The sequence below is a fragment of the Magnolia sinica genome, chromosome 8, assembly GCF_029962835.1.
Source record: "Magnolia sinica isolate HGM2019 chromosome 8, MsV1, whole genome shotgun sequence".
NCBI lineage: Eukaryota > Viridiplantae > Streptophyta > Magnoliopsida > Magnoliales > Magnoliaceae > Magnolia > Magnolia sinica.
In genome coordinates, this window is record NC_080580.1 from 81,461,466 (window position 1) to 81,533,554 (window position 72,089).

The window sequence follows — 72,089 nt, forward strand, 5'->3', positions numbered from 1 at the left end:
TGACCGTCCAAAAGTCTAGCCCTACTATAAATATCACCTGCTGCAAAAATCAGCCTGACCCACTTACCAACTGGGCCAGACGTATGGTTGTATATACTTATTCTCCAAGATGTGGCCCATCTCATGTGCAGACTGGACTGATTTTTTCATAAGTTATTCCTCATGGTGGGGCTGATATTTTGGACGGGTTTGATTTTTTTAAGCTAGCTGGAGAATAAAGGGTCTCATGTTTGTAAGACCTCTTTATAAAGTGTCTCGTGAACATTTCCTGTGGCCCTTTGCAACCGTTCAAATGAAGCTGGAGAAAGCAGCCGGAGCATTCCCTCCTCTTCTCCCAGCCGTCCAATCGGGGGCCAGCGATGGAGGTTCGATGTACGGGGCGGTTTTCAACCTCTCGACGAGCATGGTCGGCGCCGGGATTATGTCGATACCGGCCACGCTCAAGGTCCTGGGTGTGGGGCCCGCCCTTATCCTCATCGCCTTCATTGCTTACACGTGTGAAGTCTCATCGGGTTTCCTCTTGAGGCACACGCGATCCGGCGGGTCGTCGACTTATGCTGGCGTCATGGCGGAATCGTTCGGGCGATCTGGATCGTTGGCGCTGCAGACGTGTATCATGATCAGTAACATGGGATGCATGATCATTTATCTGATTATAATCGGTCCGTTCATCTACTCTTCTTTATGGTTTTTTTTTTTTTTTACTAACATGGCTTCTCATGCTGGTGATGAGTGGGCCACTGCCTACTGATTGGGTGGACGCGGATTTCCTGCAAAAGTTACCGTGCAAGGATGCTAGTTGGGTCCCACCGTCATGTTTTTGAGAAATCCACACCGTACATCCGTTTTTTGAGATCATTTTAGTATGTGTTACAAAAAATTAGATGGACCCAAAACTCAAGTGATTCACACGGGAAAGAAATTCCTACCGTTGAAACCTTCCTGGGCTCCAACTCGATCTTTATATGCCATCTAAACCGTTTATAAGGTCATTCACAATGGGATGAAGTGAGAAAACCAAAAATATAGCCTGGTACAAAACTTTTATGGCCATAAGAATGCTTCAACGGTGCTCACTGAATCACCACTGTTTAGTCTCTTGTAGCCCACTTGAGTTTTTGATTCACCTCATTTTCTTTTGTATGTGCTAAAATGAGCTCCCAAAACGGATGGACGGGGTGGATTTCTCACAAACATCTCAGTGGGCCCCACCCAGCATCCTTGCGCAGGAACTTCCTTTAGCAGGAAATCCGATTGCGTAGAAGACTTGGCGAGTCGGACTGACTCGATCCAGTCCTGAGTCGAGTCATGACTCATCCTATCAGACTGAGTTGAGCTTTTTTATAGGGGTGACTCGTGGCTAGGAACCGGATGAGAGTCATTCGAATCTGAGTTGATTCACACTAGTCGAATCCGACTCGGCAATCATCGCCGTTCTCATGTGGTGGGCCCATTCTTATCTCACATGAGATGGACCGGAGTAATCTACAACGCCTGTTTTACGCAGCTGCTAGGATCTCACACACATGTAAATCCACTCTGTCTATAAGATGAAAACCATTATTTTAACCGTACATACGAAAGATCAAACTGATAAAGCACTATGATGGGCTACACCAATGAGGAATGTATGAAAATGCTCTTAAAACCTCTAAATTCAAACAGTGTGGCCCACCTGCTATTTGGATCAGGCCAATTTTTATTTTTTTCATCTCGTCCTGGCGTGTTACACCTCATTAATGGGTTTGATGAAAGATAAACACCATGGTGGTCCAGCACACACACCTATGGTTGAGTTGTGGCTCTCGGCAATTTTCCCCGCTAGGATGGGATTTAATGGACGGAGTGGGTTTTATATGTACGACATGGTGGGCCCCACAGAACAGGTGCTGCGGGATTCCGGTCCACATGAGAAGGGAGTGGATTAGAATTTAAATGATACTCGGGTAACACCCACTAAGGTGTTACCCTTATCATGTGGGGCCCAACTTGATGAATTTGTTGTCTATCCATACCGTCCATCCGTTTTTAAAGATAATTTAGGATACAGAGTCAAAAATTAAGCAGATACATATCTCAGGTAGACCACACCATTGAAGATACTGGTGAATGACCATTAAAAACATTTTGTGGGCCACAAAAGATTTGGATCAATACAATATTATTATTTTCACTCCAACCAAGCCTTTTTGACCTTATAAACGTGTTGGATGGAAAAATAAACGTTACTTTGGGCCCTAGAAAGTTTTTGATGGTGAGGGTTCAATCAACACTATTTTCTGTGGTGTGGTCGACCTAAGAATTGGATCGAATTAATATTTAGGAATACGTACTAGAATGTGCTGTAAAAACGGATGGACGGCGTGGATATATAGGTCCCCACGGTAACAAGTACTCTTGCCCCGGTAATACCTAACCCACTTCCACATGAGAAATGAGTGGATCGCATCCGATTCGCCGCAGATTAGGAAACTTTTCTACGTGGCCACAAGAAATATGGATTTGTTACCCGTGACTAGGAGATTAAATTACGACAATACCCTTGCTTCTTGAGAAGTACTTTGATACTCTGGCAGAGTGTGATGGATGATATACAGGTGGTTAGAAATTGCATACATGGCATACAATTAATACAAACTAACTGTTCAAATTATGGGCAATAGTTTAAATGTTTCATGTATAAAATATTTCTGTTATCCTATCATCAAACTATTAGATTGTTGGATATTTATTGATCTTATTTCAAATAACAAGCGTCCATGAATCAGAGGCTAGGATTTTTCGATCAATCTAATTTTATTACAGTGTTAATGAAGAAAGTTGTTTCACAATTTAGTCGGTTTATTTTGATTTAATATATGCGAACTATACCATTTCAACATGCCTGCATATCAAGCCTAGTATGCAGCCAGAGTATGAATTAAGTCCCATTACTTCCTTTTGCTCCCACCTATTCCCACGCGCGTGCAAGGCAGTCACACCGATTGGCCACCAAATGTGCCACCGTGGCAAACAGGTACAATATCCAAGCCATCCAATTGGTGGGCCAGGTCGCATAAAAATCTTCTCCCAGTTTAAAAACTGGTCGATTGAACGAGCCATAAAATTTTATCGACCGTACATTTATTTCGTAAAATGTGGTCCACCTGACTAGTGGACCAACCTAACTCTTGGGCCAGGGAATCTACATAGCGTTACACCTCTGATGGATCGATACGATCACACATGTTACCATGATGGCTTATGGAAAAGTAGGTTCTATGAACAATTTGAACCATCCATTGTCTTTTGCCGATGGTTCTGAAAGTTACTTTGATCAGATGATCCTAACCATCCATTCCATGACACGGAAGATGGATGAGTAATATAAATGAAGCCCAACTTTCTAAACGGATGGGATTTTCGCAGCTAATGAAGTATGCTTTCAACCCAATGGACTGTCCACATGCTCTTAGGCAACTAGGACGACTATAACATCATATTTAACACATTTTTCTTTTGATTATTTGTTATTTCAGGGGACGTGCTTTGTGGGACCCAATCCGAGGGAACCGTCCATTTGGGGGTTTTGCAGGAATGGCTTGGGGTCCACTGGTGGACCACACGAGCTTGTGTACTCCTCCTCGTAGCGCTCTTTGTTATGCTTCCTCTCATCTTGCTAAAACGTGTAGGTAAGTGTATTTTAATGATCTACCAGGCGACAACAGTTGCAAGTGTGGCCCACTTGTCTCTACTCTCTGATGCTGACTGGACGGTGATAAGGCTGTCAAAAAAAAAAAAAAAAGAAAAAGGGAGAAAAAAGTTAGATACTCTAGCAGAGTGTGATGGATGATACGCATGCACTTAGAAATTACTTAGAAATTGCACACGTGGTACATAAGTATTCAAATTAGACCGTCTAAATTATGATATGCAGTGTAGATGTTTCATCAACCAAAATTTAAGGTAATTTGATTATCTGCTTATCGGATTAGTGGACATTTATTGAACGGTTAAAAATGAAAAAGAATCCGACGCCCCTATTCCACAAAGTGTCCACGAATCAGAGATTAGGATCGTGAATAGGAAATTGGGATTTGTGATTTTCGGACATGGGTTTCACAATTTAGCCGGTTTTGTTTGTTAATATTTGTCACGCATACAATATTTGAGCGCCTGAGTATCAAGTGTCATACGCACCCGGTGTATCATTTACTCCACCTGCGTATAACACTGCATGAGAGAAAATGCAAAGGGAACACAAATCCCAGGTGGACCACGTTACAAGAAACAGTGGAATTTAAATGCCCACTATTAATTAAAACTTCCTACAGCCATACGTAATGTTTATTTGCCATTGAGAAATTTGCGACTGTACGACCCATTTATGGCCCATTTAGGAAACTACGCCCACCTCATTTTCCTTTGCGAGAATACGCCCCAGCTGTACGGAAGGCTTGCCAAAGGTCGAAAATGCCCCTGCTTGTTCCTTCAAGCGGATATGTGGTGCTCGAAGACGAGCGCTGACACTCCTCGAACTCCGAGTTGTACGAACGGTTCAAAAGATATCAGAGTTACATGGGCCCCACAGTTACGTATTTATTATATCCACAACGTTCATCCATAGTTCGAGATCATTTCGGAGCATTATCCAAAAAAAAAAAAAAATCCTATCCAAAGATCAACCGGACCACACCACAAAGAGCAATGGGAAAATTGATTTTAACCATTAAATATTTTGTAGGGCCCACCATAACATTTATTTTCCATCCAATATATTCATAATGTCACGAAGACCTGGATGAAGAGGAAAAACAAATTTTGTAATGATCCAAAACCCTAAAAGGGTTTCAATGGTAGACGTTCAATCTTCCACTGCCTTTTACAGTGTGGTCCACTTGATAGCTAAATCTATCTTATTTTTCTTCCCAAGCGTTAGTACGAGTTCGCCAAATAGATGGATGGTTTGGATATAACACATACCTCATAAAAGGACCACAAAGGTGGTGGGGATTATAACAGGAAAAAAAAGAGCTGGTATCTATGGCTACAGATTATAACCGTAGAGATAACCACAGCCAATGCTTTTTCAATATGTCCTCTACTATACATCGAAGGTCTTTCGATATATACTTCGATATATCGAATGTCTTTCGATTAATCGGAAAAGGTCCAAAATTGTCCAGCAACTTTACATAAAAAATCCTGCAATTTTCGATTAATCGAAGTGTATTCGATATGTATTGAAGATATAACTACAGATTATAGCTGTAGCCATAACTGCAATTCGTAAAAGTCTATGCAATTTTTTTATTTTTTTATTTTTTATTTTTTATTTTTTATATGGAGAACTTTATTCTACCTACAATTTTCTCTAATACATATTTATATAAATATGTATATATAAGCATATTAAAAAAAATTCTCTCTTTTTTTATTTTATTTCTCTGTTCATTTAACAAGAATATCTTCTAAACCAAAATTAGTTACTTGATGTACCCTATATGATTTTGGGGTAGGAGAAGATACTTTCGCCAACTAACCTACTTATTTTCCAAGATTCCATCAGGTCGATGGTCGAAAATCCATTTCATTCACGTTGCGGTCAATTTCAATCAGATCGTGGTCATTTCCATGCATTTCACCGTCAATTCCCTCCACTTCACGGACAATTCCATGCATTTCACGGTCATCCCAAACTATTTCATGTTGATTCACGGTCGTTTGAGGCATTTCGTGGTCAATTCCCTTCACTTCACGATCATTTGCATGCATTTCGCTCTCAAGCTCCAAACCATGATCATTCCTATGCACTTCACGGTCATCCCAAACAATTCCGTGTTGATTCACGGTCGTTTCGAGGTATTCGCGGTCAATTTCCTTCACTTCACGGAATTGTTTGGGATGACCATGAAGTGCATGAGAATGATCATGAATTGATACGATTTGAGCGCGAAATGCATGCAAATGACCGTGAAGTGAAGGGAATTGACCGCGAAATGCCTCGAAACGACCATGAATCAACACGAAATTGTTTGGGACGACCATGAAATGCATGGGAATGATCATGGCTTGAAGCGATTTGAGCGTGAAATGCATGCAACTGACCGTGAAGTGAAGGGAATTGACCGCGAAATGCCTCGAAATGACCGTGAATCAACATGGAATTGTTTGGGACGACCGTGAAATGCATGGGAATGATCATGGTTTGAAGTGATTGACCGTAAAATGCATGCAAATGATCGTCAAGTGAAGGGAATTGACCGCGAAATGCCTCAAAACGACCGTGAATCAACACGGAATTGTTTGGGATGACTGTGAAATGCATAGGAATGATCATGGTTTGAAGCGATTTAACCACAAAATGCATGTAAATGACCGTGCAACTTAAAAGACTAGAAGAAGCACACTATGAACACAACTTGGATAACATGGAGTGTGTACCGACATGGGTGTGTAATGCATGAGAATGATCATGATTTGAAGCAATTTGACCGCGAAATGCATGCAAATGATCGTGGAGTGAAGGGAATTGACTGCGAAATGCCTCGAAACGACCATGAATTAACACGAAATTGTTTGGGATGACCGTGAAATGCATGAGAATGATCATGGTTTGAAGCAATTTGACCGCGAAATGCATGCAAATGACCGTGAAGTGAAGGGAATTGACCGTGAAATGCATGGAAATGATCATGGTTTGAAGCGATTTGACCGCGAAATGCATGCAACTGACCGTGGAGTGAAGCGAATTGACCGCGAAATGCCTCGAAATGACCGTGAATCAACACGGAATTGTTTGGAATGACCGTGAAATGCATGGGAATGATCATGGTTTGAAGCGAATTGACCGCGAAATGCATGCAAATGACCGTGAAGTGAAGCGAATTGACCGCGAAATGCCTCGAAACGACCGTGAATCAACACGGAATTGTTTGGGACGACCGTGAAGTGCATGAGAATGATCATGGTTTGAAGCGAATTGACCGCGAAATGCATGCAACTGACCGTGGAGTGAAGGGAATTGACCGCGAAATGCCTCGAAACGACCGTGAATCAACACAGAATTGTTTGGAATGACCGTGAAATGTATGGGAATGATCATGGTTTGAAGCGAATTGACCGCGAAATGCATGCAAATGACCATGAAGTGAAGCGAATTGACCGCGAAATGCCTCGAAACGACCGTGAATCAACACGGAATTGTTTGGGACGACCGTGAAGTGCATGGGAATGATCATGGTTTGAAGCGAATTGACCGCGAAATGCATGCAACTGACCGTGAAGTGAAGCGAATTGACCGCGAAATGCATCGAAACGACCGTGAATCAACACGGAATTGTTTGGAATGACCGTGAAATGCATGGGAATGATCATGGTTTGAAGCGAATTGACCGCGAAATGCATGCAACTGACCGTGGAGTGAAGGGAATTGACCGCGAAATGCCTCGAAACGACCGTGAATCAACACGGAATTGTTTGGGATGACCACGAAATGCATGAGAATGATCATGGTTTGAAGCGATTTGACCACGAAATGCATGCAAATGACCGTGAAGTGAAGGGAATTGACCGCGAAATGCCTCGAAACGACCGTGAATCAACACGAAATTGTTTGGGATGACTGTGAAATGCATGGGAATGATCATGGTTTGAAGCGATTTGACCGCGAAATGCATGCAAATGACCGTGGAGTGAAGGGAATTGACCGCGAAATGCCTCGAAACGACAGTGAATCAACACGGAATTGTTTGGAATGACCGTGAAATGCATGGGAATGATCATGGTTTGAAGCGATTTGACCGCAAAATGCATGCAAATGATCGTGAAGTGAGGGAAATTGACCGCGAAATGCCTCGAAATGACCGTGAATCAACATGGAATTGTTTGGGACGACCGTGAAGTGCATGGGAATGATCATGGTTTGAAGCGAATTGACCGTGAAATGCATGCAACTGACCGTGGAGTGAAGGGAATTGACCGCGAAATGCCTCGAAACGACCGTGAATCAACACGGAATTGTTTGGGATGACCGTGAAGTGCATGGGAATGATCATGGTTTGAAGCGATTTGACCGCGAAATGCATGCAAATGACCGTGGAGTGAAGGGAATTGACCGCGAAATGCCTCGAAACGACCGTGAATCAACACGGAATTGTTTGGGATGACCGCGAAATGCATGGGAATGATCATGGTTTGAAGCGATTTGACCGCGAAATGCATGCAAATGACCGTGGAGTGAAGGGAATTGACCGCGAAATGCCTCGAAACGACCATGAATCAACACGGAATTGTTTGGGATGACCGCGAAATGCATGGGAATGATCATGGTTTGAAGCGATTTGACCGCGAAATGCATGCAAATGACCGTGAAGTGAAGGGAATTGACCGCGAAATGCCTCGAAACGACCGTGAATCAACACGGAATTGTTTGGGATGACCACGAAATGCATGGGAATGATCATGGTTTGAAGCGAATTGACCGCGAAATGCATGCAAATGACCGTGAAGTGAAGGGTATTGACCGCGAAATGCCTCGAAACGACCGTGAATCAACACGGAATTGTTTGGGATGACTGTGAAATGCATGGGAATGATCATGGTTTGAAGCGATTTGACCGCAAAATGCATGCAAATGACCATGCAACTTAAGAGACTAGAAGAAGCACACTATGAACACAACTTGAAAAACATGGAGTGTGTACCGACATGGGTGTGTACTAACAAGCTAACCTAAAAAAGTAAAACAAAAAAAATATATAAAAAAATAAAAAAACACATTAGAAAAAAAACAGAAAAATTACACTTCGATATATCGAATAGAACACGATATATCGAAACTCTTCGATATAATCGAAACCTAATCGATTAATGGTAGAGTAAGTTGTCGATTATATCGAAATCTAGTCGATATAATATTAGTAAGTCATCCTTACAACCGACCGATATATCGACTATTATTCGATTGATCGAAAATAGTCACACACTGTCCAGCAACAAAATACTTTTTAAATTGTATTATCAATATAATCGAGTAGATGTCGATATATCGAGGTATCGATATATCGACTAGATTTAGATATATCTAAAATTGTCAGAAAATGTCCAGCGTTGAACTACTTTTTTAGTGTAATTATCGATTATATCTCCGATATTTCGATATATCGAAGTAAGTATATATCGAGTAAATATCGATATATCGAAAATGTACCTCAATGGTCCAGCAACCAGAATCTTATTGACTGGGGAAGGGTTTCAAGTGGAGGAGATGGGCCACCATTCGCTGATCGAGAAGCTCGATTTAAAAGAAGAAGGGGGAGGAGATGGTGATGGAATCGAGGGTATGTTGTTGTATGGGTCAATTGAGAATGATTGTCCATCATCATCTGGTAAAGAATCTCTATTGATCGAAGTGCTCAAAGAAGGATATGATAATGGACTGGAGGATGTGATATTGCATCTGGTAAACAATTCTGTGTTGATTCACGGTCGTTTCGAGGCATTTCGCGGTCAATCCCCCTCACTTCACGGTCATTTGCATGCATTTCGCGGTCAAATCGCTTCAAACCATGATCATTCCTATGCATTTCGCGGTCATCCCAAACAATTCCGTGTTGATTCACGGTCGTTTCGAGGCATTTCGCGGTCAATTCCCTTCACTTCACGGTCATTTGCATGCATTTCGCGGTCAAATCGCTTCAAACCATGATCATTCCTATGCATTTCGCGGTCAAATCGCTTCAAACCATGATCATTCCCATGCACTTCACGGTCGTCCCAAACAATTCCGTGTTGATTCACGGTCATTTCGAGGCATTTCGCGGTCAATTCCCTTCACTTCACGGTCATTTGCATGCATTTCGCGGTCAATTTGCTTCAAACCATGATCATTCCCATGCACTTCACGGTCGTCCCAAACAATTCCGTGTTGATTCACGGTCGTTTCGAGGCATTTCGCGGTCAATTCCCTTCACTCCACGGTCAGTTGCATGCATTTCGCGATCAAATCGCTTCAAACCATGATCATTCCCATGCATTTCGCGGTCATCCCAAACAATTCCGTGTTGATTCACGGTCGTTTCGAGGCATTTCGCGGTCAATTCCCTTCACTTCACGGTCATTTGCATGCATTTCGCGGTCAATTCACTTCAAACCATGATCATTCCCATGCATTTCATGGTCATTCCAAACAATTTCGTGTTGATTCACGGTCGTTTCGAGGCATTTCGCGGTCAATTCCCTTCACTCCACGGTCATTTGCATGCATTTCGCGGTCAAATCGCTTCAAACCATGATCATTCCCATGCATTTCGCGGTCATCCCAAACAATTTCGTGTTGATTCACGGTCGTTTCGAGGCATTTCGCGGTCAATTCGCTTCACTTCACGGTCATTTGCATGCATTTCGCGGTCAAATCGCTTCAAACCATGATCATTCCCATGCATTTCACGGTCATTCCAAACAATTCCGTGTTGATTCACGGTCGTTTCGAGGCATTTCGCGGTCAATTCCCTTCACTCCACTGTCATTTGCATGCATTTCGCGATCAAATCGCTTCAAACCATGATCATTCCCATGCATTTCGCGGTCATCCCAAACAATTCCGTGTTGATTCACGGTCGTTTCGAGGCATTTCGCGGTCAATTCCCTTCACTCCACGGTCAGTTGCATGCATTTCGTGGTCAATTCGCTTCAAACCATGATCATTCCCATGCATTTCACTGTCATCCCAAACAATTTCGTGTTGATTCACGGTCGTTTCGAGGCATTTCGCGGTCAATTCCATTCACTCCACGGTCAGTTGCATGCATTTCGCGGTCAATTCGCTTCAAACCATGATCATTCCCATGCATTTCACTGTCATCCCAAACAATTCCGTGTTGATTCACAGTCGTTTCGAGGCATTTCGCGGTCAATTCGCTTCACTCCACGGTCAGTTGCATGCATTTCGTGGTCAATTCGCTTCAAACCATGATCATTCCCATGCACTTCACGGTCATCCCAAACAATTCCGTGTTGATTCACGGTCGTTTCGAGGCATTTCGCGGTCAATTCCCTTCACTTCACGGTCATTTGCATGCATTTCGCGGTCAATTCGCTTCAAACCATGATCATTCCCATGCATTTCATGGTCATTCCAAACAATTCCGTGTTGATTCACGGTCGTTTCGAGGCATTTCGCGGTCAATTCCCTTCACTTCACAGTCATTTGCATGCATTTCGCAGTCAAATCGCTTCAAACCATGATCATTCCCGTGCATTTCGCGATCATTCCAAACAATTCCGTGTTGATCACGGTCGTTTCGAGGCATTTTGTGGTCAATTCCCTTCACTTCACGGTCATTTGCATACATTTCGCAGTCAATTCGTTTCAAACCATGATCATTCCCATGCATTTCATGGTCATCCCAAACAATTTCGTGTTGATTCACGGTCGTTTTGAGACATTTCGCGGTCAATTCCCTTCACTTGACTATCATTTGCATGCATTTTACGGACAATCACTTCATTCCATGATCATTCCCTTGCATTTCACGGTCGTCCCAAACTATTCCATGTTGTTTCACGGTCATTTCGAGGCATTTTGCGGTCAATTCCCTTCACTTCACGGCCGATTGCATGCATTTCGCGCTCAAATCGCTTCAAGCCATGATCATTCCCATGCATTTCATGGTCGTCCCAAACAATTTCGTGTTGATTAACGGTCGTTTGGGGGCAATTAGCGGTCAATTTCCTTCACTTCACGGTCATTTGCATGCAGTTCGCGCTCAAATCGCATCAATTCTTGATCATTCCCATGCACTTCATGGTCATCCCAAACAATTCCATGAAGTGAAGGGAATTGACCGCGAAATGCCTCGAAACGACCGTGAATCAACACGGAATTGTTTGGGATGACCGTGAAGTGCATGGGAATGATCATGGTTTGAAGCGATTTGAGCGCGAAATGCATGCAAATGATCGTGAAGTGAAGGGAATTGACCGCAAAATGCCTTGAAACGGCCGTGAATCAACCTGAAATAGTTTGGGATGACCGTGAAATGCATGGAATTATCCGTGAAGTGGAGGGAATTGACGGTGAAATGCATGAAAATGACCACGAACTGATTGAAATTGACCGCAAAGTGAATGAAATGGATTTTCGACCATCGACCTGATGGAATCTTGGAAAATAACTAGGTTAGTTGGCTAAAGTATCTTCTCCTACCCCAAAATCATATAGGGTACATCAAGTAACTAATTTTGGTTTATAAGATATTCTTGTTGAATGAATAGAGAAATAAATGAAAAAAAGAGAGAATTTTTTTTATATGCTTATATATACATATTGATATAAATATGTATTAGAGAAAATTGTAGGTAGAATAAAGTTCTCCATGAAAAAAGTAAAAAGTAAAAAATAAAAAAATTTACATAGACGGGTATGCATAGACTTTTACAGACTACAGTTATGGCTACAGCTATAATCTGTAGCTATATCTTCGATACATATCGAATACACTTCGATTAATCGAAAATTGCAGGATTTTTTATGCAAAGTTGCTGGACAGTTTTGGACCTTTTCCGATTAATCGAAAGACATTCGATATATCGAAGTACACATCGAAAGACCTTCGATGTATAGTAGAGGACATTAAAAAAGCATTGGCTGCGGTTATCTCTACGGTTATAATCCGTAGCCATAGATACCAGCTCTTTTTTTCCCCTGTTGTAATCCCCACCGCCGTTGTGGATCCTTTTATGAGGTATGTGGTATATCCAAACTGTCCATCTATTTGGTGAACTCGTACTAATGCTTGGGAAGAAAAATAATATAGATTTAGCTATCAAGTGGACTACACCTTAGTAAGGAGGCAGTGGTGATTGAACGCTCTACCATTGAAACCCTTTCGTGGGTCACAAGTTTTGGATCATTATAAAATTTGTTTTTCCTCTTCGTCCAAGTCTTTGTGACATTATGAATATATTGGATGGAAAATAAATGTTATGGTGGCCCCTACAAAATTTTTAACCGTTAAAATCAATTTTCCGTTTGTTTTTTGTGGTGTGGTCCAATTGATCTTTGGATAGGATTTGTTTTTTTATAATGCTCCGAAATGATCTCAAACTATGGATGAACGTTGTGGATATAATAAATACGTCACCGTGGGGCCATTTAACTCGATATCTTTTGAACCGTTCGTATAACTCGGAGTTCGAGGAGTGTCTGCACTTGTTAAGCAATCCTAACCATCCAGTTTATAGTTATAAATTGGATGGTTGGAGCTAAACTAGTTCGTGCTGTTATGGTGATTTTGAGAAGTTGTGCTCCATCCATTGGGTGGAGAATTGGGCGGTCCAAATTTCGGTACAACTATGGTAGTGTATGGACGCGGATTTCCTGTGAAAGCCTTTCGCATGAAGTTCCTGCACAAGGTTTCTGTGTGGGGCCTACTTAGATGTTTGTGAGAAATCAATCCCTCTATCCGTTTTTGAAGCTCATTTCATGATGTTAGACAAAAAATGAGGAGGATCCAAAACTCAAGTGAGCCACACGAGAGGAAATAGTGAAGATTTAGTGGCCACCGTTGAAACATTTATATGGACATAAAAGTTTTGTAACAGTATAATTTTATAGTGTTTTCACTTTATCTGAGTGAAAATGACCTTATAAACGGTTTAGATGGCATATAAACGTTGGGCATTCCTTTTCCCACTGTTTCATCTCCTATTGCCCACTTGAGTTTTGGATCCTCCTCATTTTTGGTATCATGTCTTAAAATGAGGTCGAAAAATAGATGGACGGATTTGATTTCTCACAAACATCACAATAGGCCTCACCCAGAATCCTTGCGCAGGAACTTCCTGCGAAAGGCTTTCGCAGGAAGTCCGCGTCCGTAGTGTATGGTGGAAGAGGCATTTCCATTTGTTAAACATGCGGTGAACGGTAGGTAAAAGTGGAGACTTTTCATTTCAACCGTCCAATCGTAGTTCACCAATCCTATAGCCAGCTAATTAAGTGATAGTATTTACTGCGGAATGATATATCATTCGTCACAGTCTGCCAGAGTACCAAAGTTTTTCCCTAGGGGAGTAATTAACATGGTTGATGGTCTGCTACCTGCATCTTTATTCACTGTACAACTGCTTTCTATTCTTGAATGTGGGGGCTATTGTTATTTAATCCATCCATTGATCAGTTTTATTTGAAACTTGATGAAGGTTATTATGAAAAGATAATATACCGAAAGATCCTAGAGAGAAATCTTGGGACTTCATCCAATTGAATGTGAGCCGTTATGTTTCTCTCATCTTAACCATCTGTTGGCTGAAATCTAAAAGTTAAGATCACTCTATCCTAGAGCATTTTGGGATATAATCATCTATGGTGGAAGAAAACATAACAATGGCCTGTGACCGCCGAACCAGCAACATGGGAGGTACCTTGACCATGAGGCTCACCTGATGTATGCCCAACAGACAATTAATCATAAATAATTAAAATGACCATACTACCCTTGCAGCTCCATTGCATGATATGATCTGTATTTCATTAGTGCAGACTCCTTGAGGTTCACGTCTGCAATATCTGTTCTTCTTGCTGTGGTTTTTCTCATTATAAGCTCGGCCATGGCGCTGTCGGCCCTGTTCCAAGGGACGGCGGAAAGCCCGCGATGGCTACCGGACTTATCCGGTGACATCTCCTTTCTCGATCTCTTTACTGCGGTCCCGGTCATCGTAACGGCATTCACCTTCCATTTCAACGGTAAGGATCATATGTACTTTCAACGTGATAATTCTTTTATCATTTATATGAACTTCAACAGCCATTTTGTTCTTCGTCCAAAAAAAGGCTTCTCCCGTTATTTTTTGTAATTTTTCATTTTATAAGGTTGTCCATCAGAAAAAGTTGACAAACCAATCAGCTTCGTATCTCTACTGAGCCCGGTCAATGATGACTTATATTTTTGTTTGGCCTCAATCCCTTTATCTCATAGCCTAGCCCCACATCTCATTGCTTCTTGAGGAAAATTAACTAATTGATCTAAAAGCTTAAATTGATAAAGCATAGCGAATCAATACCTTTATCTCATAGTTCAGCCCCACATCTCATAGGATAGGACATCGGGCTACTCTCAATAACCCACTTTACATGGGGTTCTACTTCAAACAGGCAGAGCCCACCTCACACGAACTACTCACCTTACACGGGCTGCCCACCCCAAGTGTGCCCATGCATTAATTTCTTTGGGGGTCACTGATCAGATGGATAAGATCGTATGATCCATATGTATTTTCAACCATTTTCCGTGAATGGAACGAATAATTAAATGAACGGTTCCAATTAATACATAACCATGCTATGTGTACCGTCGGTTCCTCTAGCTCTATTGTGCCATTAGTTTTACGCTAGAGAGGGAAAAACACCCTTCAGTAATTGTAACCATAGGTTAATGACCCATGAAATGAATAGGCTAATTCACTTTTGGCCAAAAAGTTCAAATCACGGATCTAGGCAGTGTATCATGTGGGTTCACCTTTTCTTCCTCAAACTATTTATCTTCAACCTTATCATAATTAGACTACTGATCTTCAATATCCTTCGAATCAGACAATTAAATTTTGACATCAATTCAATCAAACCATTTATCTTTAACATGGGCTCAATCAGATCATTGATCATTAATATTAGCATAATCAAACCATTTATTTTTAATTTTAGCTTAATTAAACTGTTCATCTTTCAAGTCTGTCTAATACAACCTTCATCTTAGATAAGAACCCAAATCAGCCGTTGATCTTTGAGCTTGATTGAACATTCATCTCCAATATCAGCCCAATCAAATCTTCAATATCCACCTAACTCGATAGTTGACCCATAATACCAACCTAATGAAATTAGGCCTTTTAGCTTTAACATCGATGTAGGACGAGGTTCCTAATCCATATGGATCGGAGGAAGCCCAAGGAGAAATCGACAAAAAATAACATAATTTGACTATGGTTGATGGGTTAAAATTCTTCCAAAAATTTCAAATTGCTTGCTCGTTGATTTTCTGTCAATTTAGACAGGTTAAAATATTGTTCTAGATTGCTTGCTGGCTGATTTCTTCTAATTAGGCAGGTTGACAAATCTTGTTGACAGGTTAAAAATTATAGAATTTCTGGTTTAAATCTCTGGGCACTTTTTGGTTATTTCGACATGTTGAGTCAATAAGTTAATGGGTGATGGAATTTTGCATATGATATTATTTTCTTATTTAATTAGTACTCTTTTATTATGATTTTAGAGTTTGTTTAGAGTTATTTAAATGTATTAAATTCATTTTTATGATAATCTATCAATTAAAAACTTCTTATAAATTTTATTTCTTCTCATAAATTCAAGATTTTCTCTTATAAATTCAAGGTATTGATCGATTGAGAAAGATGCTGATCGACCTCATCACATCCTCCCCTTCATCAAATATCAATCCAACTAGACCCTTCATCTTTATTATAATCTCATCGAACTATTTAGCTTCAAGATCAGATCATTCATCTTTGATATTATCCTAATTAAACTATTTATTTCATATTTCAGCAATTAGATTATTCATTTTCAACATCGATCTAATTCGAAAATTGATATTTAATTTTAGACTAATCAATCATTCATTTTTTATATCAGTTAAAGTAGACCATTGATTTTCAATATCGGTTGATTCAGAGTATTTGGTTTCGGGTTCTAATGAAGCCTTCGTTTTCAATATTGATCCAATCGAACCAATGAATGAAAAAGACTAGACCATTTTATGGGCCCACCTATGTTAACGGTTCAAAGGTTTAGCCAAATTATCATTACATTGTATCTTTTTCCATATGCTCACATGCCCATTGCATGCATGCAGTCCATCCCATCCAAGCCGAGCTACTTAATCCTTCCGACATGACAATGGCCGTCCGGATTTCCTTAGTCGTATGTTCGGCCATCTACATTGCCGTTGGATTCTTCGGATACCTCCTCTTCGGCGAATCAACCATGTCGGACATACTCTCGAATTTCGACCATAGGTCCAGTGATGGTCCACTGGGTCTGGTTCTCGACGACACGGTCCGGTTAAGTTATGCAGTCCATATAATGCTGGTCTATCCTCTCCTCAATTACTCTCTGAGGATTAATGTGGATGGGCTTATATTTCCCAAATCGCGTCCGTTGGCTTCGGACATCACTCGGTTCGTTGTGCTCACGGGTTTTCTACTTGGATTAGTCTACCTGGCGGCGATAGTGTTCCCGAACATATGGTCACTCTTCCAATTTCTTGGGTCCACATCGACGGTCTGTGTTGCATTCATTTTCCCAGCTGCCATTGTTTTAAGGTAAGTTTTTTTGTTGCATGTTATAATATTTCCAGCAAAATCTGAATATAAATAGTTCCAAGCACTTATCACTTATAGTGCCTTTAGTTGCATTGGGATTAGAGCGGTACATGAGTTGAATTTAGTCGAGCTTGGCACATCTCGACTTGGTTCGGCCAGTAACTAACCCCAACTCAAACTCAGCTTGGCTCAGTTCAGTCAGCAGCTCGGGCTAATTCGAATCGAGTTCGAGCCTATGAGACATTTTCTCAAACACATAAATTGCACATTCAATTTCTCATAGTATGCAAAACAAGACTCGGTTCAGTCAGCAGCTCGGGCTAATTCGAATCGAGTTCGAGCCTATGAGACATTTTCTCAAACACATAAATTGCACATTCAATTTCTCATAGTATGCAAAACAATAACAACAATTTATAGGTATTTCATTAAACACTCAGCGGGCAACATCAAAATCAATATATGAGGGTAGTTTTATCATGCAAAGTTTTTTTTTTTAGTAGTGATTTGTTTTGTATACATACCTTCCTTACCACCAGTTGATCCCGCGGAGAATGTTTGTACCCGAAACAACACTTCCTTGAGTCATTTCATCAAACACTTGGTGAGCAACGTCAATATCAAAACAACTGAGTCACCGAACTCATTCGATTTGAGTCGATTTGAGTTGCGGTTCGATCCGAGTTGATTCAAGCTCAAACTAGGCTCGAAATTTTTTTGAGCTCCAAAACTCTGCTCTACTTGGCTCAAACTCAGCTTCAAACCGAGTCAAATCAAGCTTTTTGGAGTCGAGTCTAGCGAGTCAACCGAGCTAATTCGGTTCGTGTACAGCTCTATTGGGATACACAGAAGTAGGGATCAATTCATCTGGAAAGTCTATTGGGTCCAAAACACGTCATGGGCTACTTTGCAAAAATTATAATGATTGTAGAGAATTTTGTAAGCAACCCATTGATGGTTACTCAAATGGATGGTTCAGATTGTTGATTGGATTTAATTTTCCATAAACAATTATGAATGTCCATTTTCTGGGCTGTTGATGGGGTGATTAGAACTGAGCGTTTGCTGGACCCAATGGACTGTCAAGATCGATCCCTGCACAGAATATGGGGTCATTTATCTGAAAAAGCCATGATCAAATGCAAATTGTCCACACTTATTATATGATGTCCTGAGATGCCCATGCATTCATGATCATGGTGGACCATTTAATATGAATGGTCCACGGTTGATTGCATTTTAACTTAAAATAGCTTTGATGGGATTATCAGAACCATCAGATTAAGGATATGGAATACCCATAATCGGATGGCTCTTATCATGAACGGTCTTGGTTGTTGTTGGTAGGCCCGTGTCAGGACCCGACTAAGGTTGTTGTTGGGTTTGGTTGGACACTGGTAGTCGGGTCCTGGACGTTCTAGTTTCGGGCACGAAATTGAATTTGGAATGGGCTTGGATCCAGACATACGTCCAGGTCCACGTTAGAGACATGCCTACTGTGTCATTTTAGTACCGGGCTGTTGTGGGGCCCACGAGATGTATTCACAAAATCCAAACCGTCCATCAGATGTGTCACCTCATGTTACTCCTTGGGTCAAAAATCATCCTGATCGAAAAACTCACATAGGCCACACCACAGGAAATTTTTGAGAGGGGATACTCATCGTGGATTTGGGTGGGTCCCTCCGTGCTGTGTATATGGAATCTACACCATTCCGACCCTTCATCTGGCATGGATGCTGGATCAGACAAAAAATCGTGCGGTTCTACAACTCAGGCACACGTCCCCTCCCAACTGTTTCACTGTTCTCTGGTCCACCTAATTCATGAATTCAGCTGATTTTGAGATATAAGAGTAACATGATAGGGGCATATTTGATGGATGGGTTGGATGTCGTTCAGACATCGCATGGGCTCCCAACTAGAGCTTGAGGACCCACATCGCATGAACCTCATTAGCAAAGGATCAACGGGTACCCGACCGGAGACCCGGTTCCTCTGCAAGTCCTTGAAAGATTAGCTCTATTCATCTGCTTATAAACTATCCATGACTGGGACCGACCATGTTGTTTATGCCATCCAACCCATGCATTAAGTGGACCACACTGTGATGATGAAATGCCCTAAAAATCAGACCCATCCAATCACTAATTGGGCCACACCATAGAAAACAATTAACATCCACCCAAAAAACCTCCAAATTCACATCATAGCCCTACATTGTTAGATTTGGGGCCTCATCTTTCATGGTAGGTGACCCATGTGGACAGTTTGGGCTGGATGCATACACACAATACAGTGGGCCCACACACAACCCATGTAGAATAAGGATGGATGCATCAGGTATCCATTGACAAATGACTAAATTACCTTCTGATACATGTTGTTTTTGTGTTTTTGGATGGCAGAGATGTAGATGGGACATCAACAAGGAAGGATAGAATTTTTGCAGCAATAATGATAATTCTGGCTGTAATAGCAAGTTCTCTTGCCATCACTACCAACATCATCAACTTAATTACACCCAAAACCTGATCCCCCTTTTTCCTATTCTGCCCTTTCTCTGTATCATTGAATTTTTAATTTTTGTGATAATTATATAATAATATAGATGAGGTGGAAAGGGTAGTTTAGTCATTTTGTACTTGTATGGCTAAGATGTGGAGCTTGGTGATCCAATCTAAGGATGGTAATGGGTCCGGTAGTGCCTGATCCGTTTAATAAACGAGCCAAGAATTTAAGCCCGAGTCCCACCTGTGATCCATTACCTTGTGGAACCTAACCCATTTAATTGTAATTGGGTCGTTGGGCTAACCCACCTGACCAGACCCAACAGCATCATCTTTGGATCTAGTCATCTGGCCCGGCCCATTGGTAAGCTATAAAGGCTAGACTGGTTGGGAGTAGAGCTGGACACAGGACGACTGGACTCGTCCGACTTGTTCAGACCCTACTCAACCCGAACCGAGTGGGGTGAGTCGATCCAAACCAAGTAGACTTCGTCCAATCCGAACTCAAATCGAGTTTGGGTCACCAAGTAACTCAACTCGACTATAACCTAAATTTGACATTTCAGATCTGAGATGCCATGTAACTGATGGAGAGGCTACAATTCCAACAGGTGCACCTAACTTCTGAGTTGTGATTTCAGCCCGCGGATGCCCACTGCACCTGACCCGACTTGGTGCTGATGCCACCCAACTTGGTATTTGTGACCGGGTTGGACTCGGTTCAGATTAGTCTGGCCAGACTCGGACTCAGATCGGGTCAGGCATGCTGGACTCAGTACCAAGTTGAGTAACGTTCGGGTCAGGCCTATTTCAAAACCGGGTTGAGTCAGGTCAACCCTAACTCGGTCCGACTCGATGACCAGCTCTAGTTGGGAGTGCTCAACCCAAGCATGACCCATTTCTAGCTTAAGCTCGACCCATACCCCTTTAGCTTGACCCGAACAATGGTTAGCACTTAGCATGAGCCTGACCCATTCCCCTACAGAGTTTTGCTAATAGAAGCTTGAACCTGCTTCTGAATTGGGTCGGGCGAGTTGACCAATGGGCAGGCTAACCCATGACCCATTACCACCCCTATGGTCCACATATCTAGTTCAACTCAACTTTTGGTAGGATTTCACTAGGGCACGTTTGTCTGCCCAAATCTCAATTTAATTCAATTTCAATTTGAGAAAACTGGTGATCATGTGGTAAACACTTTTGGAAAGTAAAGGAGAGAGTCGCATTTCCTCTCCATCTCCACCACACGTGGGCATAAGGACCGATCATCAGGGCCAGTGATCATATGGGCCATTAAGATTGTCTGATTGCTGTCATTTTTACACCATGGTCCATCCACATGGTGACCCACCAGATCAATGGTCCTGATCACTGTAACTCCCGCGATTGATTGGCCCCATGGCGTAATCAGTTGCGTTGATTTTTCATAAGTGATCAAAAAAATGCGATCTTGATCGGACGGTTGGATACGTGTGCAAGCTCCATGGGCCCCACATAACTCAAGTTTGTATGGTGGTCTCGATGGGCAGTTATCAATAATCACTTGAGGAAAAAGATGTGTTCTACAAGGGTGGTGGAGATGATGATGTGAAAATATCAGTGAGATCCTTAGTCATTGATCAGGTGGGTCAAACATAAGTGAAAGAAATCACCTGCTGGAAGAAGATGTTGACTGTCTATCTATATTCAATATACACATTGGCTCACATGATGTGGGCCAAGACCTGTTTGTGGTGGGTCTCACCTAATAAGTGGCCTGGATTTCATACAAATGTGCCACACTAGTATGTATTTCCTAATGAGAAAACCTACTTGCAACCATGGCGCTTCGGGAAAAATAACCCGCCTGTGGTTTAGCCTGTCTGGATTGACTTGCATGTATGTCAATAATGTCATGTAGCTATGAAGAAGAAAACTGACACCAAATGGGACTCTTTGATCTGTAACTGCCTTTTTAGATTACATTTGAACACAAGAGAATTGAATGTTACATTTAAAATAGAAACAGATTCCATATCTGTAATTGAACAGCATCTTGCTTTTTTTTATCATACGATCCGAGCCATTTAAAATCAGGTCGATGGCATATGGCCCGTTCAAGATGAAGCATGTAAACCATTCAATGGAAGAAAAGATTAGCTCACCATACTTTCTGAATGGGCAACACCGATTGTGGCCGAGATCATGATGCCTTTTCTGTTAATTAGTGAGCGTAAGTTTCAACCTGCTACAAATAAAGAATTAGTATCTGTTGATGGTTGTGATGATATCAATAGTGACGTTAATGATGATCAAGATGAGGTTAGAGTGAGTTCTGCAACGGCCACATGCAACTATAGCCGCACATGCCAACCTGGCATGTGTCGGACATCTGAACCATGCATCAGGTGGGTCCCAACGTGTTGATGAGCAGGCTCAAAAGATTCAGGCCGTCCACTATTAGGTTGGCCACACATGTATGGAAACAATGCACTGTCAGAAGCAAGCAAACAATACCAGATTCCCAAGTTTGGGTGAGTTGTCCAAGTCTCGTGCAAGTCATCCAGTCGACTTTGACTCGGTCATGACTCGACTTGGGACAGAATGAGTCGATACAAGTCGCCATTTGGTGAGAACATCTACAAGGTCAGACCTACCTGATGGACACCTCGGATATTTCACTTATCAGCCACCCGCCTGGACATGGCTTTGTCTTGTCGACTTGTGTGGGCCAGTCAGTGTTTTCGGTAGCGCTCGTAGCATAGCGTAGCTAAAACACTACCTAACATATGCAGGTAGCATAATTCCCTGGTAGCATAAGCTACGGGGCACGTGAGTCCTTACTCATGCCTCGGTGGTAGACTCACAAGAGTTTCAACACATGGTCATGGGTGCGAGTACCCGTTGTAGTGTGAGTGTGTGTGGGGTGTGAGTGCATGTGTAAAAAAAGAAGCTATGGGCCACGTAGCGTAAGCTACCTCAAATCTCCATTTTTAAAAGTTCTTCTAATACTAGTTCAACACCTATTTTAAAATGGTGGTGACCCATCCCCACCAGACATGACACTACATTAGATCAATCTGGACCATCCGAATTGTGGTCTATATCATGGATAGAGCACTTAGATCAATCCAAATCATACAGATTGTGGTCCATATTGTAAATTTGTGATGTTTCAATAATAATAATAATAAGATGTCACACTTAGAGATGTCTAAAGGCAAGGAGAGAAATTTTGCATGGAAATATGTGGTTGATGATCTAGATTCACAGTCAAGAACTCATAAGAATTATGCATTTTGTAATTTTTATCATATTTTTCTATTATTTTAATTAAAAAATATTAAGTATCATGTAGCTTACGCTACCCGCTATAGAGGGCCAAATGCATATACGCTAATGCTATTTGAAACACTAGTGTGGGCTTTAGCGTCTCTGTAAAGGCATGCGTTCGAGTATTTCCAGATTGGGCTTAAGATTCAATGTGCGTTTGCCGCAAAGTACCAAATTGTGGCAACTCATCCACTGTATATGCGGCATGCATACAAGTCAATCTAGAATGTCCATATTATGGGCTCAATGGAGGATGCTCCATAGCCTGGCTAATTGGATGATCTTAACCATCCGATTTTGCCTGTTGAATTTTGAACAGTGCCATTTTCCCTTTTACCATCCATTTGATGACCACCAATTAGAGGGTTAGGATTGTCCAGTTTGTGTCATTTGGACTCTGTTCCACCGCAGTGGAACCCCCTTCTGGACTGTCTGATCATGTGCCATGTATGCCACATGCATCATGAATGAGTTGTCACAATTTCCTCCGTCGGGCATCTATTCTAGAATTTGGAGGAAAACCCCATAGTTTTGGCAAAATAAGGAGAGATGCTCCAGCATTTTCAGAGCACAAAGTAACAGTGCTCCTAGTTGCATTAGGACTGTTAAACAGTCTAATCGATTGATCCAGACAGTCCATTAAGACCCAAACACATTTCATAGTGTAACCAGCAAATATCACACTGATGGCTGATCTTGATGATCTTAACCATATGAGCAATGGCCTCCAATATGGATGGTTAAGATCATTTGTGCAAAAATAGGTCCAACCAACAATTCGATCCATTTTGATATTTCCCATGATGGATTGCATGTGATTCTAAAGAATGAGTTCTTTTAAGCAATCCTAACCATTCCCTCCATAGGTTGGAAAAGGATGGCTACAAAAAAATGAGTTCTTTTTTGATATTTCCCATGATGGATTGCATGTGATTCTAAAGAATGAGTTCTTTTAAGCAATCCTAACCATTCCCTCCATAGGTTGGAAAAGGACAAATTAACGCAGGGGCATTTTCACACCGGGCTCGAGTGGCGTAGCCTATGGGATGCGGGGACACACTAGGGGTGGGTGGCCCCTGTGAGGCGGCCCCTTGTGAAGTGGGGCCCACGAGGAGGCTTTGGCCGATGTCCTAACCCATGGGATGTGGGGCCTGGGCTATGAGATAAAGGAATTGATTCGCCACTCTCTATCAGTTCAAGCTTTTAGAGCAAGTGGTTAATTGTCTTGCATCACAAATCTAGGATAGATTTGATCATCCAATCAGTCTTATTTTTGCATGGTAGCCCTTGAAATGTGTTATGTACTTTAATGGACAGTTAAGATCGATCTATTAGACTATCCAAGTTACCCAATGCAACTACGAGCACTATAACTAATAATGCTCTGAGAGCATATAAGGAGCAATTCTCATAAATAAATAAATAAAACGAACTACCTTTCAATATCCCATGCTCCTAATGTTATGAACAGCATTTTGGTTGTGGTTCCCTTTCGGGCTCATCATCTACAGTGAGCATCCCTTTCCTTGGAGGAGTCTGAGAGAAGCCAGGAGCACTACTTTTCTTGTTTTGCAATGCACCTGCAATAAAGAACTTATCAGGATCAATACAATCGCTTTAACCAACGACATAGAAGTTTATGCAAGTGCATAGATTGAGAAGTTTGCTAATTACACATGCATGCAGATCCCAACCTCTCCACACATTGGCACATGTTCCAAATCCAGGACATTCATCACGTGGGTCCCACAAGAATCAGGCAGATCTAGTCATTAGGAGGTGAACCACGATTTATGAAAATGGGTTGTCTGATACGCAGCAGCCCTCCTGATGAGTTCATGGACCAGGGCAAATGTAGACGGTAGGACCCACCTGGTACATGGCTTGTAGGGCTGCAGCTTGAGTTTGGGTCAACCTGAAACCCCCCGACAGACTGAGCCTTGAGTTTGGGTCAGGTTGGATTGGGTTCGGTCAGGTCAGTTTAGGGTTGAATATATTAGTATTATGGCTGGGTTCAGTTCAGGCACCTTGGGTTAGAATTCAGGTCAGTTCGGATTACGGGTTGGGTCCTCTTGAGGTTGGGTTGGGCTCATATTGACCCTTAACCCAAACCAACCAGCCTGAGTTGCACCCCTAATGGCTTGGATCTCAAGCAAATGTGCTGCATTGGCACATGTGTCAGGGTGTAGCTAGGTTGAGATCTGCCAGTGTGTATAATTAGCAAACCTCCTGGAATGGATAGCAAACAATGATATAAACTGAACAATCTGTACTGTTTAATAGGCAAAATGAGGCATGTCCAGTCTCCAGTGACTATATCCAACTCACAGGCTATATGCAGATCCTCATTCACCAAATAAAGAAATGGAGAACTTATAGGATGATGAGGAATCCAAAAAGATCTATGATACCCAGATATGGAATTCTGAATCCCACATGGATATGGAGATGGGAATACAATTCTTCATTTCTCTACATCCAGGATAGGGATAAAGATACAGATACCAAAAGACCTCATCTACGAGCAGTATGGCACATAGGCATTGGTGTGGTCTGCTAGGATTGGCCCCACCATGGTATGTTTCTCAAATCCAAGCTGACCATCATATGCATCCCATAAAGGTAGGTCTAGGGCCAAAAAAACAGCCCGATCTATAATTCAGGTGGGCCACACCGTAGGTAAACAGTGAACAGGGGAATGTCACCCTTCCAACTGTTTCCCTTGGTGTCTCCCACCTTAATCATAAACGGGGCTGATTTTTGAGCTCAAAGCCTAAAATGGGGTGACAAATCTAACGGTCAGAGTAGATGTCACATATACCATACAATGGGCCTATGAATAACCAAGGGTGGATGCCCCCCACCAACTCATTCCTACCGTGTGGCCCACCTGAATCATGGATTGGTTGATTTTTGGGCCCTAGAGCTAACATGGGGCAATGCATCTGATGGTTGGATCAGATGTGAGAAATAGGTCGCAATGGAGCCCACCCCAAGAAAACCCGTGTGGTACTGCTCGCGGGTGAGGATTTCATTGGACCCCGATATCCAATTCATAACATGATATTTATACAAAACAAGCATGCAATGTTTTAAATAACCACAATATGTCCCCACGATATATCTTGTATCCCACCTGTGGTAGTGCTGATATATCCCACATGTTCAATCCGGTGAGCATTTTCAAATTTCTATCCCTTTTTTGTTGTTATTGAAATTATGTTAAATCAATGTCAAATGGTTATAAATCCACTAGTTCTTCATGTCTTGCATGAAAAATCTTGGAGTTGGGGCTTTGATTTCGATATCCATTGCTTATTCACATCTCCATGATTTTTATTTTTTTATTTTTTTTATTTTTTTATTTTTTTTGTGGAATTTTCCTTCAACCAGCTGTCAATTGAGACTAATTTTGAACTATTTAAGAGTATTTGATGAAACAATAATCACATACACTCTAATTTTGAGATTTGATTATAGGTGGTCCGACTTGGGAAAATTCAATAACTTCCCAATTTCTCTAAAATTTCTTGCAATGTTGCACTTCAAACACGAAATCAAGCATGTATGAGGGCTGATCTACTGATTTGTCAAGTCCTTGTCAAATTTCGGAAAAAGAAAATCATTTTTTAATTAAAAATTATTAAAATATATATTTTGTTTCCAAAATTTCCCTTCAATCAGCTGTCAACTGAGACTATTTTTGAAGTATTTAGGAGTGTTCGATGAAATGATCATCACATGCACTCTAAATGTTATGCATTCAATTTGAATATAGTTACATTAGTTCAGTCCGATAACGCATAGCTTAGGACCCTATACAAAGGAAACATATTATGTTCACTTCTTTTTTAAGATGTTATGATGTAAATTTGTGTAAAGATCTTTTTAACAATCCCTGAAGTTTCATTGAAAAATTCAACTATTTTCCTAATGTTTCCCTATGTTTCCCAAAAAGTGTGATAAATTATCCTATACAAAGAATATATCTCGTGCGATAACTGATACGGATTTGTATCCCAAGGATGCGATACATAATGTGATATTGATATTTCGAACGCTGCAAGTATGCACATAGATCACAATAACAACGTAGGAAAACTGTCAGAATTTCAGAAATAACAAATCTAATACAGAGGGATTCATTTAACAATTCCTTGCAGGTAGATATTCAAATTGAAAAAAAGGAAAGAAATCCTACAAGCATCCTAGATTACTTATACCATGTCATATCCAAGTCTGATGTGATGGGTTAGCATGTGTTAGTATCTGGGTATCATAGATAAAGGCAGACACTGTTACATTTAAAAGCAAAAGAACTAGTTGTGAAAGAGTTTTGCATGGTTAAGTTGCAACCCTTGTGCGAATCTTCCTCAAACCAGTGTGATGCAGGACATGAAAATTAAATATGATATGTGAGATTTCAGGCTTAAGATCACGATAGTTCAGAAACAATTACACAAATTCCATATCCCACATGAAAGTCCAAACATTCAATTAAGGGGAATTTATGCGGGTCCAGGCCTACACATGATAGGGCTGGATCAATAAAAATTATGAACCAAACGATACTCAAAGATAAGAAATAATCATCCACACATGCATAGTAATCAGTCCCTAATCCAAGGGATTCACCAATTTCAAATCAAGGAACCCTAGGGTAAGAAAAGGGGCATAAAATTGGAGATTTGAGTAATTTTGGGTTAGGTTTAGGGATTTTAGGTGAAAGCGGAGTGAAAGAGAGGAGAGAGACAAACCAGAGAAGTACCGCACGCATGGACAACAACAATGGCCCAGACGCACATGAGTGTGATATCAGCCGCACATGTGTGGGACCCGCTATTCAAAAAAAAGGCCACCTTGGCCCTGGTCGGCCAGGGATAGACTCCAAAACTCCCAAATCTCAGCTCGATCTGATGTACGGTTTATGCGCGGTGCTCCGCCGAAGTTTCAGCCCTCCTGTAGGGCCAGATTCTGAAATTCTGCTATGGGGAGGAGAATTGCTGCAATAGATGATTGATTCGAAGTGTAAATGATAGGGTGAGATGAGAAGAAGGGATGATAGAAAACGGGTATTAGAGATGGCGATAGATGGGGGTGAATCGGGATAGATGTGGCTTCGCACCACGGTAGTTAACCCTTCGATGAAAGGAGGGCTTCGCACCCAATTAGGCTTCACAACTCAGAGAGTAGAAAAACACAGAATTTTTATTAATCTTCAATCAATTAAAAAAAAAAGCTACAAGGGGTGCCTATTTATAAGAAAACCCTATACCCCAAAACTCGCGCCATGTGAGTAACCTATTACTTGGCGATGAAGTAAACCAAAATAAAAATTAATCAAAGAAATCTAAAGCGTCCATAATGTTCTAAATAATATTAATAAGCAAAACCTAAAATATGAAATCAATCTGACTAGTGGGCCATGATCATGAAATCCCATGATGGGCTTTTCTTGACTAAGGAGCCCATTCTTTTGAATCAAAACTTTGTCTTCTAAGTAGGAGGCCCTCCCTGGATGTCGTCATCGATCCAGATCGACGATGGGGCCCTCCTTCTGGCGTACGTGCGTAGGGGGGTGGCGTGAGTGCGCGTGTGCGTGTGATGTCCCCATCATAGTGGCATCTGGGCACAATCTGCATTAACCTGTGGACCCAAAACCAAAGTAATAGCCGCTCCTACAAATGTAAAAGATCGTGAGGACATGGACTTCATCTCTTATCGAGCTAGCCTCCCTTTTAGCAACTTGGATTCTCATAAGTCTTGATCTTTTGCAGAAGAAAATAACATAATCTCCAACAGTGCAAAAAGGAGTCTTGCTTGGTAACAACCAAACAATCTCATTATCTGCCCAAATCAAACACCATATGATATTACCTTTTAGCTGAAACATTCACAACCCATACAAATCACTGGGGCCCCCTTGCATTAGCCAAAGGCATCCACAGACTTTCAAGTCCTCAGATCCCCACCCCATTGCTCCTCCAGAAAAAGAAGATTGAAAAGGTCTAAAACAAGGCTTGGGCCTTGTATCTCTTCCACAAAATTCAGGTAGTTACCCTGGGTTCACCAGATAGCCGTGGAAAAGGAAGAGCAAGAGAAGCAAGCATCTATAGAAGCTATCCCCTCGAATTCTAATAAAGAAGGTTAAAGTGATGCACGGGCACAGACCCTTGACTACCTGGGGCAACTTCATAAGCACAGTCCCACTTGACATTCATGATGGGAAATTTGGTGCAGTCCTGCTACTGTTGGCTGCTGAAATCCAATTTCCACACCAGTGTCCAATCACAGAAATGTGTCAGCCACTTGTGGAAGGGAATTCCTTCTTTTTACTGCATTGCTAGCTGGTTTGTCAGCTGTTAGAGTTAGCTTTGATTAGTTGAAGGTTGGTTGTGATTAATCACAACACTAACAACCAAGATTAGTTGGTAGTATAAAACTTATGTTTTCTATAATCGTGGAGACTTTGAATTGAATTTTGAGAAATTGAGAGGGGCTTGATTCTTGAGAGGGGAGCCTGTTTTAGCAACTTGCTCTTCCTGGGTGGATTCTATGAGTTTTTGGACACAACTTGAATTTCCCTGATTTTCCTTCTCTTCTTCTCTCTTGTGCTTGGAATTCCATTTGGGTGGGTTTTTCATTTATTCAAACAATCCGAATCTACGTCATAAAGGAAGACATAAAAGTACTACACGTGCTTGTTTGCAATCAGTTGCAGCTAAATGATATTAAAATAAAATAAAATAAAATAAAATTTTCTTTCAATTATTAGTCTACTTTTAATGTGAAATTATCGCCTACCGAAGATCAGAGAAGCTAGAATCAACATATGATTTATATCAGACAGATGAGGATGCTTGTGGTATTCATGGCTTACGGGTCGCAATATCAAGAAAAACTTCATCTATTCCAGTCCCCAATTTGGCAGATGTCACAACAATCCTTGCTCCAATTGATGCTGCATAACTGCAATTAATAATATGCATGGCTAGTTAAATCAGCAGTAACCATCAGAACCCGATTGTTCTAGACTGGGTTTTATCAACACCACATTGCCCATGACACTTCTGCTGTATAGAGCAGATTTCATCACAACCATCCAGAAACATGAATATAACAAAATGAAAACATGTATTGATAGGGGTGAAAGTGGGCCAGGCAGGACTTAGCATGAGAATGAGATTTTAGGCCTGCTAACTCATCAGGCCATGCCTGGGCTTGGATATGCCTAAAGGCCACACCACAGCTAACCAAGCCCGACTTACAAAACACTACAGGAGCGGCCACTTGGTAAGTAAGCTGGGCCATCCTTAGCTAGCAGACCAGATTTGACCTGAGCCCATGATTTTAGCTAACTTGTTGGGTTTGGACAACTCTCAGCTGGCCCATTTACACTCCCATGCAAGGATCTTGACAATGACATCGGATCTGATACTGAATGCTTCAGAAATGTTAACCAAACAAACTAGTGATCATTTGCATTCTCGAGACACCCATCTCATCTTTCAGTCAAAAGGTCTTCCACTTGTTATATTTTTCAGCTCACTTGCCACTCATACATACAAAAATGACCCAACATGAGACCTGCTCATGCCTTTCCACTTCGGGAATAATTCTCCCAAGTCTTCTCTTGTACTTGGCATGGACTGGGCGTGTTCCCGAGATCTCCTAAACTGGAAGATCCCTGTCATTTGATTTGAGGCCTACAGATAGGCACTTGATGGAAATGGGCAAAATATCAAAGAATTAGGATCTTATGATCTGGGAGATTTTTGGGGCCACACCCATCTATGGTAAGACCTATCAGATCAATGGTCTGGATCATTGAAACATGCAACCCTCCCTTGCTACATGCCTCTTAACTTAGATTGCACTTGGATGGAGTTCTTTAGGGCCTGTTTGGACGTAATGCCATCTCTCATCTGTTGCCTGCAGGAGGGTACCCGAAATCTTCGTTTCGCCAAAAATCAATCGGATTTGTTTTTTGACAAAATGAAGATTTACCACCTAAAATATTGGGTGGGTACCAAACTTTAGATTGTGAGTCTGATCAAAACATACCGCAAAATGAGAGTTTCAAATCGAAACAACAGTTTCCTCTCCAAACCTTGTTCTATTTGTATGAAATTTTCTTCGAGATTTCAGGTTAGAGGTGTTATATGATGCTCAGGCTGAGAGCTTGTACCACAGTCTTGGGTTTCATTTTGTATGCGGTGATCATGGCACACTGATCCTGTTGGCCCTGCTGCAGACCGCCCATGCACCGAAAACCCACCACATTGAAAGATTCCACTTGCTAGACATTGGACGCTTGACCTCTCTTGCCAGAATGTCGACCGTTTCCATGCTTCTTTGTTAACCATCAATTTGGTTCGATGGCTCCCAAATAAAGTGTTACGTTGTTCCCATTTGAGAGATTTTTGGTGCATGGGCCATTCACGGAGGGAAAAATATAAGATCAAAGTTTTGGATTATAGTTGCAAAAAGCATGAAGCAAAGCGGCAACATATATGGGTGTGGGAGAGGTGAGGTGTCCATTTCAAATGTTTCCAACTATAAATAGGTAGGAAGCAGGAGCATGATTCGAATTGGGATTGACATCTGGTTAGAAGGATCATGCAACCAAGGTTTGGATCACTGAACCATGGATCCACCTGTACAAATAAAAAAAACCTGACCATATTGTACAAAATCCCAGCCCAAGTATTTTATATTGCCTCTTTTCGTTATCCAATTGTAGCAAGTTCATGTAGCACATTGGGAAGTGTGACCCAAGATGCAAATGGGATAACACGAGAAGTTCAGAACCGAGGAGCAAGATGTGCAAGTTTCTTATAGGAGAAAAAGAAAACTCACCCTTCAGCCTCTTGAAGATCAAACTTCTTGGACCTCACCAGATCGCTTTTATTTGCAGCTATTGCCATAACTATGGTTTTGGGTGACATTTGCTGCAGCTCCTTCACCCAATTTCTGACTCGAACAAAGGTATCATTGTCGGTGATGTCATATACCAAAAGGGCTGCTGCAGCCACTCATTGAGATGCATTGTGATAAGTGAGATCTATGGTCGCAACGAATCTGTTTAAAAGCTCAAAGTAGGAGCGCTGCCAATGGGCCTATCAGTTCAAAATCCAAGCCTGTCTCATTAGGACACATTACCTACAAGCAGGGGTTGTAGGGGATTCTTGCAACCCCTGATGTGACCCAAAATGCACTGGATGCACCTGTAAGATGCGGAGACCACAGTGAAAAGGGCATAATCATCATTCTATGCAGGGGAATTATTTGGTTTCACTGCAGGCACGCGTTGCGCTTTTTCATTGGGTTACATAAAGGGTTGTAGGCATCCAATGCATCCCCAGGTTGCAGGCAATCCGCATCCAGGCGATTGGCAGCAGCCCTACTGAGTAGATGTCACGGGTTTGTCAATGACAACAAAGAACAATAAATATACAATTTTAAATAATACATACCATCGGCATCACGATAGTATATAGGGCCCAAAGCATGAAACCGTTCTTGTCCTGCCGTATCCTGCTACCGCATATCAAACCATCAAATAAGTATCAATCCACCTCATCAACTGAACTGTACAACCATTGTTTCAAGAGAGACAATAAACAAAAAGATAAAAAATAAAAGAAGAAGAAGAAGAAGAAGTTATGATAGAATTTTCCAGAGAAAAAACAAGGCTCAAAAAGGAGAAAGAAGTAAGCCAGAACTTTAGATATGCCAAGTTTCCCCTAATATGTCTAAAAACCAGATTGCACAAATAGATTTGAAGTAACCTCCCATGTCCTATAAGGGCGTGTTTAGATAAAAGGAATCCATGTGGAAATGGTAAATTGTTTTCCACATACAAGACAGTTGGGCAGATTCCACATAGTAATCATTATGTTATCAATGGTCAGAATCCTCTGGCACAAGAATCAAGGTGACAGCTATCTAATGAATTTGAGGATTCCACTTGCTATCCAAACAAGCTCCCATTTTTGGCATCCTTGTTTTTTAATTAACAAGAACTTTCAACAAGGAAGAAAAGAAGCGCTGAGGTGGCGCTAAATACAAACAAAGAAAAACAAAAGAAGAGCAACTACAAAGAACTTCCCATGCTCACAACCCAATCCGAAACAAGAGAAGAAACTATACTAACAACTCTCTCCTCTCGGTTACTTCCATTACGAAAGCATCTACCATTTCTCTCACCCCATATCAACCACAAGTCAGCTAATGAGAAGTCTCCAATTGAGTTTGGCTTCCTTCTGAAAAGCCACACCATGCCAAGCCAAAAGAAGGGCACTAATGTCCATGGGCATGGTCCATGCTAACTCAAATCTTCTAAGGATGGCTGACCACACGCCCGTTGTGGAAGGGCAATGAATGAATAGATGATCAATAGTTTCAGCCGAAGACATACATGTAAGACATATATTAGGTATGATCATGGAACACTTTTGAAGATTATCAATCGTCAAAATTCTTTTTCTTCCCACTAACCACCCAAGGGATTATCTTCAGGGGAGCGCCATAATGCCATAGGCGACTTGTGTGAGCAAACTTCACACCTCTCGAGTTTAAGCAAACTATCTGTTGTAATCATTATGTTAATCACGGAATCCAAATGGAATCTACATATCCAAGCAGGCCTTAAAAGGATATGTAAATATCAACTAAATGTTTTGGAATAGATTTAGCATCTTACAAGCACAAATTTTAGGCTCTCCAAACCACAAATGGAAGAAATAGAAAAATCAAAACAGGTATCTTACTAGGTAAGGTCCCATTTCACTGTAAAAGAATGATATGTGCTATGAATCAAAGGAAAGACAAGCTCCTTCTCATAAGACGTAGGAAAGATAATTCATGTGTAAATTACGCTAAATGAAAGGCCCATAAGAAGTCCCAACTCAAACATAGAAAGAGAAGAGGAGAAAACGCACCCAGATAGATAGATTAATAGGCACACCTTCAATAACAAGGCGCTTTGTTAGATAGGAAGCTTGCACCGTTGCTTCTTGTTTCTCAGAGAAGACATTATTTACATACCGCAATACTAGTGATGTTTTCCCTACTCTGCCTGCATAAACCAACACCCAACCTCATTACTACCAAACCTATGAAGAAAAGAGAAAAATAAGAGCAAGAAAAAGGGTAGCCGAAAATAAACCCGGCAATGAGGCCCCTAAATGGAATATTATTGTTGGGAACTCCCATAAAACATATAAGAACCAAAAAATCCAAAGAGAACTCGTGGTAGCAACCCTCGGACAATTTTTTTAAAGTACCCCAATTTAGAAAGCTTTCTTCAAATGAAGAAATTATAATACCAAAACCCACAATCATTCCCGTTTCTAAACAAGAACAACAGACATGAAAACTATATCGAACATGATCAAACTCATGTAGTACCCATACTGTGTCATACTAAATATGGGTGTATCATACATTTTAAATCGTGCAGTACAACACCCTGACGCAAGTAGATTTGATTTAATTAATATTGCAATTTGCTAAATGTAACTCTACCTGACCAAATCAGGGTATGCTTGATGCAGATTATGACCATTGGATATGAGCCTGACGTGCATTCTAATGGTTAGATCTTCCATAGGCCAGCTTGAGCAGGCTAGATGCACCTTAGGTATGGTTACATGCGGCAATGAGCCTGGTTTGGGCTAGGCAAGAGTACGCTTGACCTAGCTTGATCCAACATTATAAGCTCCAGGGCCTGAGCATGTAGATTTTGGTTGGGCCTGAGCCTGACCCAACTTGGCCTAAAAATTGACTAAGTCCCCATTTCCCATGGTGGATGTTCCTAATCCATCCCTTCATCAGGTGGGTTGCACACGCACAAAGAAATAGGCAGCTATAAAAATGAAACCAATGTCTACATGCAAAGATGCATGTGTTGCCTAATTGATGATTGAAACGACATATTTGTGGGATAGGACATGCATGCATGAAGTCAGGCCTGGCCTGTCACGCCCGAAATTCAGATACAGAGTGTGCACCCTCAGACCCGAGTTTTGGTCATGACACGTACACTGAGTGTACTTAATTCATTCTCCGTACAGTTAATTAGAGGCACAATTTAATGATTTCTAAGTTCACATCCAAATTTAGCATTCATTCATCCACATTTGTATTACCTTCCTATAATTTCCATCATCATATATTCAAAACCACGTCATCTGAACATGAATCATCTGAGTCCACTTATTTGAAACTTCATTCAACAAAAAATAAAATAAAATAATAATAATAAATCAAATATTGTTCAACATGATCATTTTATAAACAATAGTGAATCATATTTATGTACAAATAGATACAAAACGAAATCAAACTCCTAAATAAGTCATTAGTCCATCATAGCATATTTATCTTTTGCCTAATACAACACATAGTCTGATGGGGACATCTCGTGCACATGCATGCCCCCCTACGCACGTGCGCAAGGAGGAGGGCCCCACCATCGATCTGGATCGATGACGATGTCCAGAGAGGGCCTCCTAGTTAGAGGGCAACGTTTTGGTTCGTTGGAGTGGACCCGATAGTCATGTGAATCCCACCATGGGTTCTCATGATCGTGGCCCACTATTCTAATTAATCTAGTACTTTGGATTTTGCTTATTATTGTTATTAGGAATATCATGATCATGGCCCACTATTCTAATTAATCTAGTACGGGCTTGGGTAGCTGGTGAAATTATTGTTATTTTTTTTAACACCCACCATGAGTTTCTGAACCAGTGTGATCTAAAGCTTGAAAATCTTGCACATCATATTTGAATTTCATGTCCCGTATCATGGTCCCACGATTCATTTGAAAAACGGTCCTCATTTTCAGTCACTTAGTTTGAATTTCCTATTTCATTCGTATCTGTATGGTTATCAATCCACAACGTTAGCTGGACAGGCTAGTGAGTGAACCCATTATGGTTCATATACGTCATAATTAAAATAAAAATGCATGGATGTTATGAGATGCATAGATGTATGAATGTATCAAGCGGGTAGATCCGTCCACTTGTTTGAGTTGGATTCCATCAACCCGCATCTTCCCTTTTTGGGTAGGCTTCCACTATCTTGGTAAGCTTCCACATATTGTGAGCATCTAAGAATGGTCCCCTAGGTCACTCGGTACTGTAAGTACCTACCGGTCTTCCAGGGCGTGCCCCCAGGATTCAATGCAGGTGCACTATGCATGACATGAATGAATGAAAATGATCGATGCATCATATTAACATGTTGTCATCATATTATATGTAAGACCCGTGTCCTAATCCGTACTGTTCCGTTAGCTTCCGCGGTCCTTCCGGTCAAATTCCGGCAACCTTCGCACCGTATTCGGTGTTTGCGCACGATCCTAAGCCAGGTCCCGCGCACCGACGTCGGCTTGGTCCGAAAGTTATATCATAGCGACCGCGTCGTCGCCGCGGTTCCGACGCCGTGACTTGCGCACCGAACCGATACCTAGGTAAGAAGATGCCGATCAGCGTTTATTCCGAAGAAACACCGCGCGTTGCGGATTTCGAGGGAATCTCTACAATTAGTCCCATCAATCAACCATTAAAGCATCCCATACCTTAAGTACAACAACCCATCTCCACCTTTTACAAAAGTCTACCCTCTTTCCACCTCACCACTCCTCTTTTTTCCATTTTCAACATTAACCATACCTCCTTTTACAATTTTCAACCCAAACCATCCCCCATCACTCCATCACCCATCTCACTCCCTCTCTCTCTCTCCCTTACAAGTCTCTCTCTCATTCCATACTCTCCCATAGCAAAATTCATACGTATGGTCCTCCCATGGTGAGAAAATTTCATTTGTGAGGCCCACCTTTCCTACCCCTTCATCTCTCATCTCAACCATCCATTTCTCATCTTTCTCCATCAAAGAGAAGCACAAGGAGCTAAGGAAGCCAAGGGAGCAAGAAGATCAAGTGGTGGGTGTTTGGATAGGATAGTTTTTGATGTTTTTAAGATGGGCCAAGTGAGGCCAACCGATCAATGGTTTGGATCTCACTTTGGACCCTATGATGTGGCCAATGGCCCACTTGGATCATCATGATCATTCCATGATGGGGCCATTCTCCATGGACCCCATCATGATGTTTACTTTCTTGCATATTTAGGGTCATCTAGACCGTCTGATTTAGTGGAGAAGGGATCTCTACCGTTGAATTTTAATATAATGGGCCCACATGTAATAGGACCCACTTGATGTATGATTTAGTGCAAGGGAGGGCCCATAGTGCCGGGGTCCCTCCATCACACGGTCTCACTCTCTATCTCTCTCCCTTTTTATTTTATTTATTTTATTTTATTTTATTTTATTTTGTTGTATGATGAAGAGGTTGTGTGGCCCACTTGAATGGACCCCACCATAGGGTATGTATTCCATCCAACTCACCTACGAGTGGGGCCCACTTTGTGTGTGGAATACACACCATCCTCCATGAGGTGGCCCACATAAGCAAGGCCCACCTCTAGTATATTTGCAGAGTCCAGCGTCCAGGGACGCTGGACGTTACATGGGAAATGTAATTATTAGCTAGGTTTGGGGTGGTCCACTCATGTAGGCCCCACCTTGACGTATGTATTAAATCCACACCATCCATTCCTTTCCCAAGCTCTTTTTAGCCGTTGACCTGAAAGATGGGATCCATCAGACCTTCAGGCGGACCATACCATAGAAAATGGTGGTTTTCACCATTGAAAACTTCCCTGATTGGTTATACACTGAAACAGGCCCAATATTGGGCTTGTTTTGACTGTCGCGAGGCATGGAGAGCCATTGGACGGAGCAGATCTGCAAGAGGTGGACCCCACCTGCAAAATCCATGGGAAAACAAAAATCAAAAAAAATATATATATATAACAGCACGGCTGTAGCCGTGGGCCCCACCTTGATGTTTATAAGCTATCTAAACCGTTCATATGGTGGGCCCCTACCTGACGTGGGCCCACCCCAAAAATCAGCTCGATCCAAGACTCAGGTGGCCCACACCATAGGAAACAGTGGGATTAGACTTCTACCTTTGAAATCCTTTTGGGGTCCACAGAAGTTTTGGATCAGGGTGAGATTTGTTTTCACCCTTCAACTGGGCCCATGTGACCTTATCAGCGGGTTGGATGGCATCTAAACATTATGGTGGGCCCCACATGGAGCCCGCAGTGATGTAAGTGTTTTATCTCCACCGTCCGCCTGGACGGTGGAGCCCACTGTGATGGGTGTGGGTGCGTGCGTGCTGCGTGTGTGTGTGTATATATATATATATATATATATATATATATATATATATATATATATATATATATATGTATGTATATAAAATATTATATATTATATTATATGCACTACATATATATTATATATTATATTATATTTAATACAATGATGGAGGGAGGCCCATCTCAATTATTTTTGGCCCGTGATTGAGGCCCACTTTGATTACATGTAAGGCTCATGGGTCGAGGCCCATTTGGTGTGTTTTGGGCTCATGGGTCGAGGCCCATTTGATGTGATAGGTGCCCATGGGGTAAGGCCCGTCAAGATGTACTAGGACCTATAAGTTGAGGCCCATTTGATGTGCATATGGGGCCCAATTGGCGAGGCCCATTTGATACACATAAGGCCCACGTGATTAGGCCCATTTGATGCACTCTAAGGCCCACGGGTTATAGCCCATTGCAATGCACATAAGGCCCATTGGTGTGGCCCATTGATGTGGCTCACTTGATGAACATGAGGCCCATATGTTACGGCCCATTTGATGTATTGAAGGCCCAATGAGATATACCTAAGGTTCATTGCAATGTGCAGTCCCAACGTGATTTATGTAATGATGTTTACATCAGGGCTATGCCTTGGGAGCAATGTTGGTTTGACGTCCACATTGTAAGCATAGTGTTGGTTCAATGACCGCATTATGCCTTTCCCGAGGGCCCATTGTTAGGCCCATATGTGTAATGTGTAGGCCGTCTAGGCCCGCCTCCATTATGAATATCACCCATCCCATATAACATGTTTAATCCCATGATTCACGATCATATGCATCATACGTATGCTTGATATGAGAAATGACTGATCATCGCATATGCCTTCAGGCAGATTAATTAGGGGCTCCCGTATAGGGTGTGTTGCCCTACATGAGCGCACGATACGCGCAGGATTGCTGCATGACTGAATAGTGTGATTCATGCATTCGCATTGTGTGATATGGTTACTCTACGCCCTAGCGACATCAGGGCCGTAGCCTCCACAGACGTATCGTGGTTGGCAGGATTGGATACCGGAAATACTGTTCTACATGGGGTGCGATAGATATCCCTGGGTGAAAGTCCCTAAACCCTTATGGTACCAGGAGGTTGCTCCAACGTCTAGACCGAGTGGGTGCATGAGCGCTGGGTGCCGATTACCAGATGGTTGCGCTTTCCACTGTGTCGTGGTCGGTTGGAAGGGGGTGCGGCCTTACCCGCCCGAGAGTAGGGGGCAATGCTAGGCTGAGCCAACTCGAGGAATGGGTCCGCTATTGACGAGCCGAGCCCGATATTGGCAGGCGGATAGTGAGGTCTTTTTCACTCACCTTATTGCGCGCGATGGGGCGGCAATCTGGCTTGGAGTGTACTAGACCCCGGTGATATTCCAGATTTGAGCCGTATTGACATGTGGACTTAGATGAGGATTTGTATGCTTGACTTGCATTTCGCATTGCATGGCCTTGGTATGGCCGACATCATTCTTTGCACCGCATGGCCTTGGTACGGCTTGTGGGATTCTTAGCATCAGCATGTTCCGCATTACTCTGATACTGCATAGCTGTATTACCACTTTGAGCATACACTTTCACCACCCTCTAAGCTTTCTATAAGCTTATGCACGACCGTTGCGTGCAGGTGACGTTGGATCGCAGCAGCGCTGAGGCTTGGACGCGTGGCTGATCTTTTGGAGCTCTTTTTTTGTCTATCATCATTGTATTTCCCTTATGCTCATTGTACTTGTAAAGTTTTTGATTATAGTGGAAATGTGATGGAGTTTTTGGTTGTTGTTTGTGGGTTATGCCTTTGATTATGCTTATTACGAATCAAACTGATGTACAAAATCCTCCTTGTAGCATCCCAGGATCGGAACTTGGCGAATGGGCGCTGGGAACCGAGAATGGGGTTCTACGGAGGCTGTCGGCGCTAGATTCGGCGATCGGGAATTTTGTGAGCCCGGTTTCCTAGTTTGGGGCGTGACATTATATCCATAAAATTTCAAGCTTAAACAAATACAATAAAACAACCAATATAAAAAATTACACTCAACATATCAATCAAACGACTACTTTAAGTACAACGGAGAGGAAACAGGTTAGGATCACTCACTAGCCTGGTTAGCTAACGTTGTAGATTGACAACCGTACAAAGACGAATGAAACAGGAAATTCAAACTAAGTGACTGAAAATGAGGACCGTTTTCCAGATGAATCGTGAGACCATGTGCCGTATTTGGCAAAAGATGAACATGCTATGATGGACTAATGACTTATTTAGGAGTTTGATTTTGTTTTGTATCTATTTGTACATAAATATGATTCACTATTGTTTATAAAATGATCATGTTGAACAATATTTGATTTATTATTATTATTTTATTTTATTTTTTATTGAATGAAGTTTCAAATGAGTGGACTCAGATGATTCATTTTCAAACGATGTGGTTTTGAATATATGATGATGGAAATTATAGGAAGGTAATACAAACGTGGATGAATGGATGCTAAATTTGAATGTGAACTTAGAATTCATTAAATTGTGCCTCTAATCAACTATACGGAGAATGAATTAAGTACGCTCAATGTACATGTCATGAGCAGAAACTCGAGTCTGAGGGTGCACACTCTGTATCTGAATTTTGAGGCGTGAAAGAATGGTATCAGAGAGAGGCTTTCTAAAAACTTAGTGTGACCTATAGGTTATGTTCCCCACTTAATACCCATTTACATAATTTTTAAATTACATTTAATTAGAAATTGTACATTTAAGATTCCCTATTTGACTATTGTTTATTAGGAACAAGGTGTTCCGTAACGGTAACGGTGGCCGTAGCAGCCACCACTATTACCTTTACGATACGGGGCATAACGGCTGTTACGGTTTCTCTTTTTTTTTTTTTTTATTTATTGAAAAAACCCCGAAAAACCTATATCTACCCCGTAATGTTGATTAAAAAGTATGAAAAACCTGTATATGTCCCGTAATAGACCATTATAGGGCTATTATGGCCTTTATAGGGATGTAGCGTGCTGTTAACGGCAATTACGGGTCATTTTTTTCCATAAAGGTTGTTACGGCTGTTACGACCCCGTAACATATAACGGTTGCCACCGGCCTTTACGGCCCCGTAATGGCCTTTATGGCACACCATGATTAGGAAGACTGTAGAAATATATATATATATATATATATTTCCCTGTTCATTAATCTATTACTAAAAAAAAATTGTTCAAAACAATGTTTGATGTTTCCATGTACTCTAATTTAATAATATTTAAACTGAAAAGTTTGATTAAAACATTAAATTCCCCAAAATCTTGCTGGACAGAAATGGACAGCATTAGTCACTCTGATTATAAAATTCGTAACTATAAAAATATAATTATGATCAAGGTGATTCAAAAGCCTACTAGTAGGTAGAAATGTCTGGGTTAATTTATATATATATATATATATATATATATATATATAGAAAATCTGAATTTAATATTAACTGTACTGATTCAAGGAGTTGGTGTAGTCTAGCCAGAATTTGTTTGTTTTCGACAGATCTGACCGCGGGAATTTTTAAAATATTTATAATAAGCGAAATAAGGTAAATTTTTACAGAGACAGTAAACTTATAATAGGATCTTCAGAATAAAAAAATAAAAAAAAATGAAACTAATCTGTAATTTTAAAGTACAGAAGAATATGATAGAAACAACAGTCATCAAACAGATAATCAATCTGCCCAAACAGGTGTCTTATCGATTTAACTGTTATAGTTCTTTATTTTGATAATTTACTTTAGTTAAATTAACATTTCTTTTAAATTTTATAATATATATATATCATAATCTCTACTAAATTATAAAATTTCTTTTTAAATGAACATTGGTCCCATACCTGGAAAAAAAAAAATCTCATAAAATAATCCAGTATCTAAAACTATTGATAACATCAATGTGACCAGAATTTTTTTTATACTAGATTTCAAATCTCGAGGACGAGATTTTATTTTAAGGGGGGTAGAATGTAACAACCCGAAATTTTGGGTGCGAGTTTACCTGTACGTAAGGATGTACGATTACACTTGTTCAACTATACACTTGTAGATCCATTAACATGTATGTATTTTAACCTAAATCTAACCATATGGAGCACTTTTCAACCGTTGATTGATAGAATGAACCATTAAATACCCTAGTATTCTTACTTGTACGTTAAAACTAACCATTGATATAACCTATCACCATTAGATGAAGATATCTAAACATCCAATTTGAATTTGGACCACCTGATCATACTAAACTAACTACTTGATCTTCGTATCCACTGATACACATGTCAAATTAAAATTCTAATCCGTTTAGCTTAGTTATCACTTATGAATATGCTTAACTAATCATCAAAATTATGATCTAAGTATTTTACACCTATGAACTAATCACTTAAATCTAACGATGTACATTTCTAACATATATCACATCCAAAAACCACTTTCAACGTATCCATTTGCGAAAACGACCGTACAATAACCCGTAACCGTGATTAACATACTAACCATCTGATTACTTAAATTTTAGACCATCAATTGATCATCCATCATAGTCTGATATGCTGACTGGGCCATCCAAATGTCTAAGTGAACCATTCATTAGGGAAATCATAGGGTACACATCAAAATTACCAGTTAATTTTTACATAAGATGACGATAAACATTATTTTGAGTTATAAATAGGCGTAAGCCATTAAATAGGCATCTTGGTCATCCTTGAGAGATCAAGGCCCAAACTTAGGTTGTTGATAGGGCATGCAAAATGATAGGACATGGTGAAATTTGGGTTAAAACGGACGGTGCAGAGAAAAGTTATTTGTCAATCAAAGTATTCCTTAAAAAATGGTAAGATGTCAGACACTCGACTCCGACTCTTTTAATATAAGATAGTATATTATATTTAAAAAAGAAAAGGAAAAAATAAAAAAAGGCTAGTTACGTATCTGGATGTTTAGAGCCGTACATGAGATTTTAGCTAACAGGTGGCCAGTGGTCTAGACCATCCGAACTATGTGACCCTAGTCACTATCAATTTAATCCAGCCAACCATCTATCATCACCACTCACTCATACATTGTTTCCTATCGTGTGGCTCACCTAAATATTAGATCTGTCTTGTCCCTTGACCCATAACCTAACATGATATGATAAAGCAGATGGACGGAATAGATTGCTCATAAGAAACATGAAGGACCCCACATATCAATGGGAAACAAATCACGTCAAGAACTCAAGATTTGAAATCACACACACGGTTTTCTTCCTTGATACGATTTATTAAAAAAAAAAAAAAAAACAAACAAACCTGCCAGCAATCCAGGAGAGATCATCTCTAACAGAATCATTCCTTCTTTATAAGGACGGACGTTTCTCTCTGATCATAAAGAGAAAAATAAAAATAAGAGAAAAAAGATAAAAGAAGAGAGATTAGATAAAGTGGAAGAACAACTTGTAACATTAGTATTTATTTTATTTTAAATATGTTATCATGCTTTGGGTTTGCATGATGGACGGTGTGGATTTACCATGGGTGCAATGCATATGCACATATATCAATATGTGCGCATATACATGGTGCACCTTGGAGCACCTTAGGCATGTAAATAAGAAAGAACATGAAACACGTAAGTACTTTTTTTTTTTTTTACTTGAATTAAGTGTTAGGCTTATTTTGCATATGGGCCTGATCAATTCGGTCTGTTAGGTTCTAAGGACCAAAATATGGCAAACCTCCAAAAATTAGGCTAAATTAATATTTTGGTAGGCCATAATATGCAAAATAGAATTCATGATGCATTCGCCGTTGGAATATCCATCGGGGCCACAGGGACTTCCGATGGAGATACTAATTATTTTGACCATTAAAAAATAATAGGGTGAACCAATGAACAACTCGGATCTTACATAGACAGTTAGGAGGGTCTGAAAAAAAAATGTATGTTTTAATGCTGGAAGAACGGTCGGTGTTGTTCATAATGGTACGGGCCACCAGAATCACGAATTTGGTTCATTTTCTTTATTGTTTACATGCGTAAGGTGCTCCATGGTGCACCGTGCATATGCACACATATTGATATATGTGCACATGCATTGCACCCATGGTAAATCCACACCGTCCATCATGCAAACCCAAAACATAATAACATATTTAAAATATAAAATAAAATAAATACTAACCTTCCAAGCCGTTCTTCCACTTTATCTAATCTCTCTCCTTTTATCTTCTCTCTTCATTTTTGTTTTTCTCTTTATGATTGGAGAGAAATGTCCGTCCTTATAAAGAATGAATGATTCTGTTGGAGATGATCTCTCCTTGATTGCTGGTGGGTTTGTTTTTTTTAATAAATCGCATCAAGGAAGAAAATCCTTCGTGCGTGTGATTTCAAATCTTGAGTTCTTAACGTGATTTGTTTCCCATTGATATGTGGGGTCCATCATGATTCTTATGAGCAATCTATTCCGTCCATCCGCTTTATCATTTCATGTTAGGTTATGAGCCTAAAGGACAAGACAGATCTAATATTTAGGTGAGCCACACGATAGGAAACAATGTATGAGTGAGTGGTGATGATAGATGGTTGGCTGGATTAAATTGATAGTGACTAGGGTCACATAGTTCGGATGGTCTAAACCACTGGCCACCTGTTAGCTAAAATCTCATGTACGGCTCTGAACATCCAGATACATAACTCGTCTCTTCTTCTTTTTTTCTTTCCTTTTTTCTTTTCTTTTTTAAATATAATATACTATCTTATCTTAAAAGAGTCAGAGTCGAGCGTCTCACATCTTACCATTTTTTAAGGAATATTTTGATTTACACATAACTTTTCTCTGCACCGTCCATTTTAACCCAACTTTCACCATGTCTTATCATTTTGCATGCCCTATCAACAACCTAAGTTTGGGCCTTGATCTCTTAAGGATGACCAAGTTGCCTGTTTAATGGCTTACGCCTATTTATAACTCAAAACAATGTTTATCGTCATCCTATGTAAAAATTAACTGGTAATTTTGATGTGTACCCTATGATTTCCCTAATGAATGATTCACTTAGACATTTGGATGGCCCAGTCGGCATATCAGACTATGATGGATGATCAATTGATGGTCTAAAATTTAAGTAATTAGATGGTTAGGATGTTAATCACGGTTATGGGTTATTGTACAGTCATTTTCGCAAATGGATACGTTGAAAGTGGTTTTTGGATGTGGTATATGTTAGAAATGTACACCGTTAGATTTAAGTGATTAGTTCATACGTGTAAAATACTTATTTTGACGATAAGTTAAGCATATTCATCAGTGACAAATAAGATAAACGGATTAGAATTTTAATTTGACATGTGTATGAGTGGATATGAATATCAGGTAGTTAGTTTAGTATGATCAAGTGGTCCAAATTCAAATTAGATGGTTAGATATCTTCATCTGATGGTGATAGGTTATATTAATGGTTAGTTTTAATGTACGGGTAAGAATACTAGGGTATTTAATGGTTCATCCTATCAATCAACGGTTGAAAAGTGCTCCATATGGTTAGATTCAGGTTAAACTACATACATATTAATAGATCTACAAGTGTATAGCTGAACAAGTGTAATCATACATCCTTACGTACAGGGTACAGGTAAACTCGCACCCAAAATTTCGGGTTGTTACATGGCCAGGCCGAGTCGGGCTAAAATGACCTAAGAGGCTAAGACCAAGCTCAGCCTGCCACAGGCCGCCAATTAGTCCAAGCCCGGTCCAAAGCAGGGCAAGGCAGACTGGCCGGCCATTGCCAGCCCTAAGTATGGTCCTGGATACATCAATGTTGTTGGGTGCTAAATTCCCCGAACTGACCTCCTACAATAACCTTTACCAAGGAAGTCCCATCCACTTTCCCATGCAGCAAAATGGTGCATCGGTTATCTATGATGATGCGAAAGGAAAAATATGTCATACCTCATGCTTTGGTTGATACTAGGGAATCTTTAAATATATTCTCAATGATGACTTGGGTAGTACTAAACAATCGAGAGAAGGAACTAACTATATTGGCATGACTTTAGCCGCTTATGGCAGTTCCAAATGGCAATAAGAGGGAGGTTTTTCTTTGTAGTAAAGGCAGGACCCGCCAGCCACATAGAAGAATTCCATGTAAGAAGAATAACGCAACCTTTAACTTCATCCTAGGGAAAACATGGATGGAACGAATAGAAGCCACACGCTTTAGTCATCATCTTCACAACAACACTATGAGAAAAGCATAGAGGACCTTTCACCCAATAAATACATCACTAAGTCAGATTCCTCCCATCAATGAGGGCAACTTCACCTCCCAAGAAAGGCGTCAATCGACTTGGTATCGATCCAGTCGTCCCAATCATAAACGTTCAATCATCATTGGTCTCCTACACAAACAAGTCCAACCAGGTTAGGGTACACATGCTCCAAATATTTGGAGGATGCTTGGCAACAAAGAGGTTTCATTTGCACAGAAACAAATGAAGAGAGGCCATTACCTTGGGTTCAAGGTGATTGGCATTTTCCTAGATGTCTAGGGCGAAAAAGGTCATTTTGACATTAGGTTTCTTCATCTCCAAGTTGATGCTTACATAGAAGATGAAAGAGAGGTTTTCTCTTCAAAATGCCCTTGGGTAGTTTTAACTTTGCCAGAAAAGTGGAGGGGAGAATGAGAGGGTTTTCTTTCAAGGTAGTTCTTTTCATATTTGCAAGTTGGAGAGAAGAGGTGGGAATGGGATGGTTTCCTTTAATTCTATTGTTCGCAGGCTAGAGTGATTATTTGCGAATATATATGGGTATCTCTAAGTTTCTCTTGATTTCAAGGCCATGATAAAAGGTGATATGGCTTATCCATAATGTAATTTTCGTCCCAAGATGGTGATAAGAGGTGTGTAGACACCCACCTATGATGAACATATGGATTAATTGACCCTGTTAATATTCAAGGAGGGTCTTCTTGATTCAATAATTTTGCAAGAACTTTGCAAGTTATCCTAACCTTAACCCAATCCCATCTTAAACCCAAACTTAATTTGACCCAAATTAAACCCAAGCTAAGCTCAAAACCTCATTCAAGCCACACCTTGAATCATCCTTAAACCCAAGCCGAGCTCAAAACTCATCCAAACCTCACCTCAAATCTTCCTAAAACCCAAGCCAAGGATCTAAAATGGCTTAAGAGGTGTGGGGCCCAACCCAGCCCAGCCTTGGTCTGACTAGACCCCTTTATCTTTTAGAGATCTCCCTGAGAAAAAAAAAAAAAAAAAAAACATTTCCCCTGGAAGAGTCTGTTTTTTAACACTCTGGAATGTGGAAAAAAATTATTTGCATCCCAGTGAGTACCCGTTATACATGGTCAATTATCTCCGTTTTCTGGCTCTAATTACCTGGGCTTCCCATATCTTGTTTCACAACCCATTTTGAAGCTCTTTTAGTCAGCTTTCCAATGAACCGAATTTCAGCTCAATCCAATTTTGGGGCACACAGTTATAAGCGAAAAAACTGAAAGGAGCCTAGAAATTAGTTGACTATCACAATATAAGAAGTTGACTCAACCCATATCCCTCAATCCTTAGGAAGTTTAACCCCAAACTAGAATCATTAGTTAGCCCATAAAGTTAGCTTTCTAATGAAGCCACAAATCGCCTAAATCTGATGCTTGGGCATTGAGTTCCAATCAAAAACCAAGAAGTGCACATGCTGGTTTTCATGCAAGAAACAAATTTGAAAATGAAAATAATGTCCTTGCATGTAAATAAAAATTCAAATCTACTCTTGTGAATGTTCCCAATAATCCATCGTGCGTCAATGTTGTCGAAAGCAATCACATAATCGATTATGCGATCGCATAATCACATAATGCCATCCATATGGCATATGCAATGGTCGCATATGCTATATGGATGGTATGCGATCGCATATGCGATTATGTTATCGCATAATGGCATATATGATCGCATACTTTCCATTTTTTTCCCGATGTTTTCAATTTATTATTATTTTTTTTTAAAGCTTATTCCATCTAACAACGTTGTCGTGCGCTAACCTCACTATTCGATCTTTTCCTATATGTCCCAATCTGTTATGTCAATTAATTGATTTAGAGACAACACTAGCATCGGACACACCAACAATCGACGAGCTACTCAACATTAATGAAAAACTATTTACAAAATTTAGCTTAAACAAATCTCCTAACAACTCTTCCTAAGCAAGTACTATTTATATATATATATATATATATATATATATATATATATATATATATATTCTTCATTGAGTAGTAGAAAATATCCTATCTTTAACTCGATGTGATAAGTACCAACTATGGTGTCCTCCGATGCATTGTTTACATTTAAAACTTGTGACTTCCGAATGAGTTGTCCGAAAGTCCACAAAACCTCCCCTGTCCTCATCATATGCCTTGTTGTCCCTGAATCCATAATCCATTCACTAAAGTTTAAATCAATTATTGACACTTCCATACAAACATAACTAGCGAGTGGATGAAAAATAAACGTTTTACGTTCTGGGCAAATCCTAACCCAATGACCATGTTTTCATCACAAACTAGAACCCATCACCCTATTCTTCGGCTCTTTTGTTATTATTGTTCTTTGGATGCATAGATTCAACATACATTTCATGGGGTTGTAGTGGTTGTGCAGGTTTCAGAAGTTGATATCTAGGTGGATTTAGTTGCTATCGTAGTTGTTGTTGTTGGTAACGAGGTGGGTATGGACGAAGGCAATGAGGAATGGATTGGATTGATTATTGGGAGCACTCTGTTTATCCATTCTCCCAAACCTTTTTCTTTCACCGAATATCTTTCATTTTGACTTTTGGCAGTAAAAGCTATACTGCTTTTGACTTAAGTTCATATTCTAGATGATGGGCTAAATCATCACAAGTCTTGATTAGCTTATTATGATTTAAGATATCTTTGATGTGGGACCAAGAATCTGGTAGAGATTAAAACATTGCTATAATTTTCTGATTTTCTGTCAACATACAACCTACATTTTGCAAATTCATCATCACATGTTCCGTTTTCCTAATTGGGTCCTTAATGGAGCATCTAATTGCCATTCTATATGCATTAAATACCATCTGCATTGTTCTGATCTTGGCATATGATATTTTGACATAGGAATCAATCGGGACATTTCACATTTCATTGGTAGTCTCATAAATTTCGTGCGAGGTATCTGTTTTTTGTGCATATAGCCAAGAAGGATATTTCTAGCAGTTTTGTTAATTTTTCTTCCATTTTTTGTATTTTGTTTTTTGTGCATATAGCCAAGAAGGATATTTCTAGCAGTTTTGTTAATTTTTCTTCCATTTTTTGTATTTTTGCTACGCAAGTTTCAGATTACTTATCAGAACATTTTTTGTTTTCTATCTCCGGTTTTCTTCTAACAGTTTTTAGTGTGTATAATACATTTTCTTCGTCCAACAAAATCCTAACATACCTACACCAGTTATCAAAGCTATCCCCATCAAAATGTTCTCTTTTCAAGAGATCGGCTACAACTAATTTGCACACTATTTCTTGTCACTACATGTACGAGGGTCCTGTATTAGTCAACTGGTAAACACATCCAAGACACTTTATTTTATTTTCATTAATGTGTAATCATTATCAATGGTCCAAAATGTCCAAATTGGCATCACTCAAAACAGTTGACACAAGGGCAATATAGTCATTGCCAGTCTGGCTCAAAAGTTCCATTTACCCAATTGGGTGTAACAGAAGCAATAAAAGTCGAAAGGACAATAATAAAAAAATCCTTCCATAGCAACAGTCAGGTGATACCTACAATAGACATATCTCACATATAACAAACCTTAACAGCTTCGCAACATACTAGTGTAGCGCTGCTATAAGTTAGTATATTGCAGTGCCACTCACATGCCATGAAAATTACAACTATGGCATCCGCTATGTATTGCCATGCTATACAAATTTTTGTATAAAACGATGAAGTGCTGCATGAACAACCCATTTCATCATTTTCTCGCATCAGAATTGTGTAGATCAATCCATAACAATAAACTAGAATATGATGCACCACGCTATCTAGGCCCAACCCAAAACTTAAGACCCAAGGCCTGAGCTAACCCAAGCCTGACATGGGCCTAGCATAGTGGCTGGAGCCTGAAAAGATTGGTTGGGCCTGGGCCTGACCTGGACCGTCGAAAATTGATAAAATCCCCATTTCCAAATTGAAACTTCCTAATCTATTTGTTGATCAAGGTGGCCACACACACATAAAGAAATAGACATTTTAGAGGAATGAAACCAACGTTCTACATTCAAGATGGATAGGTTGCCTAAACAAGGATTGAATGGCATATTTATTGGATATAACGCATAAATATAAGTCGGGATGAATTGAGCCGAGTTGGGTCAGGTTAAAATGACTTGAGCCCACACCCTTCCCAAAAATTGATCAAGCCATGCAAGGGCCAAGCTACTAGGTCTAAGCTTGACTTAAAGCAAGGTTGGGCTCGTCAGATTGGGCGAGCTACCTGGCCCATTGCACCCTTACTACCAAGTCATCAATCCAATCCATCCAAACTCCAAGCCAATTGCCCCTTTATTCCCTACAATTTACCCCTAAACCTCTTAGGCAACAACTAAAAGCTTGCCACTTACTCATCCATTATTAATTTAATATCCTTTAGAGCACCTCCCTTTCTTCTTCAAAATTACAAGTTTGCCACTCCAAACCGCTGTAAATAGAGGAATGTCTCTCCAAGAGAGGGACCTCTATAAATAGACTAGAGGCATGTCTCTCCAAGAGAGGGGTCTTGACTCTTGAGAATTCTAAGGCCCCTAACATAAGAACCAAACTCCCTAAGACAATTTCCTACAAAATTTTAGAAGAGACAACACATAGAACAATGGAGAAGAAAGAGAAGATGGGTGTGGAGACTATGAGTTTAGGAAGCTCTTCTTTCTAGGGGCCAAGGTGTACAACTCTACTCGGGTACCATCTAGAGGGTAAATTATTCTCTTGTTCTTCCTCTCTCCTCAATTCTCTTCAAAATGAAGCTCAAGACAAGACCCTATTGAAGAGTTCAATACATCAAATCAAGGAGACTAAGCTCAATTTCAAATTCAACTCAAATTGAAGATCAAAATATCCAAGCAATCAGAAAAACAACTGCAGTGACAAATTCACTAAATTCAACTCACAATCCGTCAATCTCCCTATATTCTTCTTCTCACCCTCTGTATTCTACTTTTCTTTTTAATTTTTAAATTTTTAAAAGCCAGCTTCACTATTGTGATGAAATTCCTTTCTCAGAATTTATGTTCTCCCAAAGTAGAGACCACATATTTACGTGGGTGGAAAAGTGTGTCTAGCAGTATTAATGGGCTGGACAGCTCAGCCATGTAGGGCCTTGGGCTCCTAAACTTGGCTCGAGGTCTAGGCCCAGCTTGAAATCTTGGCCTGGTCCAATTTTCAAGTGGGCCACCGTTATACAAAAAGAACTGACGGTTTAAAGTCGATTATGAACGTTTCACATTCAACAAACATGGTTAGTTTATAAGCATTCTTGGATCTAGGGTCATGTTTCAATGATTAAAACCATTTATGTGATGGGACTCATCAAGTATGTAGAGGATATACCACCAAAATTTGTTAGGTTGGACCATTTCAAACCATTGATCATTTCACTCTCTAATTTAGCCAACTGCCCCTGGCTCGGCCTAGCCATTTATGACACTAGGACTAGGGATTAGGGGACTAGGGCCAACCCTTGCCCAACAGCCCATTGCCACCCCTAAGGGTGTCAGCCTCTTCCTTCAAGCTTGAGGCTCTTTCCTGGAAATGCCAAAGTCATAGTTAGTAGTGGACTCAATTTCTACAAACTCAGGGAGAATTCTTCTTCAACTTTCAGGAATATTGAATGTAAAGGAAGGTTGCTAGTCAACCTTCAAATGGCATAATTGGCCTGTAGCGACTCCAAGTCATGTCTCTCCTTTTCAAAGAGTTGCCAATTTGTGAACAAGGCAGGAGCATAGTTCCCTCAGATTTGTAATCTCTTATTGGCTATGTCATAAATGTAGTCATGTTGCGGCAAACCACGTATGATCATGAAATGCTTATTAAGCTCCAATTGTTACCTAGTTTGTAGAAGGTAAGCTTTTGAACCCCAACGTGAGTTTAAAAGCTTTGAATTAAATTTCAGTTATTAGTCAAACAATGATGTAACTGAATTGTAATTTCCTTATGGCCCGTTTGGGAGCTTGGATTTTGGAATGCATTGGAATCCAAATCACAATTACATTGCCTTCAAGGCAATTCTGAATCCTCAGTTGTGTTTGGTCAAAATGGACTGGAATCCAATTCTTCCATTTGGGAGCTTGTATTTGGAATGCATTAGAATTCTTCGGTATATTCAAAGGACCTGAATTTGATTAACTAAATCAGCTTTCATATCCCAAATTAGTATGTGTGTGTGTGTGTGTGTGATATTTGATAGAATGATTGTAATAAGCTCATTGAAATATATACTTTGGCCAAAAATGAGGAAATTCCGAGCCTTGGGTGAGCCACAAATATAGGGATCACAAACAAGCGACTCACTGATATTTTCTAACCATCAATTTAGATGTCCAACGGTTGGCTGCTTTGGATCATTCTATTGATGTGATTTTAGTGTTGCAACCAATAATTGGATTGTTTTGGGGCATCATCAGCGTGCCACGTGTACAGTGGATTAATAGCCTAGCGACACCGTTGTTAAACGTGCGACTCTTTTGCCTTTAAAAGGAGCCAACAAAAGCATTTCATTTGGATTACACCGGAATCCCAACATTTTACTGAGATTTCGAAATACACCAAAAGGGGCATTTGAAATACCTCTGATTCCATTTACTGCCCAAACCAGTGCTGCCAAAATCCAAATGCAAAAAGTAGCTATTTGGATTTGATATACACCCATTTACCTCCAAATCCAAGGTGCCAAACAATCCCTTAGGATTCATGTCAAGCAACTAGGTTCCAAATTACAATTACGTTAATCTCAAAATTGAAATTACATTAATTTCATGTCGAACAACTTCAATTCGAAAGGAACAAAATTGCAATTCGAGGGCTAATCCCTCATTATGAATACTATGAGACACCATCAATTCATTCCATTTCCTACTGATTAAACCAAACGGTGGCAATTCAGTCCGCCTTGCACCCAGCTATGGATTAAAATACTGGTTCCATTCCCCTTATTCAGTCCGGACTCACTCCAGGTTGCACCACAAATTCAAATATAACCTGGACAACTTTCACTGTGTAACCCTGATACGGACTATTATAATACTGAAGAATAGCCACATGACTTTTCTACTGCAGGATTCTTTTCCGAGCTGCGCTTTTGAATTGTTGGGACCGATGCTGAGTTTCGACTCGGCGAATCAACTCGGTAGCGGACGATAGTTTAGACCATGATCTGCGTTTGAATGCTTAATTGAATTGAATTGCAATGACCCAATTCATTAATGTGAAAAAAAAAAAAAAAATTGATCGAATAGATGCTAGCCCCACTCAGTTCATTCCCTCTATGTTTCACCAAATTATTGCAATTTGATTAAAACTGCACATCCAAACGCACCCAAATTGTAATTTCGATGTGGGGTCTACCCTGAATTCAAATCCAACTATTTGTTCCATCAAACATAACATGAAATTGAAAAAGAAAATACAAAAAACAGAGAAGAAAGGAAACCGAGAAATCAAGGAGATGGTTTGGAAATACCGTCGCCGAGAAGAACGAGTTTGAAGGTGAGAGTTTGGGAAGGGTTCGAATTACTCATCGTCTCTCAGACGACGCGACGTTTCTATCGACGGCTGAGATTTGTTTGAATTTTTTTCTGCTTTTTTTTCGTGTTTTTCCGATAGACGGAGAAGGAGAGCGAAGAGAGATCGGAATTCGTCGCGTGGCCACATTCCTTTTGTGGGGCGGAGGTTTGTTAATATACATACCCGAAGTATTGCTATTTTGTACCTCGGGACTGTAACCGTTGGATCTGGAGTAATTCTGCAATGATCTAAGCCGTTTATACGATGGGCCTAATCATGGATGGAAAAACCCAAAAATCATTTAAGATATAACAATCAGATCATCGTCAGGAAACAACAGTTAATGAGGATGGTCCATATTCTAAGGAACGGTCGAAGAGAATTTTTGGTGTTCCCCATGCACGGTGAGGTCCATCTAATAAATGGTTTGGATGATTGCAATTTGATCTCAGATCCAAACGCCTCGTTTATCTAGTGGGCTAAGTGCACCTAGTTGCACATGGAGTACGTAACCCATGTGGTCCCACGCACTAATTGCAGGTGGAGTACGTCATCTATCTAGACCGTCCGTTAAACGAACCCAAACACGGTAGGACGACCCGTAAAAGACGGACATCGAACGTACTGCAACCGAGGTGGTGTTTGTGAGAAATCCATTTCGTCTATTCATTTTACTTGATAATGTTGGGACAGGAAATGGATTGCCTACTCCCCCTGCCATCAGCCAATGGCTGATGGTCGGTTATCTGTGGGCCCCACCATAATGTATTTGTTTCATCCATGCCATCCATCTATTTTTTCAGATCATTTTATGATATGAAACCAAAAATTAGATATATCCCAATCTCAAGTAGACCACATTATGGTAAAAAGTGTTGAATGAGCGTCGACCATTAAAAACATTTTGGGGGCCATAAAAGTTTTGGATGAATCTGATCTTTCTTTCTTTTTTTTACCTTCATCTGGGTCTGTATGACCTAATCAATAGATTCGATGTCAAATTAACAGTACAGTGGGCCTTAGGAGGATTTTAATGGTGGATATCCAACCACTATTGTTTTCCTGTAGTGTGGTCCACCTGAGATTTATATCCCTCTCATTTTTGGGTTCAAGCACTAAAAAGATCTGTAAAAATGGATGAACGGAATGGATGAAACACATACATCATGGAGGGGCCCACAGAGCACCGACCATCAGCCACCGGGCTGTGTCATGGGGAGCAGCCAATCCGTTTCCGCTGGGACATGGGCTCAATAATGAGTCAGATTTAAAACTCAAGTGGACCATCCACTGTTATATTTATATGACATCCATAGTGTTCATAAGCCCATTCCTATTGGGATGAATTGAAAACACAAAAAATATCAGCAGATCTAAAACTTTCATGGCCTATTAATGTTTCAACGGTATATGTTCAATCATCATTTTTCCCAGTTGTGTGGCTCATTTGAGTTTTAGATCCGTTTCATTTTTGGGCCCATCTCCTATCATAATCAGCCAAAACAGATGGACAGGTAGATGTCGCCATGGATTCAGTAGATCCCCCATCCTCCAAGGTGGGTGGATCCCTGGCTGTGGAGCCCACCTTGATATATGTATCTTACATCCATGCCATTCATCTATTTTTCCCTATCATTTTAGTGCAAGATCCCAAAGATGTGACAGATCCAAACCTTCGTTGGACCACAGCACATAAACCGTTGTGATTGCTTAGGGGCACAAAAGTGCTAATATCTATAGCTGGTCACAAACCGACCCGATCCAGTGGATCCGACCCGATCCGAACCGAACCGAAGGCCAGGATCGGTGTGGTTTGAGTAGGATCGATCAGATCTAATTGTACATCGAATCGAGTTTGGATTGTGGTCAATCCGAACCGGTCCGATCCAAATGGATCCAATCCGACCCAATCCCCATAATGTTCATTCAACATTGTTTCCAGAAATACTATCCACTTGATATTGGGATATACCTCATTTTTGGTTTAATACTATAAAATGTTCTAGAAAAATAGATGGGAGGCATGGATGAAATAAATACAGCTAATATGTCCTCTCAGCCTCAACACATGGCTCGAGATGCATTGAGCACTGAGGTTACCCAAAGAGAAAAGAAAGAGACAAGAAATGGTTATCCGCGATTGAGCTCACGGGGACTTTTCATGAGGTCAAGTTGTGTGGGCCCCATCGTGATGCGTGTCTAACGTCAACACCGTGCATTTGATGGTTCCCCTTTAAATTATGGGATATCCCAAAAATTAGCCGTATACAGAAGTCAGGTGGGCCATACCATTTAAAATCATGTGAAGATATTCCTAAAATATATAAAAACACTTGGTGGGGTCCACCTAAAAATTGGATGCATCTAAAACTTGGTATGACCCCTCATTCAAGTGGGACACACATAATGGATGGTCTGGATTTGTGAGCCACACCTCAATTGGCCCAAAAAATGATTATGAATGTTTTAATGGAGGGTAACTGGTAACTCCTCCCAACTTTTTAACGTGAAGCGGACTTACGGGTGTACTACGCTAGTGTATTGACGTCAGTAAGTTATGTGGGTCCCATCATGAGGTATGTGTTATATCCAAACCATCCATCCATTTGGCAAGCTCGTCTTATGGCCTTAGTCGAAAAATAAGATAGATCTAAAGATCAAGCGGACCACACTGCAAAAATAATAATAATAAATAAATAGAATATTCGATCTAAACCATTCCCAACCCAATCCGATTTAGTTTCCCTGACTAAGTCGAACTCGGTTCGGGTTAGGCCAGCAGTGCAACGGATCGGATCGAGTCAGAGGACCCAAACTCAATCCCGGATCGAATCAAATTCAGGTCATGCATTGAAAGTTTCAGACCGAGACGAGTTGGACCCAATCCGGTCCGACTCGACTCAATGCCCACCTCTAATGAGATTGGGTCCAACCTGACTTGATGCCCACCTCTAATGATATCTTTGTAGGCATTTCATCCAGCTCTTTGTGACCTTATAAACAAGTTGGATGGTGAATAAATATTATGGTGGTGCCCATATAGTTTTTTATGCGGGCACTCAATCACCACCATTTCCTTTGACATGGTCCACCTAAGATTTAAATCTGCTTCATTTTTTGTCTAATGCCCTAAAGTGAGGTAGAAAACCAAATACACAGCATGGATTTAAGACCTACAATTAGGATTCCTCCACCTCGATGGTCACGAGATCCATCACAGATATGGTACTAACCCCACCAAGACCTAGTTAGAGATAGATGGTTAGGGGTTTTAGAGTCCACCATGATGTATGTGTTTTATTCATGTCACTCACTGCTTTTTGTAAGATCATTTTAGGTAATGAGTCCGAAAAGGAGATAAATTGAAGGCTCAAGTGGACCACACTATAGGAAGCAACCTTTGAAAACTTCCCGAGGGTGGTATATGTTTTGAATCAACCTAATATTTATCTTTACGTTTCATCTTTGCCTCTGTGACCTTATGAACAAGTTAAATAACAAAGAAACATCAAGGTGAGATTTAGAAAGGTTTCAATCATTGTCACCACTGCTTCTTGTGGTGTGGCCTACTTGAGTCTCCTATATGCCTTTGTTTTAGGTTCATGCCCAAAATACTATGTCAAATTAGATAAATGATGTGTATAAAAAAACATAAATCATGGTGGGGTCCATAAAACCACTATTAGGACGTCTTCGTTGATTGGAAACGAATTGTATGGTGTGCACCAATCTCAGTGTTCTGTTTGCATCACCAAATTCAGTGGGCTGTACCATAATGTATTTGTTTTATCCACATGGTCCATCCATATCATTTTGGGCATGGCTAAAAATAGAGACAATCGAGGACGCGGTTTGGCTAGTGACGCTGCCACCAGCCAGGTGGCTAGTGGTAGGTGTTATGTGGACCCCCACCATGATGTATTTATTTTATCCATGTTGTCCATCCATTTTGAAAGATAATTTTAGGGCTTCATCCTACAATTGAGTTAGATCTAAATCTCAGGTGGACCACACCATGGGAAAAGAGTTGTGATTGAATGTCCACCATTAAAAACCTCCTAGGGCCCACTGTAATGGTTATTTGACATCTAACCTGTTGAATAGGTCATAGAGACTATATATGTAGGGAAAAGGTACTGTGCGCTCAAGCTGATGGGAACGTCCCATGAGGTTGAGTTGTGTGGGCCCCAGCGTGATGCATTTCGAACATCTACCCCATCAGTCAGATGCATCATTCCATCGTGGGCCTAGGTCTCAAAAATCAAGTCAATCCGTGACTTGTGTGGGCCACACCACATACAGAAGTGGGGAGGGGCCGTGCACCATTAAAACATTCATAATCATTTTTTGGGCCCACCGAGATGTGGTTTGCAAATCCAGCCCATCCATTATGTGTGTCCCACTTGGATGAGGGTTCAGACCAAGTTTCAGCAGCATTCAAAACTCAAGTGGGCCCCACCAAGTGCTTTTATATGTTTTTGGCATGTCTTAACATGATTTTAGATGGTATGGCCCACCTGAGTTCCGTATACGGCTGATTTTTGGGATATCCCATAATTTAGAGGGGACCCATCTAATGCACAGTGTTAATGGTCGACACGCATCACAGTGGGGCCCACATAATTCGACCTCACGAGAGCTTATCGTGAGGTCTAGCGTGTGTGTGTGTGTGTGTGTGTGTGTATTAGCTTGATCCAAAACTCCCGTGGCCTCTAAGAAGTTTTTAATGGTGGGTGTTCAATTAACACTATGCAGTCTACTTGAGATTTGCATCAACCTCATTTTTGGGCTCAGTCCATAAAATGATATGGAAGAATTGGTGGACGACATGGATGAAACACACATCATGGTGGGGCCCACGGAGCACTCGACCACTAGCCATTGGCTAGTGGCAGGGTGAGTAGCGGATCCGTTTCGAAAGCTCAAAGAAAACGGACCATGGAAAGCAGTGGGGACAATAATGCCCATGGACCCTGAGGAAGGAAAACACAAATATCAGCTTACGTACTTCTCTACTCGTTTCCTACCTTTCATCTCTCTAAATTTTAGATAAATATTTTACCATTACTCTTTAAATTTATTTGATTTAGATTTCATCTTAGTCTAGTTATAGTTCTAATTGGTTTCAAATAACATATAGGCATCAGTCCCTTAGGATTCGACCTCGGTCTCACCGAGTTTATTACTGCATCACAACCCTATACTTGGGGAGTGAACAAGTTTTTGGGTGTGTTTGGGCAATGGGATTATGACAGATTAGGTGGGATGGAATTCATCTGGTCTTGTGCCAATTCCACTTCATGTCTGGGAAGAATAGAAAAGCTTTGAATTAGATTAGATGGAATTGCATTGGGTCCCATGCCAATTTCACTCAATGTTAGCAAGTTGTGTAGGTCCCACCATGATGTGTGGGCTATATCCACACCTTCCACCCATTTTTTGAGATTATTTTAAAGTATGGGCCAAAAAATTAGCTAAATCTAAAGCTCAAGTGGACCTCACCATAAAAAGCAACGGGGATTGAATACTTACTGTTGAAAACTTCTTTGGGGCCACATAAGTTTTGGATCTACCTCATTTTTAGGCTCATGCATAAAATGAGGTTACAAAACAAATGAACAGTTTAGATATAACACGTGAGTTATTCTCAATAATTTCAAATGATGGTGGGTACAAGAAATATGGTTTTTATCGATGAAACTTTTACTGACAAAATTAATTTTCGTAAGTAAAGTGACTTTTACCGACGAAAATTATTTTCATAGGCAAAAGTAAACGTTTACTGAGTGGGTAAAAGTCATCTTTGCCTACAAAACTTTTCGTAGGTAAAGGGTATTTTCCTATAACAACAATTTTACAAAAGACATCTTTACCTACGCAAATTTTCGTAGGTAAAGGGTGTTTTGAATTTTTTTTTATAAAAATCGAGAATTTTACTTTTTCCAACTAAATTTAATTTTGTAGGTAAAAGCTATCTTCACCTATGAAACCTTTCGTAGGTAAAGGGTGTTTTCAATTTTTCTACATGCAAAAAAATGAAAAGTTTACTTTTACCTACGAAATCTGATTTCGTAGGTAAAAGCCATCTTTACCTACACAAAATCTTCATAGGTAAAGTGTGTTTTGAATTTTTCAAAAAAAAAAATAATAATAAATGAAAAGTTTACTTAAAAGTCATCTTTACCTATGAAAAAAATTTCATAGGTAAACGTGTTTTGAATTTTTCAAAAAAACAAAAATCGAAAAGTTTACTTTTATCCACTAACTGTTTTGTAAGTAAAAAACATGTATAATTCTTTTACCTGTGAATATTTTTCGTAGGTAAAAACATATATGAGACTTTTGCCTACCAAAGATGTCAATATATGAGACTTTTACCTACGAAATATTTCGTAGCTAAAAAACGTGTATGTGACTTTTACCTATGCAATGGTTCGTAGGTAAAAATATAATATTTCACACCCCCCTAAGACCTTTAACCTGCGAAAATGTTCGTAGGTAAAAAAACGTGTACGTTGAGATTTTTGTCTATAAAAATTGTCATTTCTGAGAACTTTACCTACGAAATATTTTGTAGGTAAAAGTCTTTTTTCTTTTAAAAATTTCCCAGCTCAAAATTCATGATATACGCCTGTTACAATATAGTTCATCATATTCTTCCTCATATACACCTGTTATATAATATATTTAATCATATTCACATTCACATCCATCTAAACCCAAACTACGTAAATCCATTCAAACATAAACTACATTCATCCAAACACAAACAATCTTATCCACATGCCATTCATCCACGCATAAATACATATAAGTTTAACATCATAAATAAAATACAAAAAATTATTCATAGCATTAGGGAATTGAGAATAGGTTAAGGTTTAAGTTTAGAAAATCGAGTTTGGGTTCGGGATCGAGTTTAGGTTTGAGTTTTCAAGTTTAGGTTTAGGTTTAGGTTAGAGACTTAATATTAGGATTATGTGTAGGTTTAGGGATTTGAGAATACATTTGGGTTTTAGGTTTAGGTTTAGGTTTTAGGTTATAGGTTAAGGTTTAGTTTAAAGTTAAGGTTAAGGTTAAGTTATAGGATATAAGTTTACGTTATAGGTTATAGATTAAGGTTTAGCTCATAGGTTTTGGTTTAGGTTAAGGTTATAAGTTTAGGTTTAGGTTTAGCTTTAGGTTTAGATTATAAGTTATAGCTTTAGGGAATTGAAAATAGGTTAAGGTTTAGGTTTAGGAAATCGGGTTTGGGTTCAAGTTCGGGATCGGGTTTTCAAGTTTAGGTTTAGGTTTAGGTTAGAGACTTGAGGTTATGATTAGGTGTAAGTTTAGGTTTAGAGATTTGAGAATACATTTAGGTTTTAGGTTTAGGTTTTAGGTTATAGCTTTAGGAAATTGAGAATAGGTTAAGGTTTAGGTTTAGGAAATTGGGTTCGAGTTCGGGATCGGGTTTAGGGCCCAACAAATGATTATGAATATTTTAATGGTGGGTAACCCCTCTCAACTTTTGTATGTGTTGTGGCCCAAAAAAGTCATGGATTGTCTTGATATTTAAGCCTCAGGCCCATCATGGAATGGTACATCTAACTGATGCGGTAGATTCGACACCAGTGACCAAGTCTAGAAGCCCCATCATGTTTTAATTACAAAATTCACTCTGTTAATCAAATTTTATACTCGATGTTAGGTCTTGAGGTTAAAAAAATCAATTAGATCCACAAATTAAATGGGCCACACCACATGAAATGATGTAAATGGGATGTCAACCATATACAGGTTTGTTTGTACGTGGGCCACCATGTGGTATATATTTAATCAACTCCATTAATCAGGTTTACATTTCTAGGAAGCTCTTTCACAAATTGTGATCAATCCAATCTCCACCATAGACATGTGTGCAATCTTGATCACAACTAATTAGTTGATGGGGCCATCTGGTTAGGCTTTCTTGCCATGAATTTGGCGAGGGACACAATTTGAGATACCACCATAGACATGTATGGTTCATCTCAGGTGTTGGGCCATGGATTGACTTGACCTGATGATCTTTACAAAATCTCATTCTATGTGAACGGGGCTTTGGTGGTCCCTTGACTATGGGGCGTGGTGGGCCCCACATTCAGGGATCTACCTAATCTGTGTCCATTCTGTGTATCTTTTTCTTTGAGGAAGTTGCCGATTTTCTTATAGTATGGTTGGCCGAAAGGATGCATTCTTCGCTTGACTTGCTGACCTTTGCATGAAAGGATATTAAAAATAAAATAAAAAATAAAAACTGAAAAAACTCCCTTCCTGTCTAGGTACATAAACATTGGTATACTTATAATAATTTAAAAGTAGTGATACAGACAACCACCAACCTGTAGGGCCCACCGAAGTTGGGAAATGATAATATCTTGCTAGTTGCTATCTCCTGAAATTTCCAATATCTCGTGATGAGATGACTACGTACATTTTTGTCAATTGGCATTGCCCACTAGATGGACAGACTGGATCACCACATGCACATTTAACACCAGAACAAGGACTTGGCAAGTTACAACATTTTTGGATAGATGCCACTACCTTAACCATTCACTCATTCATACAATTAGGAACAAGCCATGGTATAATAATCACACCGATCGGATGATCATAGCCCTTTGAATGGAGCCAATTTGCTAACAACCATCCATTGTTTGCGAGCCATAATTCACATGGTGCCCCTATCCATAATTGGCAATGGACCTGCATGGCTTCAAGCATAACCATTAATTAGGGCTGTCCAAGGGCCCTGACTCGGTTACTATGTTCTCACGTTTAAAACTACGGGTGACAATGTATTGGGTCAACTGGCAGGTTAATAGACCCGAGCTGTTCCTAATGAAGATTGGAGTAAGCCAAATGGGTATGGGTCTGAGTAGAGTTGAACCATATCCAACCTAACCCAACCCAGCCATCTAAATAACCAATGGGATGGGCTAGATGAACCAATCCAGCCCGGACCATATAGCACAATGTTCCATTAAAGTTCGGGTCTCACTGTTTCCATTCTCACTGTTTTCCCGTAGTATGGCCCACTTCGACTATGGATCTATCTCATTTTTTAGATTTCATTTTATCATGGTTTGGAGAAAATGATGGATGGAGTATATTTTACACTGTCATCGTAGTTGGCCCACATTAATTCATATCTTTTTGTGTTTTATCTGCATTCATTTCTTCTTGATATTATGAACATGTTGGATGTCAAATAAACATTACTATGCACCCAAGGAAGGTATCAATGGTGGAAATCATTATTCCACACTGTTTCGTGTGGCATGGTTCACTTGAGTTTTGGATTTATCGAAATTTTGGGATCATTGTCTTGTTCATCCATTTTTCGATATCATTTTAGAGAACTATCCAAAAAATTATTCATATCCAAAGATTAATTAAATGAACCACACCACAAATAAGGGGAACAAATTAGTTGCTCCCCCTGACACCATCCAATGCTTGTGGTTGATGCTTTGTGGGCCCTTCCTTGATGTATGTGTTTAATCCATGCTATCCATCTATTTTTAAAAATCATTTTATGGCATGAGACAAAAAATGAGGCATATCTCAATATGAAATGGACTACATTAACAGGAAACAGTGTTGAATGAGCGTCAACCATTTAAAACATTTCGGGGGCCATAAAAGTCATGGATCGAGATGATTTTTGTTTTTCCCCTTTATTTGGACCTGTATGACCTAATCAACAGATTAAATGTCAAATAAAAAGTAAAGTGGGCCTTAGGAGGGTTTTAATGATGGATAACCAATTATTATTATTTTTATGTGGTGTGGTTGACCTCATATCTATTTACCAGGCAATGGCTGGTGGTCGATGCTCTGTGGGCCCCACCATGATGTATGTGTTTCATCCATGCTGTCCATTTATTTTTATAGATCATTTTATGATATGAGAGAAAAAATGAGGTGTGTCTAAACCTCAAGTGGACCACGTTACGGAAAAAAGTGTTGGATGAATGTTGACCATTAAAAATATTTTGGGGGCCATAAAAGTTTTGGATCAAGCTGATATTTATTATTTCCCTTCACCTAGGTCTTTATAACCTAATCAACATATTAGATTTCAAATAAATAGTACAGTGGGCCTCGGGAGGATTTTAATAGTGGATATCCAACCATTATTGATTTCCTATGGTGTAGTCCCACTGAGATTTATATACCTATCATTTTTTGTGCTAATGCCTAAAATGATCTCTAAAAATAGATGAACGGAATGGATGAAACATATACATCATGATGGGGCCCACAGAGCACCCACCACCAGTAGCCAATCCGCGTCCCAAATTTGGGCTCGCGCTCAAAACAGAGCCGCGCCCAAACTTAGGGATTTCATACGGTTTCTCTCTCCTCTCTCATTCTCTCTGTTGCATTCTCTGAACCCTTCTTCCCCTAATCCTCTGTCTCCCTCCCGATCTTTGCTCCATCTCTCTTTCTCCTCCCTCTCTCTTCAATGCCTCAACCGTGAAGAAACACAGGCCATGAACGCCCTCTTCTCTCTCTCTCTCTCTCTCTCTCTCTCTCTCTCTCTCCATTGCAGCAGTCGTGAATCTCCTACCCGAAGAAACTCACGCCGTGAAGCTCCTCTCCAATGCAGCAGCCGTGTACTGTGCCTTGCTTTGTCAGGGTTTCTTGGGTGATGACTTCAAAAGCCAGGGATCACATGTTGCATATAACGTTGCAGATTTCTCCACACAGGCATGTTTGCATCACTTGTGGTTATCATGATGGTCTTACTAATGCATTTTTGTAGCAGATCGATGAATCTCTCATTCTCTCTTGCTAAGAGAAATCATTTGTAGTTATGATCTCTGTGATGTTGCCACTGATATTCTGATGCTTGCATGACAAATCCGCCTTTATGCATTTTTTTGCAGATGATGAATCTCTCATTCTCTCTTGCTGAGAGAAATCATTTGTAGTAAAGATCTCTATGATGTTGCCGCTGATGTTCTGATGCTGGCATGACAAATCAGCGTTTTCTTCACTAAACTAATGCTAAAAATTTCCTATTTTCTTTCATTCTGTTTTATGTAGACAGGCATTTCTACAGTTAATATGCTAGCAGTCATTTTGTTTCATCAACCCAGCTCCTGCGTGTGAGTGAGGCTTTGTAGATAACCCCAATGTCCAGAGCTTCAAGTGCTTTTTCCCAGCAGTTACAAAAGAGCTTCCATCTGATGAGAAGCAAACAGATGAAATTGCAGTGCAAAATGTACTTGCTTTAAGCTTAGTTACCAGCCTTCCAATTCGTCAGTCCCAGAGACTGAGATACACATCATTAGGAAATCCAATAGACACCAAATGTTTCCTAGAAAAGCATCCAAAATAGAAAATCGGTAAATCTATTCAAAATTCTAGAACTACACCAATATCAATCAGAGTTTCAACTGGAAGTGTCAACTGCACAACAAAGACGAATTAACAAATTGAGACAGAGAGAAGCTTTAGTTAGCCAGATTTAACTAACCATCAGGTGAAAAGTTAATACATGCCACCCCAGTTGATTGTCAATTCTTGCTATAACGCATTTAGTTACACATTTTAACCAAAAGTCACATTAATTAGCTCTTTTGCTTCAATTCATCAAATCACACACAACACTTGTGTTGTCATCTCTAAAATAGGCAGAGATGTACCAAAAGTGAGTCCTAACCTTCCTATATGCTTGAAAAGAAGAAACTACATGAAACTCACAAGAAAAAGTGAAAATAATTGAATAGTAGCCTCTAATAGGTGATATGTAGGAGCGTATCAAGACTGACACAAGCCCGTATCGTGTCGCTGGGCAGGAAGGTGTCATCTAGAAATGCCCATATCAGCCAATAAGGGACAATTTTTCAATCCTTTCTCGGTCCACTTGTGGGCCGCCATGTATGTCTTAGTTAGGGACTTATGCAAGGCTTATTGTTCCTTTCATTAGGAATTCTAGAATAGGTAGTATAAATGACTGAGATTAGTTTTAAATCAAGGGCTGAAATTTAGTTTAGATCCTTGGGTTATTAGTAGTGTAAATAGTTCTCATGTTAGGTCTTTGGAGAGCTCGGAAGAACAGTAGCTGATTTTTTATATATTTTTTTTCCTTTTCAAGATAAATGTACAGAATTGGAAATTTGGGGCTAGTAAACACTCATTTTCTTAAGTAGAAGTTTCTTTTCTTGTTAGTGTTGGCAAGTGCATCTTGTATGTGTTGAACAGTTTCTCTGATTACTGGAATCTTACATTGACTGCTGGAACTTTTTTCTTTAATGCTGAGATCATTTCCAACTTGCTGGAAAATTCCAGCTATTTGCTGCAAATCATTTCTAACTGCTGGATATTGATCCCCACTTGCCGAATAGTTGTTGAATTTTTACTTCGAAGGCTTGGTTCATTGGATGCTTCACAAATACTTCACATTTCGAAGTGTGGACTGTCCTATAACACTTGAATCAAGTGGCAATTGATTGGGTCCGAACAAACCTAGATTGACCTACATAAGAAAATGGACTCGATAAAATCTAGGACATCTTTCTAGGAAAAAGGCCTTTGAGACAGAAAAGGCATTCAATAAAAGCTTACCTCACAAAAATTAGTGATGGAGATAATTTACCTATATACATCAAGTGGTCACTGAGCCTATTCACTTACAAAATCCTGTTGATGTCCTGGAAAAAGAAGAAGCTTAAAACTCTTCTTCTTCTTCTTTTTCTTTTTTTTTTTTCCTTTTTTTTTTCTTTTTTTTTTTGGAGATCTTAAAAGTTCTTTTTTCTTTCAACTGTAATTGAAATTTTAGATATTTAAACTCGAAAAAGTGAAATCGATAATACATAGGCATGGCAGTTATAAGAGTGTTTAATGCCATTCTTGTTGGCTGGTTTTACTTCTCCACATAGGCACCCTTGAGGAAATGATTACAGTGGCTTAGTCCAAGTCACTTTAGATGTGTTTGAGATGCACCTTTCTGTCTCACAGGGTTATGGTTCAATCATCAAGGGATACACCCTTAATGGTGTTCTTTTGGGGCTAGCAAGAGGATTGTCATCCCTTGGAAGGTACTGGATGCCTTTGCAGAAATCCTTGACCTTCTCAATGTCTTAATACAGATTGTTTAACGGTTAAGGTCTGAGGAAAGGCAACTCCTTGGATGTTAATTTTCCCTAATTTCCCACATCTGGCAACCTCATTTCAATATGGTGGTCTAAATACCTGTTTATGACTAGTGGTGATATGATTTGGCTGAATAATGTATCCTACTTAGCATTTTTGTCTTTCATTTAAGTGCTAACAGGCCACATTAACTCCCAAGCTACTTGTGAATGTGATGGCACTGATCATTTGGCTGCTGGCTTGTGTTACAGTTCATGATAAGAAAGAGTATGCTGTTAATGCTTCTGCTTGTGGCAACATATTCACTCGGCATAGATTTGAAGCCTCTTCAAAGTCCAGTTCTTCCAGGATCACCAATATATGTGCCCCAATTTTTAACTATATCTCATTTCATTAGGTGCATTTTATACATTCTGCAATGCAACATGCTGATATTGACAGTGTCATGACATGACTAACTCTATACTATAGATAAGTTGCAGGCTGATATATGCCCTCCTACTTGTTTGACTTTAGAACTGATAGTAAGCGGGAACTATTGGTTATAGGTCAGTGAGTAATATCATGCCGTATGAGATATCTACAAGTTAGTAATATCCCTTTGCATGTGCTATGAAATCTTAGGAGGGACTGTTTACGTTATGCCAGTTGTTGTAGTTTTTCTGCTCAGCATTGTTGCTCTAGCGTGGTGGTGCAGCCACAGTTAGGATTTTGCACCTTTCCTCGTAAAGTCCCTTTCATTGGAGCACACAATGCACATTGTTCTCTATTGAACTCAACAAATCAGGAAAAGATTAAACTCAACAAACAGCTCCCTTAGTCGGCAACATCATTAAGGTCAGTCTTCATTGTCAAATCAAAATTTTTGAAGGAAAATGCATACATTTTCTTTTTTATTTCATTTGAGTAAGTTTTGCTTCTTATAATACTTGTACTAAGCTTTTAACTATGATTGTTTCCCTTTGATAAATCAGGTTATTTGCAAATACTGTGCCAAGTGAGAAGGATCCTCTGCTTGGAGTGAATTTGGAGAAAAATGTGGCTTTAAAGCAGGATGCAGCCCACGGTAGCATTTCAAATCCCAATTGTATATTTGGAGTGGATCCATGTCAAACCTCATTTGTTTCAGAGAAGAAAAAACCTCTAAGATATGGAGAAATCTTCTTTGCAGGTGTAATGCTTGCAAAAAATTCTATGTCCAGCAGAGCATGACAGGCTATCTAATTGATGAGGACTCAATTGAGGAATATGAAAAGGTGACAAAGGAAAAGAGGAAGGAGAAATTGGAGCAACATGAAGGAGTGGCGTTAAATTTTCTCAGCAAACTTGGTCATGTCCAAAAGATTGAGATTCTGAATGGCATTGCTGACATGAAGAATGAGCTCAGGTCCTTCATGGTATGGGTTCTATGTTCTAAATTTCCTGTTTTTATATGTGATTCTGTCTGTAATTCTGAATTCTTATTTTAAAGGGGCTACCATAGGGGAGGGCCACATATTTCATTTTCTTTCATTTTCTTTTAATTACTATTGACAGTTTGCGGAGTTTTAGATCACAAGGATTTGAAATCAGTGTTAATATTATTTCAGATTATAGGTAATGCACTTGCATCTTTTTGAAATTTTTATATTTGGTGCTATTTACCTTGACAAGTGGGAATATGCCACATGGATACAAATTTACATGCAGGCATATTGATTTTTAGCCTGAAAAGTGACGAAAATGCATCAAGGAAATGCATTTAGCTTCTCTTACATGATTTTTATCTTGAAAAGATGTGACATTTTCATCAAGGATGGGCACTTAGGTTCCCTTACATAAATTTTTTATCCTGAACAGTGGGTTAAATGCCTCAAGGATAGGCATTTACATGCCCTTGCCAGAATTTTTAACTTGAATAGAGAGCAAAATGCCTCAAGAATAACCTGTGGCTTTACCATGATTTTTATCTTGAAAAGTAGGCAAAACACTACAAGGATGGGCATTTAGGCACCCTTATTTGAATTTTTAGCCTGAAAAGTGGAATAATGCTTTTAGGATAGGCATTTGTGTGTTTTTTTTTTCTTTGTGGTTTGGTTTGGCTACTAATGTTCAGTACTTCAATACAATAAGTTGTTTCTGTAATGCTTGAGATGTATTAATACTTTATCTATGTTTGGATGTAATATGCTCATTCAAAGTGAAACAGTTATTTAGAGTGTAGGCTCGAAAGGAGGTTCACAATGCTTCACCGGGGAGTTTACATGGGTCCATGATCAAAGCTGCCCAACAGGTGCAGGTGCAGGTCACAATCCCGCCTTCCCTACCCAAAATTCAGGTTGGTCTAACTCTTATCATTTGATAAGCCATATATATAAATTAAATGTTGACTGTCCATTTCTTTACCATACATTTAGCTCACCTAGTTTGACACCAACCTGATTCTTGGACCTGGGCATATTTTCTAGGTGAAGTTTGCTAAGCCCACACATGGGTAGAGACTTCTGCAACAACATATAGCTGCATGTACCAATATAACATAAGGTGCGAGAACAGAACTTTCCATTCAAATATTGCACCAATTGCAAAAGTAGTGTTTTCCCAACATGAAATAAAAATAGATGCACAAGACATTGAACACATAAGCTATCTTTTCTGTCCATTTGGTGCATTTGTTTGACTTTTCCAAATCTACCAATCTATGGGTCACACATTGTAATATCTTACTGGTTGGATGTTTTTGAGTGCCCAAAAATAGTTGGACAACAAGTTTTAGAAAGGCCCACTCTTTCAATGGTTGGGATCATAATGTGGGGTAATTTGAAGATAATTCTCATGTTTGAAATGTCCATGCCATATTTCGCATTTTACTCCAGTGTTACAAACTTGAGATTTAAAACTTTCTGAAAGAAAGTTGATAATTGAATACTATCTGTTTTGGAGGCTATGTATTACTGATTTTGTTCAGGCCATGACTGTCCAATAGGTTTGAGGCACCTATGGATCTAAAAAAAGAGTGGGAAAGATTAATATTTGAACAAAAGTATAGGGAAGCATTCACTTCAGCCCATGAATTGTTGGATGTTTATTTTGTTTTTAGATAATGCAGATTTTGCTTAGTTTTTCAGAGTTTATAATTGAGAAGATGAGCATGTACTCTTGAAGTATTGTCTCTCTCTTTTTTATGACATCTCATCCTTATCTTTTTCTATATTTTTAGTTCTTCAATTTTGCTGCCTAACTTTTTTGTATGATGATATTCGTTGTAGGAAGCTATTCGTTGTAGGAAGCTATTCGTTGGGGTACTGATTATCTTCTCAAAGCTACTGCTCATCCAAACACCATATATGTGCAGGTCTCTTTTTCTTTTTTTTTTTTCTAATTCTTTTTGGGGTTGGATTTGCTTTCTTTTTCTTTTTCCTCATGTGGGATCTCTGTTTCTTTTCACAAAAAAGCTATTTAATTTGTATTTTCCATTTGTTTGGGATTTTTTTTTTTTTTTGGATTTCTTTGCTGGGTTTTTCCAGCCGTTATTGGAATGTTGGTTTCTGGTTCTTATAACGTTTTGGAGTTTTTAAGAAGAAAAGAGGAATAAGAGACAAAAAGCTGGTTTTTTTTTTTGGTTGTTGAAGATTTTAAGCAATGAAAATGGTTTTTGGGATTTTTAGAAGGCTTGAAAGAAAGAGAAGCAGAGAAAACAAAACAATGCGAGTTTTTATTTTTGGTTACAGGTGGGTGATGCTAACAAGGATCATGCGTGTTGAACACAATGAAGTTAGGAAAAACACATGCTGTAGACCTGTAGTTATATAACACATGCACAGATGGACACATCACATTTTAATGCAACTTGGTTATCAAGGCAATGGTTAATCACATTTTGATGCAGTTTGGTTGTCTGGAGCATTTTTTTTATATGAATAGTAACCCTGTTACTGAAAAATGTGAATCTTTAGCATTGATTAGAGAAGTGCTTATATTTTTTAACAAAACCAGATGGTTATTGGTCTTGTACATTTGATAGTTGGGAGTTTTGTCTATAATGACACAAAAACAAAGAGCAAATTTGGGACTGGACTTGAGTCAGCAATGAAATCTGAACATCCGACATGTGAGAAACCTCGTTTGGGGATCGACCGATGAGCCATTCTGATTATGCACACACTTTTATCAAGTCGGATGTTGGATTTGTTCAATGAATATAGCTTTTGGGCTGCAAGCTTGAGACAACGATTTCTACAATTTATTCAGTTTGACTTGAGTCAATTTATATCCAGGTTGGGGGAGTTGAGACTGTTACTCTTGGAGATGATGAAGCCCGTGTTAGAGGTTGTCAGAAAAGCATTCTTGAGAGAAAAGCTCCTCCAACCTTCCATTTTCTGGTTGAAATGAGGGAAAGGAAATATTGGGTCATGCATCGGGTATGTCAACAATTGGGACCACAATTTGGATGGCCTGGAGTGACATCCATTCATGCCGCATGTATAGTGGATCAGTCTTCTCCACCATTTGAAGCAAATGGTGGAAAATACAGTTGTGTAGCCCATAAAGAAAACATGCCTTCAAACTTTGATATTCTCAGCATCCATGTACTTTATTTACATTTCATTCATTTGCACTCTATTTATGAATTATTAGCTCCAGATATAGGTCTTTTCCTATCTAAAAGTAAAAGAACTCATGTTATATGTTTGTCATTGGCTCATT

At 39.9% G+C, this 72,089-nt stretch overlaps 2 protein-coding genes and 1 long non-coding RNA gene across 5 annotated transcripts; 2 read left to right on the top strand and 1 right to left on the bottom strand.

The window, feature by feature from the left end:
- The first annotated feature begins 259 nt into the window (after window positions 1–259).
- Window positions 260–19,956, top strand: LOC131253515 (amino acid transporter AVT6C-like). The gene is made up of 5 exons (XM_058254540.1): window positions 260–662; window positions 3,519–3,671; window positions 14,522–14,725; window positions 16,851–17,319; window positions 19,728–19,956. The coding sequence occupies exons 1-5, from the start codon at window positions 293–295 to the stop codon at window positions 19,852–19,854; spliced, it is 1,323 nt and encodes a 440-aa protein (XP_058110523.1). The 5' UTR covers window positions 260–292; the 3' UTR covers window positions 19,855–19,956.
- Window positions 19,957–21,745: 1,789 nt separating this feature from the next.
- Window positions 21,746–54,424, bottom strand: LOC131253516 (uncharacterized). Of its 3 annotated transcripts, none has more exons than XM_058254542.1 (7): window positions 54,229–54,423; window positions 34,085–34,221; window positions 32,618–32,678; window positions 32,001–32,166; window positions 30,022–30,110; window positions 24,578–24,721; window positions 21,746–22,056 (listed from the first exon to the last, which is right to left on the bottom strand). In XM_058254542.1, the coding sequence occupies exons 1-6, from the start codon at window positions 54,284–54,286 to the stop codon at window positions 24,603–24,605; spliced, it is 630 nt and encodes a 209-aa protein (XP_058110525.1). In that variant the 5' UTR covers window positions 54,287–54,423; the 3' UTR covers window positions 21,746–22,056; window positions 24,578–24,602. The 3 variants fall into 3 exon arrangements, 2 of the variants coding, with proteins under 2 accessions (XP_058110525.1, XP_058110524.1); XM_058254541.1 differs by having other exon boundaries at window positions 21,746–22,053; window positions 54,229–54,422; XR_009175237.1 differs by lacking the exon at window positions 21,746–22,056 and having other exon boundaries at window positions 24,586–24,721; window positions 29,946–30,110; window positions 54,229–54,424.
- An 11,295-nt stretch (window positions 54,425–65,719) lies between these two features.
- LOC131253517 (uncharacterized) lies at window positions 65,720–70,733 on the top strand. Its single transcript, XR_009175238.1, has 8 exons — window positions 65,720–65,790; window positions 68,028–68,240; window positions 68,378–68,490; window positions 68,575–68,800; window positions 69,592–69,720; window positions 69,851–69,926; window positions 70,369–70,546; window positions 70,669–70,733. It is a non-coding gene; the product is annotated as an uncharacterized LOC131253517 (long non-coding RNA).
- The last annotated feature ends 1,356 nt before the right edge of the window (window positions 70,734–72,089 follow it).

Coding starts and splice junctions, on each gene's coding strand:
- LOC131253516 (XM_058254542.1), bottom strand. CDS start 54,286: ATGAGTAATTCGAACCCTTCCCAAACTCTCACCTTCAAACTCGTTCTT. Junction 30,111..32,000: donor GATCTTCAAGAGGCTGAAGG/GTGAGTTTTCTT, acceptor TATTAATTGCAG/TTATGCAGCATCAATTGGAG. Junction 24,722..30,021: donor TTTTCTTGATATTGCGACCC/GTAAGCCATGAA, acceptor TCTTTATTGCAG/GTGCATTGCAAAACAAGAAA.
- LOC131253515 (XM_058254540.1), top strand. CDS start 293: ATGAAGCTGGAGAAAGCAGCCGGAGCATTCCCTCCTCTTCTCCCAGCC. Junction 3,672..14,521: donor CATCTTGCTAAAACGTGTAG/GTAAGTGTATTT, acceptor TCATTAGTGCAG/ACTCCTTGAGGTTCACGTCT. Junction 17,320..19,727: donor CCAGCTGCCATTGTTTTAAG/GTAAGTTTTTTT, acceptor TTTGGATGGCAG/AGATGTAGATGGGACATCAA.